Here is a 72,089-nt window from a genome sequence, read left to right as displayed (position 1 = left end):
AAATATTTTCCAACGTTATTATATTATATTCCACGACTAAACAAAAATACATTCTATAACAATTATTGAGGACCAAATTATAACATGGAATATGAACGGTGATCTTGCCCGATGGTTGTGTATACCTGGATTATATAATGTATGCTGACATAATGTGCTTAAAATTGTTTTTATATAGGGATGGATTGTTTATGAATATTTATTTATTTTATTAGATGTTTAATGTCTTATTATGTAATATGCATTTTTGCGTCATCGTGTACAGAATAGAATACATTAATTATAACATCTACAGCTAATATAATGATATTTAGGGCCAAACAAATATTATTAAATAGTTCCGCTTTCTTGTGGTCCTCTGGTTTGTTAAGGTTGTAAAAGGAGCCCAGAAGCACAAACAGGCAGCCAGTGGACACCTTAAGTGCAGGACGTAAACAAAATGAAAATAAATTAAATTATAAGAAACAAAAAAAGTAAAAAATATTATTTTTGAAGACATTATTAGCGACCCTCGAACGAAAATTTGAAACAGAAATATCAGAAAAAGATTCGGTAGGAATTGAACCCAGGACCTCAGGATTGCTGGGGCTTTGTTCTACCACTGAGATAATTCAACCCTATTCCCTTCTGTCATATTTAACTGTATCATACTTCGACTTGGAAATACGAACATTATCTTGCGCATATTTTTATTGGCTGCAATCCTTATGTATGATAGATTGCAAGATTTTTCCCGAACTACATGCAATCTTTTTTTATTTTTTTATAGTGAATACCTCACAAGAGTCCCAACTGCTCCCGTCTGGAGCCAGTGAGACTATGGCATCCCCAATTGGGGGATGTTGTGAGGCTGAAGGTAAGTGGGGAAGGGAAAGAGGAAGGTGGGGAAGTACCTGGCTATTCAGATCTAGTCACAAAACACGGCTAAAGCCATTTGGAGCAACGTTTCAATTCTGAATGGTGGTCTTACACCAGGGCGATACTGGTAGTATCTTCCACTCTGGAACGTGCCGCAAATATACTATATATTATTTTAATTAATTAATTGTGAAATAACACAAATCAATCAAATAAAATTTATTTGCGCACGCCGGGTTCGAACCCGCGACCTTCGGAATGGCAGTCCAATGCGTTACCACTGGACTATGCCGGCCGTGGTATATATCTATATCTAACATCTAGTCAATAGATGTAAGATATAGATAGTTTCTTAGATAAATGTATAAATTTTTATTTTAATTACATCTATTGACTTCTTCTAGATGTCTATGATGATTTTTTATTGGAATGACTAAGGACGGGTTGTTTCGGAGAATTTGAACAATTCATCAAATTTCAACGTTCATTTTCAAGTTCTGTGAAAGATTTTTTCAAGTTCTGTTTTTATTTAAGTTTTGTCAAGCAACTAGCCTACAATGATATAATAACAGAACTTAAATAGGACTTTCACAGAACCCGAAAATGAACGTTGAAATTTGATGAATTGTTCAAATTCTCCGAAACAACCCGTCCTTAATGAGTAAAATTTCAAATTGTAATATTGACAATGTTACCGACTCAAACGAAATTTTGAAAAAGTTTCGGTCGCATTTAGGAATTGAACCCAACAAGAATACAGTTAGATAAAAAATCGTCCAAGACTTGTAGAAAAGTCAATAGATGTCATTAAAATAAAAATGGATATATTTAACAAAGACACTATCTAGATTGCATTTAGTTCAGGAAGAATCTTGCAATCATAATAATAATAATAATTGGATAATTTGTAGAGCGCCGTTTTTGTGAAAAATCACCTCAAGGGCGCTGAAATAATATGTATGATAATGCAAAATATGAAATTCGCAAATTTTTTGCGTGATCATGCTGTAAAATTATATATTACAAATAGTTAATTAATTATTAATTACATATAATACCACCATCCGTAACCCATCACCACCCACCACCTTTTAAAATATTATTTTCGAACGGGAGGAGATATGGGATAATAGATACAACCAATGCCTTTACAAACATATGTATATAAAATATACCAATAAGCTAAAACCCATACAATATTCTGAGTGGAACAAAATAAATGTTTTTTCTTTTGATAAATCATTAATTTAATGCACGGTAGAATTATGTCAGGGGTACAATAAAATCAAAATCAAAGTGAAAAAGGCTTCTGGATGGACCAATCAGCCTTAATCAAAATACATTTATCATTGTAGAAAGATAATTTTAAAATTATATTATAAAAAATATTGAAGATATTCAGGAATTTAAAATAAAATTAAAAAATTACCTAAAACTACTATAAAAGTCCATATCTTACTCTTATTATTATTTCCTTCAAATCTTGAAACTGTATTATTGATAAATCTTGCCTATTTCTTACTTATCCCTTTGGTTTTGCAAATATATTATTTACTTACTTACATGATTCCATATAATTGAGCTAGGATTCACTCACCAAACACAAGAGCCTTGTCTCTTTATGGTGAGGAAAAGCTATTATTATTTACCTTGATAACACTGTATAATATGTATAATTGTATATTTATTGTAAAAAACATACAAATATTAAATAAAAAATAAAAAAAATAAATGTTGAATATGTTTGAATACAAAATATCGATGTTAATAATATTATAGTAAAAGTTAATCAAACGTACTAATTTCGGTTGTCTGTGATGTGCGTTATTTCTGGGTGAAATTATTCTCGTTCAATGTTTTTTTTTTAATTTGCTTAGAATTAAAATGACATTTTCAAAATAAGAACTGCTTGTGTGAAGAATAATTCAGATTAACAATACGGTTAAAAACGGGATTGCAGGCTCTTAACGAATGAAAACAGGTTTCCCAATAAACTATCAGTAAAATACGAATGTGTTATCGTAATGTCGGAACACGTGTTCATAAGAATTTTAATATTTACACTTTTCGTCAGTGTATATCATCAAACAAATTTCACACACAAACTTACAACATAAATTTCACCAAATGCAACTAAAACGACTTTTGGGCAAATAAATTTGCAATATTTCTCTATAAAACAAAATTTAAATCCTCCCTCTTGCAATAAAAACCGTTAAAAAAATAACCGACTTCAAAAGAACTATTAAGATATGGATTATGGACACGGGAAGGAAGAATATAAATACAATGTTGCAACATAACAAAGATTAACGTTATGTGATGTTTTCTTCTGTATGTTTTTCCACTACACATTTGGCTTCACATGGTTTTCTTCTATTATTTCGCTTTATAATTTACCTCTTGTATATTTTGAACGTTTACAAAAATTAACTTACTAAAAAAACTAGACCAAATTTACAAATTATAATTCATACAAATTACCATGTACAATGTGACCCTAGAACGGGGTACCCCAGTGAGGTCACATTCTTTTCAACAGGTGCAGAAATATGTATTTCGATGTATTGCGAATTTACTAAAAGTTATTATAAGCAATAATTAGTCGCCTGAAATATCAATACAAATTGAAAATATCTCCCGAATAAAAATAAATGCCGCCGACGGGAATTGAACCCGCACTTTCTAATGTCCGGCCAGGTGCTCTGGACCACTGAGCTACGTCAGATTATTTCCAACACACCAAATAATTCAATATGTACTGGTACAAGTATTGTAGTGTACTAGTACTTGTACATATTGAATTATTTGTGCTATGTATAAAACCTCGTCTTATGAACATTATTTTATCTTTAAAAAAATAATACTTAAAGTTTATCAGGAAACGGCCTGCAATCCTGTTTTTAACCGGATTAGAAATAATTTGAAGACATTTTTAATAAGTTAAATAAATGGTGAAACAACGTTCAAGTGCGAAAATCTTATACATTGGCTCTCATATTTATATTCAATAATATTTATTTCTAATCAATTACACATTTTTTATAATATAGTTTTGTTACGCATTGTGAGTGCGGCGCAGGATTCGACACAATGTTGAGCATTTTCGGTGGACAATGCCGCGTCAAGACCGAAGCTCATTTTAATGATGTCACACGACATGGCCGTGGTAAGAAATCCGATGGTCATGTGGTCTACGACGTTGGCGATGGTTCTCTCCTCGGGACCTTTCACCCTCATCACGAACGCGACCACCGACAACACCCCGCCGCTCACCTGTTTTCCGGAAAATATCCAATTCAAGTTTCAGTATTTTACCTTTATCTAAAGTTACATCTATCTGTAAGTGTAGGTTTCAGGTGTACTCAAATTCCACCAACAATTAACTATTTCTATAAACTGCTAAGAGGCTCTTAGTAACAGCCACCCCTTCACGGAAATTTAAATCATCTTGCAGTTACAAAAGTAGGTACATATAGGTTCCTGACCTTACTAACACCAACTTACTATAAATAATAGCTGTTAAACGGAGAAAAAAGAGTAAAGCTAATTTATTAAAATTTCCTTCTTATTATTGGTAATTCGGTTAAAAACGGGATTGAAGGCCATTTACTGATAAACTTTTAGTAACTTCCTAATATATCAGAACACATGTTCATTCACCTGCATTTGCCTTGATAATATGAAATGCGCAAATATTATGATTTATTTGAACACGTGTTCCGACATTGTGATAATGGTTCCATGATAACTCCTCAAAATGACAATTCAATACACCTTTTAAAGGTGATATAAAGTCATTAAAAGTGATGAAAAAAAAAACAGGTTAAATAGGTTACAGATGTAACTTTTTCATCACTTTTCATAAGTTTATAACACTTGTTATAGTTGAATTGAATTGTTATTTTGATGAGTTATCCGGTCACCCGTGATTATATATTCGTATTTTACTAAAAGTTTATCAGGAAACGTAGGCCTGCAATCCCGATTTTAACCGGATTAACAATGATTTTTAGAGAATCTTAATAATTAAGCAATATTCATTTTTCTCCGTGTAAAATCGTAAAAAAAACATTATTTTGTGAAAAACTTTATACAAAACTATAATTTGGGAATATAAATAACTAGGCAGAAGCTTAAAATGTATATATTATATTTAAATATTATGTTTCAATGCATAATAAATTCATTTAATTAGGTGAAGATAAATACATCGAATAATTTTCTTTTAGTAGGTATTCGGAATATCTGGTGGGGATTGTCCCCACTATCCCCCATGAATAATTGCTATTGTTACCTACGTAGGTACTAGCACTAAGGCACACACATAATATTTATATACGTGTAGGTATTGTATTATCTTTTGAAAATGATTAAAATATACTAAACTAAAAAGGTATAGATACCATATTATATTAGATACCTAGTACCTACTTTATACTTATCACGATGAGAGTCAATTTCACCAAATAGGTGCTTTAGTTAGCTACTTTCATGAAATCTTTTGTATTATAAATCTGGCCTAGTCTGATCTTTAACTACAATGTCTCTCGTTAGAACAAGAGGGTGGTTGGAGTATTCTATTCCAAACCCAGAAATAATCACATTAACAATCGATATGATAAAAATAAATATAAGTATGACGTCATTTAAAATGGTCGCCGCTGTTAGGTCTCGATTTTTATTGATGTTCAGGCCCCCGATTGCAACGAACATTATCCCCACCAACATCTGTAGAATATGGAATAAAACAGATTTTATGATATCGAAAAAGACTGAAAATCAATTGTAAACTACTCGGTGTTTCTCCCTGCCAAGTGATGAATGCAAATCAAATCAAAGAAAATCAATTGTAAACTACTCGGTGTTTCTCCCTGCCAACTGATGAATGCAAATCAAATCAAAGAAAATCAATTGTAAACTACTCGGTGTTTCTCCCTGTCAACTGATGAATGCAAATCAAAGCAAAGAAAATCAATTGTAAACTACTCGGTGTTTCTCCCTGTCAACTGATGAATGCAAATCAAAGCAAAGAAAATCAATTGTAAACTACTCGGTGTTTCTCCCTGCCAAGTGATGAATGCAAATCAAAGCAAAGAAAATCAATTGTAAACTACTCGGTGTTTCTCCCTGTCAACTGATGAATGCAAATCAAAGCAAAGAAAATCAATTGTAAACTACTCGGTGTTTCTCCCTGTCAACTGATGAATGCAAATCAAAGCAAAGAAAATCAATTGTAAACTACTCGGTGTTTCTCCCTGCCAAGTGATGAATGCAAATCAAAGCAAAGAAAATCAATTGTAAACTACTCGGTGTTTCTCCCTGCCAACGGATGAATGCAAATCAAAACACAGCAAAATTATAATTTTTATAAAGAAAAGCAGGAAAATAGTGCAAATTCATGTACTAAAATATGAAGGTTTTGACTGAAAATTCCAATGAAAACAATGACTTTTAAAAATCATGTTGTTTAAATAACACCGATTCCAATAATATTCTTTTTACAAGTATATATATATATATACACGGTGTCAGGAAAAACTAGCAAGAAACTGAATCCGAATCACATTTGCATGATTTTGTGGAATAACTTTTTTAATTTGAGCTTTCGTTTTCGAGTAAATCGAGTTCGAAGTTGGATTTTTTAGCTCAAATCAAAAATAGGTCCTTAGTGGGTTAATTTAAGCTGTGTGGACCTGCTCCGAAAGTTTTTAAATAGGTTGAAAAAAAAAAAGTTTTTATGGGTTCTCTATGGCGTGATTTAGATTCACCAGTTTCCTGCTTTGAGTTTGCGTGTTTCCGGACACCGTGTACATACTTGTATATTCGCTTAGAAGAAAAAACTCTTCATTGTAACATAATTAAATAACCAACATTTTAGTATCTGAACGTTCCGGGCTGTAAGTTCTGACGTCATTGGAACCCACAAAACTAGTCACGGCGCGACCATGATGGATATAATAAGAAGGTAAACTGACAGCGAGAAAAACTAGGTAATTACTGATTTTGCATAATGTTAAATATAAATATATATTTAAAATTATATATTTAATTAAAGTAAATTATATAATATTTCATCATCAAATGGTGCGATTAAACTTTCACAAAAAATTTCGACAAATTTATTCAATAGCAATATGAAGAAACAATTCGTTTGATATTGTGATTTCCTTCTAATCTATCATTCTTAATTAATTAAAATCAGATGATGTGGTCGTGGTTTCCAAAAAAATCAAATAATTGGCTAGACAAGGAATATAGGTGAAAAAGAACAATACCAGCTTGGTTGACAAATTAATCTCAAAACACAAAGGATGTATTATTCGATTAATCGATTACGGGTCTTGGATTAAACACCTGGTTCCAAACAATCGTTCCACTACAGTTTTATTTTACAATTTGTAGAGCAGTTGTGATAGAAATGATTCGTTGAAATACAGATGTAATAGGTATAAAATAACTTAGATAATATTTAAGAGGAAGCTACAAGCCAAAAATTTGTAAATTCTTGGTATGCCTTATATCGCCAAGCATATAGGTAATAAATAGGCAAATGGAGTCTAGAAACCCTGGATTTCAAGCGCAAAAGCGGTTTTTATTTAATTTGTAAACAATTTTATAAGAAAGCAAAAAAGTTAATCAAGGTAAACTGTCACAGAAAATCTTAGCCATAATATTGTATTTTTTAGGTTGTTTCATTTATGCGTTCATACATTTCTATTGAAAAATACATTTTTTAGTAGTTTACATTTTTGTTTTATATTGAGTAAATAATTTTTTATTTGTAGTCTACCAAGGGAAACGATAGGAAAAGCTTCAATTTATCCAAAGAATATTTTTTGGTATTCATAATGTAAACCAATTCGTTATAAAGATTAATCGAAAATTAAAAGCTTATCTGATATATTTTTTAATCCCACTGAGTTGGTCTACTTGCATACTTGGTTGTTTCTCGACAAAGCAAATTAATGTAAAAAAAACACCTTGATTTGTAAATTTCTATTCTAAAAATGTTCCGTATTTTGCAATCGAAGGATCGAACGCCGATATCAACAAGTTCAAAGCAGTTATTAGGAAGGCACATCCTGTAGATGAGTAGTTAATGATGTTGGCAGAATAATGGTACGACGGTATGTGCAGTCGGCAGTCTCTCATGAGGTTTAGCGACAAGCAAACTAAACCCATTCCAACCTAGGAAGTCAAATCTGCATTATCATTTAGTCAAGTCAAAATAATATAAGAACCTACTATCAAATGTTCAAGATGTTGTCATTGGTGCAAAACGTTTTAGCTGTTGCAAACTAAGGGGAGGGGTGACAGCGGTGGTACTACAAAAGGTGGAGAAATAAATTTGCACTACATTCCCCACTGAAGGTTTGTTACAGCCTAAAGCCTCAACCCTCGAAGGACATTACTAGCCACAAACATCAAATTACATTAGGCTTAACATTCAGTACGATTAAATGCAGCGGTTTTGGAATAACTGAAAACGCCAAACCGCGTACAAACACGCACTGCGGCTGGCGTTTTTACTTAAGGCGATGCACTACGTCGTGTAATATTTTGAATCGAGCCGCCATCAATAACACACCTTACGTATATGGCGATAAGGCTTAAATTCCCGCTTCACACCATCCATCTGTTTCGATTTTTGCAAGAAAAAAACATGGCCAAAAAGTGCATTTTTATTTTATTTTGTGGATGTACACGCACAAATATTTAAATATTTTTCGATCATTTTATAAATAACTTAATTTGCCACATTATACAATAAAACCATAACCGAAATTGGGTTCGTAAGAAGGAGATTACATTATAATTATTTTTTTATTACATTATTTTTTTCTGGGTTTATAAAAAGACTTATCTAAAAAATACTCGATTATTTCAAAGGCCATGATGTATTCTACTCGCAGTATTTAATTAAAGCATCTGAAACGTTTCTAGGCGACCAAATTTTCAAACCAAAAACACATGATTTTAAATTACTGCGTAGTGCATCGCCTTTTCTCTTTCATGGTGGTACTGAAATAGAATTTAAAACACCAGACGCAATGCGTGTTTGTACGCGGTTGGGCGTTTTCAGCTATTCCAAAACCGCTGTGTTTAATCGCAGTGGGTAAAGCCGTCAGGTGCTGCCACACGCAAAGCTCACATCAAAAGTTAATGTACAGCGCATCATCTTTTCTACCGACACACGACGCTATCAAATATTTCTTCCTATGGTAGGAGAGGGGGTCAGTTGAATTCGAGAGCGGCCGAGGAACATAATTTCATCTGACAAAGTGACAACTTTACTTACTGACAGCTTGAGCACGTTTTCGAAATGGATGATACTTGTCGCCTATTGCTGGATCTATTGGACAGCTCATCCTCAGATGATGATGCCGCCAACTATATAATTATAAATGCTATTTATAAACTTTTTAGATTTTAAACAATCTGCGCGTAAATAGCGCACTTTCACATAACCTGACATAACCTCTCCGTCGAATCAGGAAATTCGCAGTTCGCACGCCGATCGACGAAAGCGACATATAATAAATTATTGTAAAATAAGCTCAACTTTCGTCCAAGCCGTCCAACTTTTATCAAAAAACCGAATGATATTACCATATAAACATACTGAGATTAAAAATTTGATTAATTTTGAAAGGGCGAAAATTTGTTTACTTCAAATTCAAATATTGATTATATTTATATTTTAAATATATGTTAAGTATGTTTGCCAAATAAAGTTTTTTTTATGTTTCTAAATTTACTAGCACACATGACGATATGAGCTAACATGATAAATAAGAAATGCATTATTAGGCTGCTTATGTCATGGCTGTCAAAGGGAACACGGAACTTAGTTGGTAGCTCCGTAATTAAAATGACCCCCTCTCCTTTTTACGGCGGAGAGGGGGACGCATAACTTTTCAAATATCGCGTCGGGAGCGGTTACGTAAAATAAATTTGGTTAGCGAAGTTCAGAACCACACTTATAGCGCGTTATCTTTTTACGTGTGTCGGGTCTGTATGGGATTGTATGGCGAGCGCTATTGTGCTTTATGGTTAGTACACACGCAAAGCTCACATCAAAAGTTAATGTACAGCGCATCATCTTTTCTACCGACACACGACGCTATCAAATATTTGTACCTATGGTAGGAGAGGGGGTCAGTTGAATTCGAGAGCGGCCGAGGAACATAATTTCATCTGTCAAAGTGACAACTTTACTAAGGGAACACGGAACTTAGTTGGTAGCTCCGTAATTAAAATGACCCCCTCTCCTTTTTGCGGCGGAGAGGGGGACGCATAACTTTTCAAATATCGCGTCGGGAGCGGTTACGTAAAATAAATTCGGTTAGCGAAGTTCAGAACCACACTTATAGCGCGTTATCTTTTTACGTGTGTCGGGTCTGTATGGGATTGTATGGCGAGCGCTATTGTGCTTTATATTATCTGTTGATGTGAGCTTTGCGTGTGTACTAACCATTATATTATCTGTTGATGTGAGCTTTGCGTGTGGCAGCACCATTAGAGCCTCCGAAGGACAGATCAGATTTTAGCCATTAGAATGGACATTATAAAAGTATTTTTCATATTTTTTACATATATATAATGCGGAGATACGTGATTTGTTCATCGTTGGAAAGAGAAATGATTATTATTCTCAGCTTATTATCTCAAATATTTATACTTGATTCCATGGATATAATCTAAAAAAAATTTCAAAAAGGAAGATTAAAAATTGGCGGAATTTTAATATCGACAGTTTATTTTTTTTATTGTATAAACGGCATAAAAATTGAAGGGATAGATAGATTTCTTACAATTCCTTTCACAAAAGAATTGTGTTTTCAAAATATCGAATTCATTAAAAATTACGGATGTCTCGCTAAGTTTTTTTGTTACCATTTTCATTTTTGATAATACAATATTATAATTTAGAAATATCAATGTTTATTTAAAATATCTAAAAGAAAATTTTTGGTTTCTAAAATGGTGTATCTTTTTACGACAACTTATAAAATAAGAACACATTCAAAATATCTCGGAAGCATTCCGAAATTCCACCGAATTTGTATTTAAATATATTTGTACGGAAACAACTTTTAATTCAACCTTTGAATCCACGCACGATCAGCAGTTTGTTTGCCACTGTGCAAGTAAGTTGCTGATTGAATGAGAGAGTTTATTAAAAGCAGACTAACAGCAAGAATAGGTATAGGGATAAAGTTGAAAGAGCTCAACTCAGATCAACGATGGTTTAGAATCGACCACTTTGGCATTTTCAATGGAAATTTAAAGTTTTCAATACCAACGAAAATGCGTTATCGGATCACAATTTTGATAGAATATGTTTTTTGCCATAACATCTACCTTCGGATTTCATGTTTAATTTTATCCTTCGGATTAATATTTTTTCACGTGTACTACAATTATTAATATGCGTGTGTTTGTGCCAGGAGAATTTTTGCATCGTATCATATTTTAGCTGTAATTTTGCCAAATTAAAAACAGGCCAAATCTCCAAGGTTTGAACTTCTTCCTAATATTTGAAAGAACAAACAGCTGAAAACAACGTTTAACCTTTTTTGGCTTAATATTAATTTTGCTAAACGACGTAAATTAAAAAAATCATCTTTGTATTTACAAATTGATTTTGAAATATTAAAATTTAACCCCTCGGTTATTTTTATGTCTTGACGGACTTTAAAATACTTTCTATCTCCTTTTGTATTACGGTGAGATATACGATTTACAGAAAGAGAGAACACCACGCTTTGCATATTCATTTAGAAATTTACAATTGACGCTCCCGATTTTTTTTTTAAATAATCCTTTCTAACAAAAATCAGCATTTGAATATTTGTCAAGGGTTGAAAATTTTTTAATAAACATTTTACTACTTAACAAAAAAATGAAGTGACAGAAACTTTTATTTTAGTTTCGTCTAGAGTGATAATTACAGTTTACAACGGTATGAAATTTTCTAACTTTTGAGATAAAATTTTAATATTTTTAACTGCATTCATTTGTAATATTAAAATCGTAAAAACGTGTTTCACCTGCTTTCAAAAACAGTACTTCATTTTGGTATAAATTAAAAAAAAGCAGGAATTTATATACAGTTGAATAATTTCTTATAGTACGAACTATATGAATTACAAATTTAAAAGTGCTTTTTGTTAGAGCTGACGCTTAAATAACGCATCATCGTACGGGGTGCAATTTGCGGTGCAAGTATAGATACTTAGTTTTTATGCGTGAATAAATAAATATATGCGTGTTTTAAATTCTATAAAAAAAATAAAAAATATAATAATAAAATATTAGCACTTTTTAATCCTTGTGAAATATTTTTTAAAAGAAAGCAGCAAAGCGATGAAAATCTTAAGTAATGCATCCCCCCACCATATCAAGCCAAGAGTGAAAAGGGAACTTACAAATTATTATAAGAAAAAATTAGTCGCCTAAAATATCCATTCAAATTGAAAATATCTCCCGAGTAAAAATAAATGCCGCCAACGGGAAATGAACCCGCACCTTTTGATGTCCGGTCAGTTGCTCTGGACCACTGAGCTACATCGACTTATTTTGCAACATGCCAAATAATTCAAATATATAGATATTTCAGGCGACTAATTATTGCTTATAATAATTTGTTATACTTTGTGCTAGGCATAAATATCCTATTAATTTATCATCAAAAAAATAATGAACTAACAAAACTTTGTGAATGTTTCTCTCACCTGTAGAACAATGGAAACTGTAATGAGGGTAAGTAATAATGTGTAGAATTCGTGTTTCTCTCCGACTTGTAGAATATATTTCAGTTGAGATGCATTAGCAGTGAGGAGGGCAATATCCAGCATCCCCTGGGCAATGGTCTTCTTAGTGGCATATCTGTTTGCATCGAGGCCTTTTATCTAAAATAACAAAAGAAAATATATCAATCCTTGCATAATGCAGTCTTTTCCAGTAGATTTTTAAAATACTTTTATTATTTCGAGGTTTATCTCAATCCGGTATATAGTCAGAATGATTGACCAATATTTATAACCGAGATATTGATTTCGAAATGATCGACTATTTGAACAATCCAAATAGAGATACCCATTTCACAAGGTCTACGTGTATAAACAAATAATCGGTTGGAAAAGTTTACATACATTCCAATTTTAAAATGAACTAATCAAATAAATAAATAACTAAATATTAGTATTGGATTCATAAAAAAAATCAATGGAAACACATTTCGGTGCTAAATGTAGCACGGGTTGTTTCACAGAATTTGAACAATTAATTTAATTTCAAACGTAATATTCAAGTTCTGTGAAAGTCGCATTCAAGTTCTGTTACTATCCAAGTACTGTGAACTAACCGGGTCATGGTGATATAACAGAACTTGAATAGAACTTTCACAGAATTTGAATTTTAGCTTTGAAATTTCCCGTCCTAAGAGATTTAAATTTATTCTAAATTTTTTGATCATAAAAGTATATAAGTGAATTTATATACATTTTAATAAGTAGTACAAGGTATATAAATCATTAAGGCAAATCTGGTAAATAAATGTATTCAATCTATAAGTACGTAAATGCTATTGGTACAGCATGTGAAAGTAAAACGGGTATTTTACAAGTATACACCGGTTTAATAAATTTTCTACATCAATTTTTTTTATCGCATGCAAATAAACATGTTTACAAATACAAATGAACATGTTTGCTTGTGAACAACGATAATATCCAATCTTTTTGAGATAATTACCATCAATATTCAAAAGTATTGTGTTTTTAACAAGTTATTATTGATTAAATACATTGAATTAGTAATAATAATTGTACATAAGAAGTTTATTATGTGCTTAGCTATTTGATAAAAAATGCTGATTTGTCAATAAAATAAAACTAATGAATAATGACTATCTATAATGAATCATAATGGATACAATGTAAACATCTTATTGATTATAATAATATATTAAACATGGGCAGGGAATCACGAAAAAAGTATTTCTAATAATAGTACAACTGTTTCGGTAACTTATCGTTTTTCGTTATTACCTCAACATATTTGTGTAGGTACCACCATTACACCATCTAAGCTTGAAAGTAGGTAAAAATCAAAAAATGTAGGTACCACCATTAGATCATCTACGTATGAAAGTAGGTAAAAATCAACAAATGTAGGTACCACCATTACACTATCTACACTTGAAAGTAGGTAAAAATCGACAAATGTAGGTACCACCATTACACCATCTACACTTGAAAGTAGGTAAAAATCGACAAATGTAGGTACCACCATTACACCATCTACACTTGAAAGTAGGTAAAAATCGACAAATGTAGGTACCACCATTACACCATCTACACTTGAAAGTAGGTAAAAATCAACAAACGTAGGTACCACCATTACACCATCTACACTTGAAAGTAGGTAAAAATCGACAAATGTAGGTACCACCATTACACCATCTACACTTGAAAGTAGGTAAAAATCGACAAATGTAGGTACCACCATTACACCATCTACACTTGAAAGTAGGTAAAAACAACAAATGTAGGTACCATCATTACACCATCTACACTTGAAAGTAGGTAAAAATCTGCACAATTATTATTTGTTTTTGTATATTTTTACATTCGCCAGGAAAATTCAATCTAAATTCAAAATATATGTTGAAACTTCAATGAGGCAACATCGTGTACCTATATTTATTTTATCATATTTCATATTTCATATTATTCACAATTTGTTTAAAATTTTTGGTACCCAAATAATACAGTAGAATCCACCTCTGTTTAGAATAGATGAAAAGATAAAACACGAGGATAACGAAATGTTAAGATGATAAAGGTACAATTTTTTTGATAATTTTTATCTTTGTAATTTTCTGTTGAAATATTTATTTAAACAAATCTTTTAGCATTTTTATATAACCCTGTCTAAAGCGATACTGATTGGTTTTTGAATTTTTTTACTACTGCAGAAAATATTAGCGATTATTAAACGAAAATTTGAAACAGAAAAAAATACGATCGCATCTAGGACTTGACCACATTACCCTAGCCTTGCCGGAGCACTGCTCTACCAACTGAGCTAATGGGACCCTATCTCCTTCGGTCATATTTAACTGTATCATACTTTGAATAAGAACTACAATTATTTTCATTTCTCATCGCACATTTTTATTGGCTGCTATCTTTATGTATGATCGCAAGATTCAAATAGATCTAAATGCATTCTAGACAGTGTCTTCAATAAAAATATCCTATTTTTATTAATGTACCTATGTAAAGTATAAGATGAATATCTTAGATGTGACCGTATATTTTTCTCTTTTAAATTCTTATCAAGTTATCTCAAAAATATATCAGCTATGAACAAAGTAATTATTTTATTTTTCATATAAACATATTTACGTAAAACCAGAAAATGATTGTTTATACGAGTTTTTTATTAGAACTGTAATAAATGTAAATATTGTAATTTTTTTGTGGATTTATCCAATAAGTTTTGCTATCAAACATTTTAATGTTATTTTACCTCTTCGTATTAATTAGCACAAGATATCAATCAGATTTTCCTACGTCTAATTACCGATTAATTTGTTATGAACGACATGCGTATTTATCAAATACATTAGAATATCGAAAAACCACGTAAATATCACGCACTATTCATTTTTTAAAAGGTCGAATAACTTCGTCATTTGTCATACTCAAAGAGCCACAATCGGAAAATCAATTAAAAAATATTCTTTATAAAAATGAAGGTCATCTGTTCATATTTTATCTATGCTATCAAGTAATGAAGCCATGTGGTTTTTGATTTTGGAACTTGTTATTATCATAAATACGCTACTTGTAACCGTGTTCCAAGCTCATACAGCGAAACTTGCAGGGGTGATTGATTATTCATGAAAATCCTTGCAAAAATATAGTTTTTTTAATTAAAAAATGTGCCCATAAAAATGTTTTGATAAATTTCTTATTTTTGTGTCTTTTACAAAGCGTTTGTAAAGGGTTTTCCAATAAGAGGTGTTATTTTGAATAGCCCGTTATTTCGGTAGATGTTACTTTTGAAGCTGTCATTTTTAATTTATATACATAATAAAATTAAAGAAGTGATAAGTGATAAGAAGTGATCTGTATATAAAATAAATAAAAAAAATAATTTATGTACATAATAAAATAACACCTCTTATTGGAAAACCCTACACAAACACACATTTTTATTATTTCTTCCCACTCGATCAGCTGTTTTATTTAAGATTTGAAATGTGTTTGTGGCCATTTTTTTATTCAAATGCATTACTCGCAAAATAAACTAGGAGTTTACTAGGATTTTTTTCTCAGATTGCAATAAACCATAAAGTTTCGCGGTGCGTGCGTAGAACGAAAAAAAATGAGTATAAGGCTGATTTATTAAAATCCTGTTAAAAACGTGATGGCAGACCATTTCCTAATAAACTATCAGTGCGTTATTATATCGTAACACGTGTTCATGAAGCTGCGCTTATCCTAATAAATATAATGACGAAATGCGAATATATCAGAATTTTTTTGAACACGTTCATACGTTAAAGTCCCCTGCAGTCCCATTTTTTACACGATACGAACATTTTTAACAGATTTTGAATTAATTAGCAATATTTCATATCTGTAAGTTTTCTCCGCGTGGAACACGGTTTATAAAGTTGAGTATACTACTTAGCTACTTTTGTCTCATTGAACAGATGAATAACAAAGATCGCGGTTATCTTGCCTAATAAATATACATTTCAAAGCTCCGTAGCTTATGGTTTAAATACATTGCGAACATAATTTTTTTTGATGCCAGTGCTCACCGTTCGAGGTTGTCTGCTGCTTTGTAGATATATTTTTATTATACAAATGAGTCACTTTGATATTACCAAGACTTTGAATTTCTTCCGGTTTAAAAATATTAATTTTAATAATTTGTATTTAATCTTTGAAGAGATCACAATCTCTTTATCGGTTCTCGTGATTAATTTAATCTTTATTGTTTTATCAACTAATACTGAGTGATTCTATTTTGAAGTCTTTGAAATACTCGTTGTTTTCACAATACAATGCATACAATATGAATGAATTAAGTAAAGTATTTAATATTTTTAGTATTAGGTTGGAAAACATATTGTTTCGCGGTGAAATCCTGAAACAATTTTCTTCTAATTAAAAATTTAGCCCGCGTATGTTTGCGCTTGCAAAACTCGAAAAATATTGAAATGTTCTTATTAGTGCAAGAAGTGCTTAGAGGGTGGTTTGAATGGCAGAAGATGTAGGGGATGCCCAAGGAATACTAAAGTAATATCTCTCTACTATAATGAGATACGGAGTCAAATTAAAAGTCGATGTAATGTAGTTATTTTTAACAGTAACGTTGTGGTATACAGTAGTGACATTAGCAGTTGCGAAGCATTGCGGCGTCCACTAGTCTGTAAATAGTATATCTAAAACAAAGTCACTATCCGCGTCTGTCTGTTTGTGCTCTTAGTTCTTCTAAACTATGAAACGGAGTTTAATAGAGTTTTCACTATCATTTAGAGAATTTCTTCCTGAAGGTTTATATATAATACCTCATTATTTCTTAGCAATATTGAAATATATGTCCCCAATTCCCATTGTTTAAGGCGATGCCATACGTAGTAATGCAAAATCATGTGTTTTTGGTTTGAAAATTTGGTCGCCTAAAAATGTTTCAGATGCTTTAATTAAATACTGCGAGTAGAATACATCTTGGCCTTTAAAATAATCGAGTATATTTTAGAAAGTCTTTATATAAGCCCAGAAAAAAATAATGTAAAGGCCTATGAAAACTGCTTTGAAGTTCAAAATCTCCTACTTACGAACCTATTTTCGGTTATGATTTTATTGTATAATGTGGAAAATTAAGTTATTTATAAAATGATCGAAAAAAATTAAATATTTATGCCTGAACATCCACAAAATAAAATAAAAGGCATTTTTGGCCATGTTTTTTTCTTGCATAAATCAAAACAGGCGGATGGTGTTAAGAGGGAATTTAAACCTTATCGCCATATACGTAAGGGTTGTTATTGATAGCGGCTCAATTTAAAATATTACACGACGTAGTGCATCGCCTTATATAGCATTTTTCACCTGAATATATTCAAAAATAATATCGCCTATTTTAGCCCTCTGACCCAAATGTATCGACTGTATAATAAGATTGAGTGTGCTGAAGTAGATATTTTCGTCGATAATCTATACAGATTAAAAAAATGTTCTGCTGCTGCTAAATAATATGTTTAGATAATTATATAATGTATCACTGTAACTCTCCTAGTATTATTTGTCATTTTACTGAGCTTATGTATAATTTTATATTATTATTTTTTTCGGTTTATTAATTGTACGTGACCTGTATTTAATTGCATTTTTACCTGTATGTATGTAATTTGTAGATTTTATGTAACTTAACTGAGTTTATGTAACTGGATAGTTCTCACGTAAGCACACGTTAGCTAGTTAAATATAATTTCAAAAGTAAAGTGTTGCATAGATCGACCGTGTTTCAGAATTAGACAGTACCTAAACCAGTAATGTTTTATACGATTATTAAAAAAATATATATTATGAAATTATCATAATTCATGACAGATAATTGCAATATATAAAGATTTAGCAATGCAGTTTTTAAACGAGAGATAATTTGTTATCTCTCTTATAAAAAGTGCTAACTACTCGTAGAGCAAGCTGTAATTTACTCTGCTAATATGTACCAATAAACATATGGAAATCAGTGGTATAGTGCACAAACGTGTTGTGTGTAATTTTATCTAAAAAATTATTTAAGTACTAAATTAATTTGTAACATTAATCTAGATGATTTTAGTATCAGATACCTAACTATTTAAGTACAATTTAAATATTGTAATTATTCTGTTTCTTCAATTTTATGTGTAGTATCCATGAGCTCACCCATAGATGTATCACTAACTTAGTCTATTAGGTTACCCATAGATGTCGTTAGATGTCGAGAAGAATATGATGATAAATAAGATGAGAACCTCAAGGTCGGGGTCCATATTGTACCGACCAATCTGTCACAATAAAAGGCCAAGTGTTTTGTTGAGGCCTGAGTTTTATTGATTAAGATAGTTTATGAGAAAACCCAGGAGATACGACATGTACAAAATTAGGATATCGCGCTTTTGAAGCATTGGGTTCTAAAGCTATTAACTATCTACTAGATCTAAGACAGATAAAATACACAAATAGACAAAATACAGAGAGACACAAAACACCTAACTAGAAATCTCATTATCTACTTGAGTTTAATTTTGCACTAGTCCATATATTTGCATGTACGTTATATATCTATTTATTATCATTCTGACAGCAAATCCCACCAGTTTGTGACATTCGTAAAATTGTATAGTAATAAATACAGATTATTATCTATTTCATAAATTCCCTTTAAATCTATTCTCAAAGCCAATTGTGTTTTTTGACGTTTTTTGGTGTCCGTGCCTCCACAAATCATTTGCTCTGATGATAGGCACTACAAGGCTGTCCAAAACGTTGGCTCAAGAAAGAGAAGAAAGTGGAAAACAAAAGAATTAAGGTAATTATGTTTATTATAGTACTTAGTTATTTGCAAGGTGGTATTTCACGAAAAAATAGTGCTATCAAAAATTACAAAGTAGATAGGTAGGTACTATTAACAAAAAAAATCACTTGAAACGTTGGTGCATTTACAAAATTGAAACTCGTTGTGTGAAGAATTCAGACAATTACATCCATAAAGTCGTATTTTTTTACGAGAATTTTATTTATATTTTCTTTCCTAGATTTGAAAAGATTTCTTTTGAGTAAATTTTTTATGGTTAATCTCATCTTGACAAGTAAAGCCAAATTTCGCAAATTTTCAAGGATCTGCACTTTTTATACTCCAAGAAAGAGTTATTAACTAGGTATAGCTTAAGTAACTAACTAGATTTATTCAAGGTGTTCATTCGAAAGGTAAATTTATGATTTCCACTTCCAAGACTTGCTTTCATTCATTATTCCGTGATTTTTAATTAAAAGTTAATAACTACGCTTTTGACTGCATCTAGTGTGATGACAGCCATTCTGCTGACTGCAGCTCCATCAGTTGAATCCACAGCTTGATCAGAATGATTCCCCATCTCTGCTTCGTTTACTTCCGCTCTCATTTTCATACAAACAAAAGTGCAATTTTAAAAATTCACTATAACTGTGCTAACTCTTCCCTCACTTCGCTTAATTACACTTGATTTGTTTCACTTAGGTTAGGTTCACTTTCAGGTAGCACTTTGTACGGTGATTATTTGTTTTGCTGTCAACAAGTGACGATATTGGTAGTCCGTATCACACTGATCCACGGAGCTCGACAGATCGTTAAGAAGTATCAGTCCACTGCGAAATTATCTTACTTTTGATTTTACAGATATGTTGTCTGATAAAGGAATAATGCTTGTGCAATATTGTATAGTTGTAATATTAAATTCAATAAAATTATTGTTTGTTTTACGCAATTACTACAATCTATTAATCATAAATACACTAGTTTGACGCGTGTACGTTATTTCGAGAGTTTGCTGCTTTGCGATTGCCAGCAACAAGGCGTTTTCTCAAGTTTTAAACTTGCATGATTCACAGCTCTTGGAGAAATCTTTGTTCAATACAAGTACTGTCAATCACATTCTTTAATAAATTCCTACAACAATCAGAGAATGATTCACATGTTTATTAAAAAATATAAACATATCAAGAACCTGTCAGTAGGCACAGACAACTTGGCGTCTATGTTTATAAAGCTAAATCCAAATTTCAATTCTTCCCACATCATGATCGAACAGAAGTTGAATTCTGACATTTTTGCATTGAGTTCTCGCGAGTTTTCATTGAGACAACAAACAAATATAGCGAGAACAGTTTTCTGTTTGAAACATTATTTTTGATTATCTTTTCGTAGAATTTATTTCATCCATATTTACAGACATAGATATTAAAAAAAACAACAATGGTTTAATTGAGGCGAAGGTGATATTAATTAATTACGAAACACTGATTTAGATGGGAAAATAAGAATTGCAGGTAATTAGTTTTTCCTGTGCTGGAGCATACACATACATACCGACGTCGGATTTTCATGGTCAAACATGCAAGCATTTTATGCCTGTATTGGTGTCTACATCAACGAAGAATCAGTATCTACCTTCCTGCTCATGAGCGTGACGCAGATTTGCGTGATAGTATTCGAAACGCCACTGTATTTTATGTGATTCAACTACCTTAAACTTTGTAATGGTAAGATATGATTGCAATGAAATTCTGACCAAATTTTTTTGTCGTTTTTCGATGTTTTATTGATTTAGCATGACTCACGAAGGAAATAATTAAGGTTAGACAGGAAGTGGTTTGAATGAAGGTTTTCAAAGCAAAAACTACATACCTAACTATTTTTTACAATAAAACGCAATAAAAGATTTATCATTGAAGAAGAAGATAATACTTACTAATCCAAACGTAATATGAAACAGAACAAGACACAGAAAATAAAAAAAGTAATCAAACCCAGGTTCTATTTTCTAACCGCGATAGCGTGTTAACCACTCGACCATTGAGATCTAGTTTTTAAACGTCATATTTGTTGATCTCATATTTCAATATATTTTTTCCATATTTTCGGTAGCTACCTTTATTAATGAGTTGGTTTGTAACTTAGATAGTGTCTCCGATATCTGATTTTAATTTAAAAGATTTATCGTTTATCCGAGGCATCGTTTGTTCTATGATTCTTTACGAAATATTGGAATAAAACAAATTTTATGGTAATGCAATTTACCTATGTTAAAACGTAACAATTGACAAAATTAATAATTAAATTAAAAATTTCGATCAATGTACAAATCTCACAAATATTTCATATTGTTGAATTCACAACAAATGATTAACATTATTATTATATAATATCTTCCCAATTTGTACATGACGAATATGATTTACGATTTTTGATTTATTTATATTTTTTATCTGTAGATTAGGCAACATTTATGATGACTCGATGTGATGACGTTTCAAAATAAGTATTTATTTACAAAAAATATACAACCTTGCTACTGAAAAAAGGAAAATTTTTGAAATTTTTCCTTACAAATTTTCCGCGTTAATCTATATATTAATGAATTTTTGGCGGGCGGCAGCGTGTCGTACACGGAAATTTACAGTTTTATTCCAAATTTGATGAAATTTTCCACACTTGAACTTGAACAATAGGAAGGTGACTATCAGTCTAGTTTTGAAAAACTGTAAAGCCCGGGCAACGCAGGGGTGTCAACCAGTTTTTTTTTGTATTAGAATTTTTACTTTATAATACATCAATGTTTAACCCACATCTGAAAAAATATTTAAAGTATTAATTTTTTTAAGGCAACGTGATCCAAAATAATATTATACTTAAGTACCTAGGATATTTTTTAAATTAAATATTTAAAAAAACATTCCGATCTATCATATACGTCAGAGATGTGCAAAATGGGTACCCAAAACAATTTGCAATAAAAATGGAAATGGGTCAAAACCCATTTCAAATGCAAAATACCCGATTTCAAAATGCATTGAAAATACAATATAGTTTCGCAGGTCAAATATTGAAAGAGTAAAAATGAACAACCTTTTATTTAAAAAGTTTTGTTATTTATTAGGTAATAATAATTGGATAACTCGTTTTTGATAACGATTTTTGTGAAAAATCACCCCAAGGGCGCTGTCAAATGCAAGTAGTGGATGTAGTAACTTGCTTTTTTGTTAATAAATGAATATCACTCATTCAGGCAAGATGTTGTTAGATTTACGCAGTTCTAAAAAGAGTATATTTTTAATAGGAGTCGTAAAACACCAAATATTGAGTTCTAAACTGCCATATAATGGACAAGTTCTTGACGTTTTGTTCTACAATATCGGGGAAGTGAATTTAACTGTCAATATATACCAAATATAGTCATAGTTGGTATTAAAAGCTGTGTTTGAAGTAAAAATCAGTCAAGTGACTACAAGCCCTGACATCCCACTCTTCAAAAAGTTTCGAGATAACTGTAAAAATGTTGATCCCGATAAAATACAGTGCCACAGAGAAAATCTCACATTGCACCTAACCGCTTCCGAAATCGATGATTTGTTTGACTTTTACCGTACTGCACTGACAACAAAAATACTTGTAGATGACTATCTGAGATGACTTTAGGAGGAGTTACAGCGAGAAAATTTAAAATTCGGCCTCCAGGTGCTCGATGAATGGCAAAGGCGCTTTATTCCTTGAAAATATAATTAATTTGTGCGCAATTTAAAATTACCGGTAAGGATAAGGCGGCACTTTTAGACGTTTGCCTGTTCATAGTAACATCCTATGTCAAGCCATGGCTACAATGTATTATAGCAGTTAAAGCACCTTACCAGGACTTGTGCTTTTTGAAGTGAAACTTCTTTAGGCGCGTAATGGATTTTCGTGGACGGAGTAAAACCGAGTCAGGATCGACACGAAAATGCGGGTACCCCCACCACCGCTCACCGTTCAATGTTCACTGTTTTCAGTAAAAGCAACAAATCATTAGCATGCGCATAAAAGTTTTTATGTGTTTTATTTAAGTACTTTTTTACTCGGTAGTATAATTTTGTTTGGCGCATGCCTTAGCTGTGGTACAGACGTGGACAGGGCTTTCCTGTACCGTCCGTCCGCAGTTCAGTCTGGTTTAGTCGTCCGTCGAGAGCGCTCGCGTCGCGCGCTTTGCCGTTCCATTCGTATTCCAGTATATAAATATTGTTTACTGTCGAGGAAGTTGTTATAAACTTTAAAAAATATGTTTAAAATGCCGTGTAAATATACGTGTTGTGCGTTCAGCTTGCTGCTGCTGGTTTTAGTGAGTAGTGCTGCCTACAAAAATGTGGATAATTCCGATAGAACCTTCGAGGAAAGCAATTGCAGTAAGGTGAGACAGTTCCTCGAGACCAGGAACATCTCGGCTGTACCGGCTCGAGGCGCAGACGACAAAGGTAAGAAAACGAAAAAAAAACAGAACCCACATTCATAAATTGTGGTTCATACGGTTTGGTACAGAATTTCAGTGTTAAAAATGAGTAGTGACGAGATATTTAATTGTAATATTGTTATTTATGTAATATTGTATACTTGTGAATAAATTGAAAATTTTTGGAACTATACATTAATCGAACGTCATTCATCTATAAGAAAATATTAGAAAAAGCAAATCCATGCTTCGTCGTTGAATTATTTAACCTCTAATTTTCAAACTAACCTAAGAGAGAAAATAGAGATGATGAAATGAAAATAGAGAGAGAGGAATACTAGAAGTTTCACTTCTGTCTTGCGTAGGCTTGACACACCCACTTTTGAAATCGATGAAGGCTTACGAAAAATTTGATGAAAACATCTCAATGGCAGCTTTATTTCTGTCCAGTAAGCAGTTATGGTATTTGACCGATGAACTATCTATTTTATCGCTGTTTGACGATGCTGTGGAAAAAAAAAAAAAAAATGCTCGAAAATATCAAAAAAAATATTAATCAACCCATGACAAACGTTACATCCCATCGAAGGAAGATCTTGATGGTAAATTTATTAAGTAGTTACTATTATTTTTTGTATTGAGGTTTTTGTTTATATCATAATTTAGTGAATTTTGTTTCAGAGAAAAATATTTACGACTTCATTTCAGTCAAAAGCAAGTATTTGTTTGATCGTCTGAAAATAGATGCCAGTTTTCTTAACGAATTCCCTACGATGTGGTCAAATAATGCTTCGTATCAAGACGCCAGAAAGAAGGTGTCGTCGCTGAGGGTAGTGAATGATACAGCTGAAAGTGCTGTTAATTTAATGGAAGATTTTCATGGCTTAATCACGGTCTAAGAGGAACAAAAACAATTTTATGTTACGATGCGTTCAGGAACACCGGACGATTTATCCTGACTGTAAAAAACAAACTATGAAGAGAAAATGTAATCAATAAACTATTTTTAAATATAAAATACTACATAATTGAACATTTGTGTATTTTTAAATTTTTATTTATCCGACAAAAATGAAAATTGAGAATCCTTCCATATTAACTCTGTACCATATATTTGGCATCAAGTCGGCACGGGTTGCCGGTGTTTAATCAAAATAATATTCATGAGTTATTGGGATCAAATGGAATAAAATAAGAGGGTATGCATATTTAAATTCATGAAAAAAAAATTCTTCCTTATGTCTTGGGACACCCTAATGGCCACGTATATCAGTATTTTGGTAATGGTATTTCTTATTTTGCCAGGGATCCTACCAGGAAGCAAATTGACTAACGTAAAAATTTCTCATAGCGTGGATAAGGACCAACTGGTACACGGGGCCTATGAAAAAAATATGAGTTAAGATAGTAAGAAGAATGTTGTAAAAATGCATTTAAAATTAATATGGAAATGGATGAAAAAAAAAAATTAAATGCAAAATGGAAAATACCTATTTTGCGATGCATTTGAAATGAATTTATTTTAAACTAGCTGAATTCCCCGGCGTTGCTAGGGCTTCACACAGAGTTTTTCATAATCAGACTTAGACAGTGACCTTGCCCTTGTTTAGAAGGTCAAGTGTGCAAATGTTCTTCAACCTCGGAATAAAACTGTAGATTTATACACAAATCAAATCCATGTCGCCCGCCAGCTACAAACATTCATCTTTATAATCTCTACTATACTAATATAAAGTCGCTATCTTCGTCTGTCTGTTTGTGCGTTTATTTCTACTAAACTAGGCAAAAGATTTTGAGGGTTTACGTAATCATTCAGAGATTTTCTTCCGGAAGGTTTATATACAGAGTGTATCGGCAATAACCCGACAAACTTTAACCAGCTATTCCTTAGCACATTTGGAGTAAAACATGTTATGGGCACTTTGCTGTCCGGTAGCATTTTTTTTTCAATTAAAAACAAAAAAAATAAAAATTTCCACACTATATCACTGTCATTGGCATTGCTTTTCGAGTTCAACAGCTGTTATAAGCAAGTATGTCGAAAAGCGTCTTCGCTCTTTCGCACACACTAAATAATAATAGTTAAAAATGAGACGAATGGTGCCGTGCCATTTCGTTGTGATTGTAAAAGTGCGCCAATATAGGTACACACGTGCATTATTCAACGGAATTCGAATAAAATATTGCAAGATGGGTTTTCAAACTTTGACAAAGGATAAAACAATGGTGACATGTGGTGAAAATATCAATAATAAATTTTTTATTAAAAAAAACGTCACCGGACAGCAAAGTGCACATAAGATTTTTTACTCCAAATATGCTAAGGAATAGCTGGTTAAAGTTTGTCGGGTACGTGCCGATACACCCTGTATATTATACACGCATATTGATAATAGTTTGACTGTCTATAGTTAGTAATAAGAAAGATCATTGTAGACATATACTATATATTTGTACAGCGCCCTTGAGGTGATTGTGCGCAAAACGGCGCTATACAAGTCATCCAAATATGATTATTATTATATTTATGGAAAGTAGAGAAAATCGAGCAACACCGGGTACATGTCAGCTAGTCTCTAAATCAGAGGTTCCCAAACTTTTTTGCCCCGTAGACCACTTGCCTAATTTTTTTTTCCGTAGACCCCCTGCCTGCCGAATATTGAATTTTCCTAAAACTATTAACGTCCCATGTGGTAATCATTTATTTTTTTAGTAAAAAGATTCCCTTCCCTTGCCTGCCCAACAACCGGGTGGCGGTATAGTTGCTCTGTCTTTATATTGTGCAGACAGGGGCACCCTTGTGAAGAATACCTCAAAATGTAATAACACCAAATGAAAAAGAAGCAGGATAAGCAACGTCAAAATGTCTTCAAACTTAGTTTTGATGTCTGTGTAAAGTACATTTAAATGTAGAGCGTCATTATTACCCTGGACGTTTTTCAAAAACAAGTTGGGGAACTAGGAAAATTCGCGGCTTCCAATGTGCAATGTTTTGCTTAAATATATTAATTCTGACGAGAAAAGGAACGTAGACTCTATTTATATACCTCAATTAACAACTTTACGAAATATAAAAATGCAAATATCAAATAAGTGATTTCTCATTTTATTATATTTGTGTTATTTACGGAACTCCTAAATGTTGACTTGAGGTAAATGGGGGTCCGCTCGTATGTACCCCCATTTGAATCTCGTGGACCCCCAAATTTTTTTCTCGCTGACATAGACCCCCAGCAAGCCGATATCGACCCCTGGGGGTCCATATAGACCACTTTGGGAACCTCTGCTCTAAATAATATAAAATAAAGTCGCTATCCGCGTCTGTCTTTTTGTGCGCTTAGTTCTTCTAAATTACGCAACGGATATTGATAAGGTTTTCACTATCATTTATTAAATTTATAGAAAGTAGAGAAAAGTCGATGTTTATCTTAGAATTAAACTTTACTCAAAATCATTCACAACCCCGTGCAACGCCGGGTCCACGTCAATTAGTAATAGATAAAGCACATCTCTCGTATTAGTAGGTACGTAGGTAAATTCCAAAGATATTACTACTAACTGTCTTTACTTATTTTATAACATTTTGTAATTCTTTATAATATTTATTTTTATATTTCTTTGTCATTTATAAATATATTGTGTAGGTACAAATACTAAATCAATAACTAAACTTTATTGGTCTAGATCTAGAACATATGAATAATTACTGTTTATGCTTAAATGTACGACTTTCCTAAATAAATAAAAAAAATATATCTATTTAAATAATTTTCTTTGTCGCTTTGTATGCTTAGATTGCTTATATCAATGTTTACATCTCAGTATCGATTGCTTATGAATAATAGTAATCTCCCCTTTGTTGATGAGAGTAGCTGTAATAGATCGATAGTCTTTGTTACTAACCTTTATATTCTTTGTAATTCCAATAGTTCGATTATCTTTAATCGACCGAACAATACAATCACCAGAGTACCTACCTGTAACGTACCTGGTTCAATGCCACTACAAATTAGATGCAATGAAGCGTAATACAATTCTACATGGTAATGAGGATTAAACTAGGGATAGGCATATTTCGATTATTTAAAGAATTTTTTAATCGATCTTCATCTTCATGAAAATAAACTATCAATTTCATAATAAAATCGACACATTTTATTTTTAATGTACTTATTGAATATAATCTCCTCTCCTATCTCGTTTGAGATATTATACTTATTTTATTAATTTAGAGGAATTAATTTTTTTGAGCGATTGATTGGATTCTTCAAGCACATCGATTGTTAAAACATTTTCAATTAGATTTTTCGATCATCAAAATGATATTTCGATTTCTATTACTATAATAATCTCTTTGTTTACCGCGGATCGGTAAGCAATCGACATAAGCTGACTGATGTAAGACCCCGCACAGAAAATAAAGTTCGTTACAATAAGATAACGGTTTGCAGCGCAGTTCAGTGTGTAACTTTTCTGCGCAGGTTCTTGCAGCATTTGGTTTATGTCGATTGCTTACCGACCCGTGGGAGGACGGGCTTAGTCGCCAATAAATAATTATTGTCTTTATCTATAAATACAGCAGTTGATTGATAATTTATTATTAACAATTTTGAAATTTTCTGCTTCTAGTATCTTGTAAACTGGAGGAAATGTAATAAGTAGGTGACTACTTATCTTTATTATAATGCGTGATAAACGATGAAATATGTTAGAAATAGTTGATGAGTAGGTACTTATAGAATTAATGATTCATTAAAAAACAATAATTATATTTTCAAGATATCTAGAGAATGCGATAAAATGTATCTAGTAGCAATAGAAATTAAAGCGTTTGGACTGATTACAGTTAGACGGTTGCCCCACGGGTCGGTAAAGAATCGGCGAAAAGAAAACCGATTGCCGTATACCGAGAGCCCACCGATCCATATATTTGTATTAGGGCCCACAAACGTGTCGGGGCGAGTATTTAGTAGCTAACGGTACCAGGCTTCAGTGGGCACTATATATTTATCGCGACACCGTCGATATCATATAACGAACTTCTAATTAATGTTTTTACCAATAACATTTATTTTAGTTTAAAATGATTTCAAAATACTCTTCAGAAATTATTATTTAGGCACCTTAATAATATAAAAATTCAACAACCTCGTCGAGACTTGGGGACTGACATGATTCACGTTAGTTTGATATTATTTATTTGCGGGTTATATTATAAACTAGCTGATGTTGCTCGACTTTTCTCTACTTTCAGTAAATATAATTTCCATGTATTATATAGATAAACCTTCCGGAAGAAATTCTCTAAATGACCATGAAAACCCTATCAAACTCCGTTGCATAGTTTAGAAGAAATAAGCGCACAAACAGACTTTGACTTTGTGACCTTGTTTTATACTATTTAAAGATACCCCTACTCACGATTACGAATTACTAAAAGTTTATCAGGAAACGGCCTGTACCACACCATATAACTAACTCCCTTAATCGTACCGGGACTCGTTTCTGAGTTTTAGCGGCACGCACATTGTACAGTTACCTTTATAATATATACAGAGTGTATCGGCACGTACCCGACAAACTTTAACCAGCTTTTCCTTAGCACATTTGGAGTAAAAAATGTTATGGGGACTTTGCTGTCCGGTAACATTTTTTTTCAATTAAAAACAAAAAATGATAAAAAAATCCACACTCCGTCACTGTCATTGGCATTGTTTCTCGTGTTCAACAGCTGTTATTAGCAAGTGTGTCAAAAAGCGTGTTCGCTCTTTCATACACACTAAATAATAATAGCTAAAAATGAGACGAATGGTGCCATGCCATTTCGTTGTGATCGTAAAAGCGCGCTAATGTAGGTACGTACGTATATTATTCAACGAAACTCGAATAAAATATTGCCAGGTGGGCTTTCAAACTTTGAAAAAGGATAAAACATTGGTGACATGCAGTGAAAATATGAATAGTAAATTTTTTATTAAAAAAAAATGTTACCGGACAGCAAAGTGCCCATAACATTTTTTAGTCCAAATGTGCTAAGGAATAGCTGGTTAAAGTTTGTCGGGTACGTGCCGATATACCCTGTATAGATTAACTGTTAAAATACTACCCTTATAATAGTACCCGTGAGTCAATTTGACGATGATAAGAAAATGTCATTCTGCGTAAAGTTGGTAAATGCGAAAACAGAAATCTTCAATACCGACAGTTTTCAGAGACAATATAAGATACATTGCGCAACACTTCTCGCGGTTTTACAGCACTCGGTTTTTGTTGATTCTTCTCCGACCCGTGGGACGATTGCCATAATCTTATATTTCCAATCAATAATGGAAAAAACGTATCTGAAGACAATGATAAAAGTACATTACATTGTATGGAATAGTCAATTGTACAATCTCTTGTCAAAGTGATTGATCTAATTTAAATTAACGTAGTCCGGCTAGCACAGCTGTTTCTGCTACCTAACGCACATCATGTTCAGCGTTCAGTTCGCAACGTCACTTCCATTACGAGATATTGAACTTTGAAGTACCGTTGTACGTTTGTTTTGGGCAAATGAAATTAGACTTATCCGTTGAGGCCAGCTGCAACGACTTGTCAAATTTTACGATGATAATAATACACAATACGATAAACTTTGTTATGACCATAAAGATTAATTATGTATCTTAAAAATTGGTCTGCTAAGCTTCTCAATTACCAAATACCAGTGGCGTGCAGTTCTTAAAGCCGAAATCCACTTTGCCTACTCAAAGAAAATCGAATCATAAAACTAACATAACATAATTTTTTTTTAAATCAAAATTTACAAATAAGGAACTTGTATGCCAATTTACACAATTGGCCACAAAATTGAACAATGATAGTACTAATAATACTTGTAGGTAGTTCTGTGAACAGCAGACCTCGCTCCAAAAAGTATGTTTCTAATTTTCTCTCTCAGTAAATCAAAACAATGTTTCCCTCTATATACATTAAAAATTGAATCTTAATCTTTCTTCAGGAAGGTAGGTACCATAAAATAGAAAAAAATGCAAATGAGAAAGTCCAAATAAAAGCGACCATTTCACATTTAAAAATAATCTTTACTGAACCATTAAAATGGCCACCATCTTGAACCGGAAACGGAACTTATAAACAGATTCAGAGGCGGTCGAAATTCGCTACGTTCAGTCAATAATGGCTAATTTCAAATATTCAATGCACTACTTTTACTCAAACCCGAAAAAATACACACAGTCTGCCTTTGGTCATAATGCAATGCACGCCACTGCCAAACGCACTATTATCAGTAATGGTAATTACTCTAATGAGTCTCGTTTCGCTACGCAATATAACTAACAATTTTTATCGTCTTTAAAATTATCCTAATAATATATCTGAAACACTATTTAACCCCATTCAATCATCCACAATAAATATATCTGAAACACTCTTTAACCCCATTCAATCATCCACAAAAAATATATCTGAAACACTCTTTAACCCCATTCAATCATCCACATAAATATATCTGAAACACTCTTTAACCCCATTCAATCAGCCACAAAAAATATATCTGAAACACTATTTAACCCCATTCAATCAGCCACAAAAAATAGAATAATGAGGTGTATTTTTCCTTCTACATTTAAGTAGGTTTTGGATAGCCAACACTTCTGTCATAGGTCACCCCAAGTGGTTCGCTACGTTTGTGATTTAGCAGGGGTTCTCGGGTTCATCGGTGAGTTGTGTTCAGGATGCGCCTACCCACCAGCTGCGTGGCGTGCTATATTTGAAGAGGCTGGTTTAGCGAGACCTTTTGACCTCTCCAACGGATCTTTCTTAGCCCATCGTCTTGCACCGCAGCTCGAGGGATAGATCATACATCCTTTACTCCTGGATACACTGATCCCTAGATTCCTACCCATCCCTTATACCTTTTTTCTTTCCAGAACTTCCTCTCCCTACTTTCCTTAAAAAGACCCTCCACACGGTATCCTCAAAGATGACATAGGCCCTTAAGGAAATTATTTTCCTCAGGGTGGGGTTAAGTGTAAAAAACTGGTACCTACATAAGTACCAAATTTAACCGCTTTTGTAGACTTTGAAAGTTTAAATTAGAGAAATAAAATTTCAAATTGCTCTGTTTCGTAAATATCGCAAATTTTAAAACTATTTGACTATTGGAAAACTTTACAAGTTCTATCCCTACAGTTGGGTTTTTGATTTTTTTTTTGGCCACAAATAATTCGATACAATTTCTGTTTCGGATCATAAAATTGTGCAAGTTTTTTTGCTCAAATCTGACCACGAAACGTATTATTACAATATTGCGGAAGAGACAGATTGGTTGTTTGACTGTGACTCAGTCCTCAGTCGACAGTCCTCACTCCTCAGTCAATCCAAGCCCTCCGTGACAGACAGAATGCTGGAGGTACCTATATAATCTATTACGTACGTACGTACTTGTGGTTGATATTTTTTATTCTGACTAATCAACAATCAACACTCAATTTTTCGCAATCACGCAAAACAAATCGAGCATATTTCAAAACTAACATCATTTTGAAGTTTTGAAATCCGAGCTTATAACTTGACTTATTATTATTGTAAACAGCGAATTTTATGCAATTTATTTTAACAACGCTAGAAAACAACTGAATTCTGTTTTAAAAAATAACTAAAAATTTTAGATGTCGCGGGCTAAGAGTTAAGACTTGTCGAAAAAAGCACCATGTTAACAAATTAATTATAAATATTTATAAAAGTACTAGGTGACTTGTACCCGGTGTTCCTCGAATTTCTCTACTTTGTATAAATATAATTATGTTTTAAATATATATAAACCTTCCGGAAGAAATTCATTAAATGATAGTGAAAATCCGTTGCGTAGTTCAGAAGAACTAAGCGCACAAACAGAGAGACGCGGATAGTGACTTTGTTTTATACTATTTATATAGATATGTACAATGACTAATAGTGCCACCCTTGTGAATATTATGTAGCGAGGTAGTGGTTCAATAAATTATTAGATATGAACTGATGGACAATATATTGATTGGACATAAATGGTAATGTGAATTTACTTTAAAATTAAATACTCACGCCATCCTGGGTCCCCATTCCACTCATGTTGTTGTCCGGTGCAATGGATGCCATCATTTTAAATTTTTATCCAACTGTCTGCAACCTTGCACTGAATTGCACCAATCCTTTTGTTTATTAATTCTTATTTTGGGTAAACTTTGCACAAACTGACATTCGTCTTGCAAAACAAGAGAGATAATGTACAATAATTCGCTGTGATTTACTTACGCTTTATAGAATGATTAAAACTGACACATGATTCAATGCTGATAATATTGAAATATCTGATAATGGATTTGATTTATTATGCGTTCTGTGTGTATTTGCGGTGAAGTTTTAATTTTTAATAAATGTTATAATGCGTAAAGTAATTTAGACAGTGCGATGAGTGAATATTTTCCTAAGTTCCATAGCGCACTTGGTAACGTTCAAGCCTAGACTGAAGAGGAAACATTTCAGGCGAAATAATCGATATTCTATGGTAGGAGGCCATTATATTATTCAAAGCGAATACCGGTATAATAGAAATGAGTCGTGGAGAAGCAAAACCCACGCTGGATAATTCTGCTGGTTTTCATACATTCAAAAGCAATTGAAAATAAATGTAATGTTTATATTTTACGCAAAATATACAAAAATAATGTATGGGAAAATCAGTATTAAATCAGGATTTTCGTAGAGTAAGAAATGAGGATTTGCAATCCTTATGCTGACGTCTACAAATTAAAAAAAAAACAGGGTTTTCCAATAAGAGATGTTATTTTGAATAGCCCGCTATTTCGGTAGATGTTACTTTTGAAGCTGTCATTTTTTGACATTTGACAAGTAGAAACTACGCCATTATTAAAAATGGAACAATACACGCTTCAACAACGCATTGAAATTATTAAAATTCTCTTGAGTGAATCAAATGCAAATCATCTTGAGTGATGAGGCCCATTTCCACCTCGGTGGCTTCGTCAACAAGCAAAATTGTCGCATCCGGGGCTCGGAAAACCCAAGAGTTATTATTGAAAAGCCTCTTTATCGTCATCGTGTGACTGTTTGGTGCGGTTTATGGTCCGGCGGAGCCATTGGACCTTACTTTTTCGAAAATGAGGCTGGAGCAACAGTTACGGTGAATGGATCGCTATCGAGAGATGATTAATGATTTTTTATGGCCAGAATTGGATGGTATTGATCTGGACAACGTTTAATTTCAACAAGATGGCGCTACATGCCACACAAGCAACGAAACCATTGATCTTTTAGGATTGAATATCAAAATAACACCTCTTATTGGAAAATCCTGTATATGTATTATTGTAAAATATATGTGACCGAATAACTCCTCAAAATGGCAATTCAACACACCTATAATAGAAAGTGCTATAAAGTTATGAAATTTTTGTTTCATTACTTTTCGTAACTTTATAGCACTTTTTATAGGTGTGTTGAATTGTCATTTTGAGGAGTTATCATGTAACCATATATAATGCAGCATGGAGTACATGTCAAGTCTATAACAGATTCCCGCAGAAATCAATACAAAAGACGATATATTTTATGCAGGCAGACCTGAATTTTTAAAACGAATCGAACCAAATAATCGAAGAGTAAGAGTTTGTTCTTCCGATTACTATCTTTGTATTTTTTAGCTTTTGTTAAAATTAAATGTAGATTATCTCAACGCCACGCAGTTTCAGTTTAGTTTTTGAATTAGGTCAACAATCAACTTTAAAAATAGGTTTGGTTTTCACATTTTGTGACTGTTTAGTATATTCCACAAAGTGGAGTAGGTAGTAGGTACCTACTGTTTTGAATTACCAGGTAGTATTTCCATAGAATAAAGAAGAAAACTAGAAGTGCCTTGAAAACTTAAATGTGCTAATGACTTACTGACGTGTCTTTTGGATCTAAATCATTTAGCACGCGGTCTGTCTCTCTTACACTTGCCTGAAATTGAATATCGCCATCCCATTTGAATTTCGTAATCATGGTTAAACACAATTTTAATAGAAATATAGGCCAAATTTGGCTTATATTTGGATCACGAGGCACATCCACAAGGCATTTCTTGTATTATTTTGTATTCTACGGGTATTTCCAATATTCTTTGCTACTTTCTATATTGATTTTTGTTTACTCCATCTCCATGGTGAAATATAGTTTATTATTCTGCCCTTTCTTACCTGCCGGTCTTGAAATCGTGTAGCAAAACCAAGGGCAGAAAGTTCAGAACTGAAAGAGCCCCTTTGACATACTTTGGATGTGATGACCCCACAAATGTCTCAACTGCCCTAGAAACCTAGAGAGTAGCGGAAGTACAATTAATAAATGATATTATTTTCTTGGTTCTGCCATGCTACGGAACACAATGATCGAGTTGAAAGAACACCTGGTTCTACTTGTCTGGCCATTGCACATAGCTAAAGCCCTTTCAGATTACCTACGTTTAGATTTTGAAAGGAGTACCCGTAACTTCCACCTTATAGGGCTAAAGGAGGAATTTGAATCATTATTTTGCACCCCTCTAAAGATATCTACACACCCTTCAAATTTATATTGCAACCAGCGTAATATTTGAATCGAGGAGTTGAAATCTGGAGATAGTCACCAAAACTGTTTGGAACGCATTGAATACAAAAAGAATATACCTTTTATGCTAAATATCAAAATAATTATTTATACATTATTCTTTTGGTAATTAATTGGAGAAAATATTAATATTGAATTTATTTTCAATTTACTTCTTTTATCAAAATTTTATTCTTGTGTCAAAACCAGCAGAATTTTCCAGAGCTGGTTATGCATCTCCACAACTAATTTATATTTTACCGGTATTCGCATTGCGTAGGTAATAAACATTGGAAATACATTACATGTAGATTCGAATGGAAACCGACGTTTCCAATGACATGTTACAATTTTGTTCTAACCCCTTTAGCACGTGCTCAGTCTCTCTTACACACTTACACTTGGCAGATATCGTATATCGCCATCCATTTGATCTAAATTAAAATCTTAAAATGATGATGAAATACAGCTCTGTGTTCGACATTTATTGGAGAACACCAAGAGAACTTTGAGTTGTTTCAATATTTCAATCATGACGCGTTTCAAACGTCCCCAGTCCACCCTACAAGAACTGCACACACACTGTTACAAATATTGTGCGTGTGAACCCGAGCTTAAATCATTCACGCCTGCTTTGATCACCCTATGAAAAACAGAACCTATCAATTAGTTATACTCAGGGGGTATAACTCCGATCGAAAACTGGAACCAAAGTATTGTGATGTCATATGATTGCCTAACTATATCCACCAATGAAAAACTCTGAAAGTCTATGCAATAAATTTTCAGAGTTTTTCATTGGTGTATAGTATAATAAGTAGGCACCGAATGAAAAAAAATTCTGTCTATATATTGGCATATCTATGGTTTTTTGATTCCAATTTGTTTCATACAAAAAGCCAGAAGATATCAATCTAGTGAGTGGTTTATTTATGGACATACTTATACTCAATAAAGAATGAATTGGCTTAGGAGAATCTGATATTATTAATACTCCAGCGTCTGGACGGTGTAGGCCCTCTGATTGGTCAAATTTAAATTGTCTGTTTCGGTTAAATTCCGCTAACTTGAAAAGACACGATTTGAAAATTAAGACACGATGCTCATATAATTTTTTGATAATATCGAAGAGAATATGTTTTAGAAAGTTGACAATCCATTGGATTCATTACATTACAGTAAAAATTGTCCACAATTACGTATTAAAATTTGACGTTTATCATTATTCACGCGAAAGACAGATTGTTCAGTGTTGCCAGCGTATATGGATTTCCAATCAATGTAAAAAACTTTTATAGCCAGTTAGTGTCAAGCAATGTACAATGTCAGTGTGATTATTTAATGTGAGATATATTATAATTATAAATAATAAATATAATATATAATTATAAATCCACCATTATAAATTAAATAAAAAATAACCAGTTCCACTCGATACTTATACGTAATTAATTATTTTTTGATATTACAACACCGACCCCATTCGCTGTCATCAGCTGTCATGTTTATATGTGATAATTACAGAATTATTATTGACGTGATAACCGTAGATATTTCTTTTAAAAACTATCGCTGTGAATCGCTAAAAAGAAATATTTTATTTTCAGATTATTATTTCAATTTAATTACTATGGCTAAAAGGTATGTGGGCAATATTTTACCAGAATTGGTCAAATTTCGGAATGTTCGAATGAGAGGGAAATTTACCAAGCGATTGAAGTGCCATATACCACAAATTTTAGCTTATCCTCCAGCACTTAACGAATGATTGACAGGAGATTGTAGTCAATCTAAAAACTTTAGGAATTTTGTTTGTCAATACAAATGCTACTAGATGTATACAGTGCTAATAGATTTGCCTCATTTGGAGCGCAAATAGCTAATATCCCAGGTAATGGTCCATATTGTTTAAAAAAATTTGGTTAGGTTTATCATCTGACTTCCAGAAGTATACAAGTTGCAGGTAAAATACCTTCCTATGCTCAGCTTTATCTATATGATCCTGATGAGGCTGTTAGAGTGCGTATGAGTCATCCATGTTATGCCGATTGCTATAAAAATATAATGCAAATAATTGATGATTGAACTAAAAGAAGCTGTCGAGGAAGAAGAAATACGCATTGCGGCTGAGGGTGGGCAGGTGAGAGATATACGTCTATTATTTACACGTTCATCAGAGGTACAATGCTCCAACCAGTTCTCACGATATCGCCATGGTTTACGTAGCAGACAGACGGGAATTTGTCATCGGGTATAGATATCGCTGTTTAACCTAAAAATGTTGAAGGACCTCAAAGGATGGCAACTTTATCAAAGCATTTAGATCCCATGGTTTTCCCACTACTATTTCCATCAGGTGAATGTGGTTGGACTCCAGGCTTTCAGCATCATGCTGATTTCTGTACTGCTCAATGTCATACTGTAACTGCTATGTAGTTTTATGCAAGTAAATTAGCAGTGCGAAGAAACATATTTAATCCAATCCATTATGCGGGTAAACTTTTTCAACAGTATTTAATTCATGGCACTTACATTATTTACCAATCTGGTCGCCTAGATTACATTAGGAAAAACCAACGACACCTCAGAGTGGAATGCTATCAAGGTTTGCAAAACCATGTAAGAAATTTAGCCACCGATAGAGGAGTATGTGCAGGTAATACAGTCATTCTTCCATCTTCATTTACTGGTGGACCACGCCATGTGAATAAACTTTATCAAGTTTCAATGGCAATGGTACGTAAATTTGGTCGTCCTGTCGTCGTCATAACTTTTACATGCAATCCCTTTGGACAAGTATCTGATTTTAATGTAATTTCTGAAAACACTTTAGGTGAATTGATGGCTGCCAAACTCAATGACGTACAACTTCAAGCATATAATTCTATTTTGAATAAGTTTTTTCACATGAAAATGATGACAATGAATGTTTCTTCATTGATGGCCCAGGCGAAACAGGGAAAACATACCTTTACTAAACTTTAATTCACACTCTAAGACGAAAAGGTAAAAGAGTTTTATCATACTGCTTTTAATTTACCCATCAATTTACAGGACAATACAACATGTAAGGTCACATCAAAGAATCGGAAAATTATAACGGAAGCAGATATTATAATATGGGATGAAGCACCAGGTGTAGCTTTAGAAGTTATTGAGCGTACTATACGTGATATCATGGGAAGTGATTCTGTCTTTGGTAACAAAGTTATTGTTTTGGGCGGAGACTTTCGTCAGATCCTTCCAGTGTGTCGACATACTTCACGAGGACAATTAATTGCCGCTTGCATAAAAAGCAGCATACTTTGGTACCATTTGAAAACTTTTCAATTAAAAACAAATGTCAGAGCTTTAGAAAGTGAAAATATATTTTCTAAATGGCTTTTGGACTTGGAAGATGGCAAACTTCCTTCGGTAGAAGGAACATTAGAATCATCTGTGCTTATTCCCAATGTAAATATTTGTCAAGATATTATTCACTATATATACAGTGAGACACATACAACTCCTGATGCCTTAGTGATGAGTCAACGTACCATATTGTGCCCTAAAAATAGTCATTTTTATGCTATCAATGAGGATGTACTTCAACGGAAAGCGCCCCTGAGGTGATATCTCACAAAAGCGGTGCTATAAAAATTTCAGCTGTAACTTAATTCAAGCCAAAATCATTACGGGGAACAGAAAAGGTACAGTACATTTCATTCCTAGAATTTAAAACACTTTTTCGGATGTTACAATTAGTCAAATTAGCTTATGCAATGACCATCAATAAATCTCAAGGACAAACTTTTGAACGGGGTGGACTGTTACTTCCTGAACCAGTATTTTCTTATGGACAGTTTGAGCGCAGTCATCGTTATTTATACAAATTCTGACTGATTGGTATACGGATAATATTGTTTATAAAGAGATTTTTTCCTAATGAAAGTGTATAATATTATGTTGTAGATTGTAAAAAATAAAAGTATAATAAAATGTACTTGCTTAAAAAGTTTTGTTTTTTGACTCAATTTATCCCACCTGTAAGGTTTTCAGCCTAAGAATTAAGAGAGTTTTGGTGTATTTACTTTGACAATCGTTAGGTAAGAGCGTAATATTATTTCACCCAAATATGTAGATTTTTAGGACATATCCCAATAAAATAATTCTTAATATATTTTAAAAAAATGTAATTACTTTGACAGTCTTTTGGTAAGAGTATATTATTTTACCAAAGTTATATGTAATATTGTAATATGTTGATATTTTTTTTTATTTTCAAATTACATATAAATATTTTGCAATTTAAGTTTCGATTTAAAAATTAAATCATTTCGGTGGTATGGAAGAGGAAACATTTTTCTCATTGACGAGATTTATTTTGGGGTGAGGGGTGTTTAATGGTTCAGAATGTCTTTCTATTATATATCTACCCATTGATCTAATATCTACCTATTAAATGTAACTGTTAGTATCACTCAAACTGGGCGAAGCCCAACGAAGTGCCGCCCGCAGGGCCTAGCAGCAAAAACCCGCGGAGCGGGTTTTTAACTGCTAGTCGATTTTAATGTCGTCAATAACCATACACCAAACCAGTGATAGATTTTCAGAACAATTTCGAATATTTTGTAGGTATATTTATTATATTACCGTGGTTGGCATGTGATGTAAATTTGGGATAAATCAGATTACTTTATTATTAATTTTATGAATATCCGATTCCATCCGTGAATCACCTAAAGTAGCATTGCAAACTGCAATGAGCATTTGTTTTGCTTTCTAATGCAATATTCTAGTTTGTTGATCGAAGTAGTTCCAATAATAATATTTATTTCCTATCAATGTAAAATGAATAAGGTGATGGTGCTGTAATGTCTAAAATATTAATTTGATTAATCAAAAAATAAATCAAATTCACTAAGCTAGCTGGCAGACCATTGCTTTTTCGTGACAGCCGTTGCGCCGATCAAATCCACTATATTTATGATTGTCATAAAAATCCATGAGCTCTACAAATTAAAGAAACAAACAATAAGTTACATATTTAAGACATATATATTATTATTATTTTCCAATTTTTTAAATAATGGATGCTGTAATTTTTCTTTGAATATTTACTAAAAAATGTGGAACATTGAAAGCCGACATTTATTCAAGAGTCAAACCATTTCAAGAAAACATTTTGTTCACAAGCTTACTATTTCAGACAACAGATGCTTCTTGTAAAAATCTGTATAAAATCAATACAAAATTCCTATCAACAGGTGGCAGTACTGTCAATATTACTATCGATCGTTCCAGCTACTTGACAGATAGGAGGCTGGGTTGAGAATTTATTCCGGTTGTAATAGTGGTTAACTGACAGTGAAATCTTAGCACCGCAAAAGCGAAAGTGTACAGTTCTGTAACAAGGCCAGGCGTTACTCAACTTATTTCGCCGGTTTCATTCAATTTCGATCAGTATTTGTTTTGTGATAATGTCTGTTGGTCGTGTCTTGGTTTACGGTGGTCGCGGAGCCCTGGGGGCGGCTTGTGTCTCTCACTTTAAGGCGAATAACTGGTGGGTGGCCAGCGTGGACCTGCAGGCTAACGAGTCTGCCGATACCAACATCACTGTCAACCCTGATGCAGCGTGGGTACAACAAGAGCAACAGGTGTTAGAAGCTGTTGCCGGAGCCCTCGGAGGAGAAAAACTGAATGCTGTCATCTGCGTGGCTGGCGGTTGGGCCGGTGGCAACGCTGAAAAAGAGCTGAGCAAAGCGGCAGACCTTATGTGGAGGCAGTCTGTGTGGAGTTCAACAATCTCGGCTACCGTGGCAGCTAAACATTTGGCCCCCGGAGGTTTCGTCGCTCTGACTGGAGCTAACGCCGCTCTTGAAGGCACCCCTTCCATGATTGGATACGGAATGGCTAAGGCCGCCGTGCACCAGCTTACCAAGTCCCTGGGCTCCGAGGGATCCGGTCTGCCCAGTGACTCGCTCACCATAGCCATCTTGCCGGTCACCCTGGACACTCCTATGAACAGGAAGTGGATGCCCAAAGCTGACTTCGGAACCTGGACTCCATTGACTTTCATAGCTGAACTCTTCATGAAGTGGACCAAGGGAGAGGTGAGGCCTAAAAATGGAAGCCTCGTTTCCGTCGTCACCAAAGACAGTGTCACAGAATTGACCTTTCAATAAATTTGATTAAGTTTGCGTAGGAATGTACAACAGATTAAAAATCAAATGCTTACTCGATGTTACCAACGATAATTTGTAGACAATAATATGTCTTAGAAAACATGACCAATTTATTTTAAGAATACAATGTTATACTCATCCGGCGTTGAATTGTTCCTAAATTAAGAAATCATTAAAAATGAATCTCTATAGCTCAATAATGTAATATGTGTGTGTATGTAATATCTATTATATAAATATATTAATAATTGTTTGTTCATAATACATCTTTTTTCATTATTTAATCTAGTAGGTAATTAAAAAAGAGTCTTACATAGGTATTTATTTATACAAGTATTATCACAAGGTCAACTATTTAACCCAGTTATCAGGGTCAAATTGAATGCTCTGATTGGTACAATTTAAAAAAACTTATTGGTCGAACACAATTATGAAAATGTAATCTTGAAAAATGTGCTTTGTCTATTACGTTTAACTTTATTCAATATATTAATAATGTATTTTGTTCACAACAGGTCTGTTGTATCCTACAAGCCTTTTCAGATAGAGGCAAGTTATATTGTATTTGAGATTGTATTTGAGATTGTATAACACACACATTTTAGTAAAAGTAAAAGTTGATCTAGTTCTAATCTTGTATTTTGGTAGTATTGATTGAGTGAAAGGTAATTTTACCTAATGAAATCTATGAAAGTTCATTGACTTCAACGATATAATAGATTCAATGGACGGCAATATTTGCAAATAAAGGGTGTAGAAATGTACCTTCATACTTACTTTTCAAAAAGCTATTTCAATTGATGTTAATTCTGAAAAATCAATCTAATATTTTTGTGAAAGCAGGAAAATTCTTTATATGCCGAAGTTATGTTTCGAGTAAGCAAGAAACAAGTAAGTATTCAATAAAATAAATGGTACTAGGTGTTGCACAGGTAGGTACTTTTTGTGGGTTTTTCTCAATAAAACAAATATATTGAATAAGGAAAAACAAGGCTGTGAACTGTAAAGAAAGTAAAAATTACATAAAGTAGTTTTTTATATCTGACCGCAGTTGTATTTCTCTAATCTTTTTTCTGAGTATATACTGAATCACCTATAAAAAGTAATTTTGTTGAATTTTAACTGCCTTAAAATAAGGAAAAAGCATATGTAAACACAAAGCTATTTCTTAAAAAAGTAATGGGTATTACCCATTATTTTACAAACATCTTCCAACTACTGAAATGAAATAACTTATTCAGTTTCAGAAGAATTTTATTGATTTATATTTGTAATGCTTTTTATTGCTTCATCTCTAAATAGAATAAAAGAAAGTCGCTATCCTCGTATGTCTGTTTGTGCGTTTATATTGTATTATCATTTAGAGAATTTCTTCCGGAAGGTTCCGGAAGAAAGTAAAGAAAAAGTGTCCGAGCAACGCCGGGGAGACGTCAGGTAGTTTCATATAAAAATATAAATAAGCCGTTTCGATTTTTGTAATAATTAATGTTGTAATGATTAAAATATAAAAAAAATTATGTGGCCCATGAGGGGATCGAACCCGCGACCTTCGCGTTATTAGCACGACGCTCTAACCAACTGAGCTAATGGGCCGATGTAGAGAGTTGTGAAAATAAAGTATTTAAAAAATGCACAATGGAAATATTGCTATTTTAGCGAAGGAAATAGAATTTTGATGTAATTACTGCAATAATTTACTTTGTGCCTTACAACTTATGGACAGCGAAAAAGCAATTTATCCAAACATTACATTGGCTCTTTTGTCGTTTTTGTTATTATTATTACGCCACCTTTCCCATTATCTTTGGCTAACATTTTAAAACCGCTTTTTGTTTGGAGTAATTCCACTAGAGGGCAGTAGGTCTAAAAACATAGCGGTCAATTTCTAAATTTATAATAATTATTGTGATTACACAAATTTTGTGGTTTACAGGTTAGCAGACGGTTAGCAGGTTGTGCCATCGATGTACATGTTGATATTTTTAAAGTATTATTTAAATATTTCGTTTACTAAATTAACTTCCTGTTTTTATAATTTTCAATTTTCGCTACAATCAATAATAACCAGCAGACGTCTAGGCAGGTAATCATCACTGTAATCAATAATATCAAGCAGACGCCTTGGTAGGTAATCATCACTGTAATCAATAATAACCAGCAGACGCCTAGGTAGATAGGTTTGTGTTTTCGCGTAGTGCCGTTTCTATGAAATATAATCTCAAGGGCGACGTTTGAGGCATTATCAATACTTTGGCGCCTTGGCAATTCGGCGCCCGGAGCGGACTGCTCCAATCGCGCCCACATAGGGCCCGCTCTGCTCTCAATCCATTCTCCATAAATACTTACCTACTAAACATTGCCTACCTTCTTTCAATTATGAGACCTATCATTCTGATGAGGCCAAAATAATACGAATTAAATCTAGTAGTTCTATGAACAGTTGACAACACGTCCAAAATAATAAGTTTATAATTATTTTCTCTTATTTTAAATCCTAACCTAATTTTTTTCTGAAATTATAAGATTTGTAAGTAGGAACTTAAATACCAACATATTAACAGAAAGACGAAATACCACAAATGTCAACACATTAAAAGTTCAATAAAAGAATATAATTATACCTGGAATAATAGTTTGGAGAAAGGAAACTCAGTAAAAGAAAATGGTAAGTAAAGAAAAAAACAAAAATAGTGTAATAAAGCTCACTTATATTTAAAAAAAATAATACTAAATAGACGGAAAATTACGATAGTCTTGTCGTCAGTTTGTGAAGATTTTTCCGAATTTTTTATTGGTGGGATATGTTTACCAAAACAGTTACAAATAACCGCTTTTTTTTAACTGTTACAGTTCTTGGTAACAGTTTATTTGGAATTGGGAACAGTTTTTTTTACTCTTTCAGTTCTTGGGAACTGATACAGTTCTTATTTGACAGTAGTTGTCATTCTGCATCAGTTATTCCGCGACTGTCTTTTATTCAATGCTTGTAGATCTTTTTGAAGTTTCCTTGAGGATCATACTTCTTGGAGAGCTTTTCCCAGTCCCTGGGCCGGCGAGAGGTCAGGTGTCTGGTGACCTTGTCCGTAGCGGCCTTCTGCTTAGAGTTGCACTTGTTGCAGCCGTTGGCGAGGGCATCCGGAAGGATTTCTAGAAAAAGTACCAATTTAAAATATATATTATCGGTATACGTTTATGTAATTCCGCGCTAGAGTTACCGAGAGCCAGAATACTGTGGGAACCAGAGCGACATTGAGATATTTTTCGATAAATATCCAGAAACTCTCTTCGCACAAATTATAAAAAACACCTCGTATCAGTTTTACAGTGAGGAATAACTATTTCAATCACAGAAAAAGATCAATACTGCATTCAAATACCTAGCTATTTCTATTATTAATATAAGGATAATTTTACGTATTTTGTTCATGCCATGCTTGTGGCGTGGTTTTATGCTTATTTTTCTTCTCTTTTAGCTAAACTTAAACATAGAACCTACTTCACAAAGTAGATACTTCAGTTCATAGTATGAGTTCGAAGTATGCGTATCAAGATTGACGAGCGTAACTGGATATTTACCGAATTTTCCACTTTAGAACCGGGTGCAAGTAATATAAACAATTAGAACTACATGATAATAATCAATTTGCTAAAAAAAATTATATTGAAAAATATTTTTTTTCATTTTGGGGTATGATTTCTATTCAATATTCTAAAATTTTCGACGGTAGCAACTTTTTGTTACATTTAATGAGCTTTTTAAAGATTCGAACTCTCTATATTGTGATTACGGTAAAGCATATAAAATACTTAGAACCCTGTTATAAATTTTGTTACAGATAGAATATAATCATATTTTATACAAGGATAGGGGAGAATGTTCTCTATGTATCAACGCGCATTACCGTAACCACTAACCACATATGTACATATATTTATTTTGTAGAAGATCTGTCAATTCGCTACATCTGACTATGGGTGCTATGTATATGGTTACAACGACAAGAATTTATTTTTTGCTGATCGTATGGCCTAATTGATTTCCAGTTCACATATCGGCTGAGCCAGGAATCGCAGTCAGCCTGACTGGCATGCTTAGTGACTGCTAACCGCTGGACAATGTATGTTACATCACTGCTTGGCTGGTCACAGCCACGGTTGGCCTATTGGGGTCAAAGCAACGTGCTTGAGGTGGCGTTTGGTGTCTCAAAGACCATGTTTCGATTTCCTCGTTTTCTCAGAAAACTACTCATTGCTCGATTTTTACGTAAGCGGTCAAGAAATAAATGCGAACTGCAAATATTATTGATATAAAAATATGTCAACATAATTAACGTTTATTGAGATTCAAAGTGACTTGAATCTTTCAAAAATAAATAGCGTTCGAAATTTGATCAAACGAAATGGAAGATTGATAACCATAGAATAAATGACAACACTGGAAGTGCCTTCAATACAACTTTGAATGAAGATAAATAATGTTTCATTTAGCTCAATAACCCAGTCTCACTTTCTCGCCTGATATTGTAGATCTCGATCCCATTTGAATTTAGTAAAATCAGTTACTAATGATAGCGTCTGAGAATTTAAGACTAATTGAACCACGAAGTTGACAACGCAAGTTTAACTAGCAGTTGGTCGTAATACTGAAATTATTAAGGCTTTTACGAGTTTTCATAGTCCACGAACACAATTTTATTTAAGAATTATGTTTCTGCATCAATTTTTAACTTTTCACAAGCTTTCCCATCTGTATCGCAATCTATACATATAAAAATGAATGTTTCTTTGTTTTTAGACTCAAAAACTACTAGACCAATTTCGATAAAAATTCAAAGTTGGTTCAGGAGTAACAATTCGAATAATAAAAACATGTTGAAAAGGTAGACTTTTTAAAATCGCTTAGAAGAAATATTCCATTTATTATTGAATTGTTTTTTTAACTAAAATAATAATTATTATTGTGTACCCACGTCAAATTAAAAATACAAATTTCGGTTGTGTGTGCTTCCCCGTAAAATCAAGTTTGAGTTGATTTTTCAAAATTTCACAATTGAACTCCGATTCAATTCCTTCCCCGTAAAATCAAGTTCATTGAACTCAAATTTGCTTTGAATTTGAGTTGATTTTTCAAAATCTCACAATTGAACTCCGATTCAATTAACTTAACTTGACAGAAAACTGAATGTGAGAACGATTTAGGACGGGTTGTTTTGGAGAATTTGAACAATTATTCAAATTTCAACGTTAATTTACGAGTTCTGTGAAAGATATTTTCTAGTTCTGTTATTATTTCAGTTCTGTCAAGCAACTAGCCTATAATGATATAATATCAGAACTTGAATAGGACTTTCACAGAACTCGCAAATTAACGTTGAAATTTGATGAATTGTTCAAATTTTCCGAAACAACTGGTCCTTAGACAAGCAAAAAAGTAGGTAAGTACATAAATAATTTTTTAATCATTGATTCTATATTTAAAACGTGTATTTCTTTAGGTAAAATTTTTGACAGATGATTTCGTAATTTTTCAATTTTACTAACGGTGTTCATTCGTAAGGTAAATTTCTGATCGCCTCTAAAATTGAAATTGGTGGATTTTGAAACGCAATGGATCCTGGTGCAAATATTTTTTTTATTAGGACGTTCAGTTTCACAAATCCTACAATTATAATATCCCGTGATTTTTCACCAGTCTGTGCTAGTATAACCAATAATTAATTATTTTTAAGTTCCTAAACTATTAACTACTTTAAGTTTCTTATATGATAAGTAACTTCTAAACTTTGTTGCAATGTTATTATTTGTGACCGGTTGACATTGCTTCCGACAAAACCCCTATTTAGATGACTGACACAGGAAATATAATGGAGGTGTTTACTTTTGAGTTCCCTTCCTTCGGCGGTGCAGGGTCCCTCGTCCAACATGCACTTGATGTAGTTGTTGAGGATTCTGTCACTGCTGAGGATGTGATCCACATCTATGTTGTCATATTTGGTTGTGTACTTGTTCTGGGGCAGGGCGGCCGCGAGGGCACAGCCCATCAGGCAAAGGAACACGACGAGACGCATCGCAGGAAACACCTGGAATCAATGGCAAGAGACATGTTACAACATTATTAAGGAAATTATTAAAAAATAAATTGAACTAATACTTAAAAATCAGTTCCAATTTAGAAAATGTCTATTAAATTTTTTTTATTTGCTAAATATTGCAAAATAATTTTTTACAGTAGCTTCTCACAGAAAGTCCTGAGGAAAATAATTTCCCGCAGAGCCATCTTTTGGGATGCTGTGTGGAGGTAAATATGTACCAAAGGTTACATATAAGTTTCCGGCTTGAACTACTCGTTTCTAGACACCGTGCTAATATTATATTGTTTGAAACCAGTTGGTATTTTATATATTTTTAAATACCTAAATCTATTTGAATTTCACTTTCGTTTTCGGTAATGACTGAATGCAAATCTTGGAAGCGAAAAATTAATGCCACTTTCCGACATTCGATCGAGCTGAAACTCGGCAGATTGACTCGTCGTCGATGACAATGCATTCTATTCATTACGTACACAAAACGCGGACATATACGCATTTCTCTGAAATTGGATATCATTACAGCAGTTGATATACAGAATAAATGTCAATCCGATCGTCATTTGGCGAGGTAAGTAGAGTAGTCGAATCCAGTTCCTGGGTAGGAAGGTTCAATTCTCAGTAAAACCGATTTTAATATAATTTTTTTAAAGTTTTAAAAGACTTTTAAAATATGAATATAAGTATTATACAAAAAACTTCGTTTTTTACGAATTGATTTTTTCATGTGCTCAGTAAGAGGTGAACAGATCGTAAAGTGATTGCTCCCTGTGAAAGTTTATAAATATTTTAAACGTATTAGGTTTTGTAAAGCTGTAAAAAACAAAAATCAAACCACTAAATGCTTTTCCTTTTCCCAAGAAAATGAATTCAGCCATCGGAAATTTACGAAATTACCACGAAACAAAACAAACACATGAAACGAGCCATGACAATTATAACAAACGGTGAGGTAACATTACTGCATTTCCTGAAGCAAACAAAACAATTACTTTCAATTTCTATTGTTTCACTTACGATTATTGTGGTGAGTGAAGAAAGTGAATCTTGCAGGGCTCAGTGCACTACGAAGGCGAAGAAGTGTTCGATAGAGCCTGAGGTGTTGGGTAGGGCCACGAGGTGTTAGATAAGGCCTTGTGGTGCTGGGTAGAGCCCGGTCGTGTTCGGCAATAGCAGCAGACACAGACTGACCCGGCTCCGCGGGGAGTTCCCGTTATATATGGCCTCATCATCATAGTGCTATGTGACAAAACTGAGCACTAGGCAGTCTAGGTAGGCACTTTGCGGGACGTGATGGCGCATAAACAGGCAGGTATACGGGGGCTGGACTAGGGAAATTAATTGAAATTGTACCTTTACATCAGGTGTCTCTAAATATGTACATTTATCATTATCCGAATATTAATAATGTAAAAACATATATCAAAGTTAAATATTATTTTTTAGTAACAGAGTGTTAACAAATAATACACATTGATAAAAGTAAGATCATCAGTAAGTACAGCAGACAGAGGGTTAAAATTAAGAATATTACAACGTAATAACCAATTATGTATACCAACCGTTTAATAACGTTGTACAACAGAAGATATCGCAAAGTTTTGCGAAATGGCTGCGACTAAACAAATTAAACCTCAATGTTAAAAAAACCCATTACCTTACCATCGGAAAAAAGATAACACGGGCTTGAAGATCATTCTTGGAAATGAATAGCTCAAAAATGTACAAGTAACGAAATATTTGGGGTTACTCATAGACTCTAACCTGTTGTGGAACTCACATGTTGAGTATGTAAACTCCGAAATTTCCCCGATAACCGGTGTACTCTATCGACTTCAAGGTGTGCTCCCCACATCTTTACTGTGTGCCACATATTATGCTATGATCCACTTCCACCTAAGTTATTTAGTTAGTATCTGGGGCACCATCGCAAAAAACAAACATGCAAAATACAAGTTATCCAAAATAGAGCCGCAAGGAATATATATAATCTACCATGGGATACACATACCAAATATATATACTCACAGACACGAATACTTCATTTTACGATTCTACCAAAATATAACATCAAAACTGCCACTTTACGAATAATTCAACACTCCTCACACACCAACGCTAAACCAGTCTTTAATTGCGACATACACCAGCACAAAAAATCAAATATGCTTATCGTCAACTACTCATACGACAAAATTTGGAAGTAACTCCTTATAATATAACTCCCTAAAAGCTTCAACTTTCTATTATTCTATTTATTTTATCATTTTATTCTATTTTATTTTCAATTTATTCTGTTTTCTTTTCTTTGTTTTTCTGTTCTATCTTTTTTGTTTATGATTATATATTTTTTTGTATCTCTATATGGAATGTGTGGGACTGCACTAACCTCCCCATATACCGGAATAAACACTTTTATTATTATTATTATTACTATAGCATTACCTTTAACCAAAAACTTCTAAAGGTTATTTCTTCAACAGTTTTATTAATCAGTGATACAATCTTTCTTTGGTACATTCTAAGTTCTATGTTTATTTTTTAATGTGTTTATTTAATATTTTCCATTTAACTGTGTTAAGTATAATATGATTTGAGATGTTCACGGCCAAAAGTATTGTACTGATTTGTTTTTGGGGTTTTATGCCGTGTTTCTCTACCTCCTTTTTTAGCTTTAAGTCTTTCTTTCTCCTTAATAAAATTTTCGTCCTAGTTGCGCCATTCTTTGCCCAGCTAGTAGCCAATTCCTCCAGAACCTTCCTCCCCAGATTGTCATCAACAACGAGTCTATTTGCCGAGAAGTGGGTTAATTTCCCCTTCTAAGATTCTACTTCATTCATTCATTCAATCAAGAAGATAAAATCAAAATGAAATAGAAATGTATTTAAAAAAAAAACAGTTATATAGTGGTTACAGAATCGCGCGTTAAAATATACAGAATTCAAAGATCCAGAAAAATATCCCGGAAATATAATTCTAAATATTGGAAATAATTGTGTTTAACTATGTGACAAATCATTGTTGATTTGACCCTGTAACTTAATGCTGGTCTCTGTCAAAACGCTGACCCGGCGCGCATGCATTTTACGATTATAATACCGGCTGACGATTGGGAAATATCTGTTCTGTTGATTCTTGGTGCGTTTCAGATGCGTTTACGTTGCAATAACGGCGTTGAAAAAACGTTCTACTTTATTATACATAAAACGATTAATTGTTTCCTTAAAAAAAGTTTTTTGCAAACCAAAACACAAAAACAATTTTAGTGTTATTTTGCAATACGTGATGTTTAATATTTGAATCAGCAATAACAACAAACAATATGAATGATTCATGCTTTTAGGAGATATTCAATATTAATCTAGGAAATGGTGGACTGCGTGAGAGAAATGAAGTAGGACAGAAGTGTCTGAAGATTGGAAAAGAACTGGACCCGGCGGAAAATATTTTGGAGGCCAAATCCAACCCTGTAATTTAGGGCTGTAATTATGATCAGTATATATAATTTTTTTTTTTTAATTTTTTTTTTTTTTTTTTTTTTTTATATTAACTCCACACAGGAGGCCCTGAAGAAAATAATTTCCCTCAGGGCCTATGTCATCTTTGGGGATGCTGTGTGGAGGGTCTTTTTGTGGAGAGGAAGGAGTGAACATGGGTCTTGAGGAGTCCCATGTTGTAGGAGGGAGGAAACACAGAGGCCGGCAGTTCGTTCCACAGCCGAGCTGTTGAACGCGACCCGTTCTCATGTGACAAATGTCAACCGTGTACAAATGTTGGGCGCGCGTTTGGCGTGTATCCCGACTACGCACCGGTGCCGAAGGGATCAATGACGCTAGTTCCTCAGAGCATCTTCCATTGTAATACCGATAGAACAAGGACAGCATACCTACCTGACGCCTGTGCTCTAAAGATTGCAGTCCGTTTGTTAAGATTGGGGAATCTATCAAACGGACCGCCCGTTTCTGCACAGAGTCAAGGGTTTTTTTCAGGTATTTTGAGGCTCCGGACCAGAGATGGCTGCCAAATTCAACAGTAGGGCGCACTTGCGATTTGTACAGGGTCATTTTGGAGGAGGCCCACCACTTCCCCGCCCTGTTTTAGGTACTGATGGTACCCCTTCAGAGCTCTCGCAAGGACGCTAATTTTTTAAAAAACGAATCTACATTTAAAATTTCAAAACAAGACCTCCAAAATGTCCATGCATACGATGTTATTCGCAGTATGCAAGTGCTGTGTTTTAATAATTTTAGTAAGTTCTATTCTACTTGGTTAATATAATAAAAACACATTTACAAAATGTCAACAATAGGTAGAGAAGAATTAAAATAATACACAGCCACCTACAAAGAGAACAAAAAAGAAAAATGGTAAAGTATGCGCCTCTTTCTGTGGTGAAGGGGGTGTCGATACCCACTAACAGGCAGACCTAGGGAGAGAAAGCTGGGCGTTGGATCGGCTTCACGAGAATCAGGTTCCGCGCCCCTAAGCCAGGAAACCGGTTGTGCCTCGACGAGAAGTGTGAGTTGGGGTTGGGAATATCCCGAAGACCATGAGGAGAAAGCGTCGGAATACCTGGAGGCAGGGCGGAAGGTCGCCAATCCACGTTCGGCCCATCCTCAGTCCAGTTCCTGACCTCAGGGGAGGCGCTGCGAGCAGACGATGACACAGATCCCTCATCGTGATTTGATCTTGAAGTTTGATATGCACGGACGAGGTCTTCTGTCACCCCAGAGTTGGGGTACGCCGGACTGACACAAGAAAAATATAAGTTCAGTGCTACTACCAGCAAGCAGGTCACTCTATAGTAGAAAAGAAAGAACAAGATACAAAGCAGTGTATAAAAATAAAAGAAAATCTTAAAAAAATTATAAGCAGAATCAGTCTGTTACAAAATATCCAAAATAACCTGCAATAAGAGATAGAAAGTAAACATTAGATGCAAATAATAAACATTAGTATAATCAGGAACAGAAAATTTGTAGAATGCTAATTAATACAGTAAATAAACAGAAAGAAAAAGAAAAAAAAAACAGTTATAAATATGTACATGAAAACAATTGTCTCGTAGTCCATTGTGTCCAGGAGCAACACCTGGCGTTAAAGCTATCGATTTTAGTCTAGTACTCGACTCTAAGATCAGACCATCTCTCAACCCAGATCTTTGTATACTTCCTCAGACACTCGAAATTCACTTTGTTCGAGACGAGATCGGAGTTCCAAACCGGTCTCGTTGTTACTTCCAAACCGGCCAATAATTCATCTCTTGCATCCATCATAATCTCACAGTGCCACAAAATGTGCTCAGCGGTTTGATCAGAACTACCACACGCGCAGTTTGGATGAGGGGACAGGGAGAGTCTATGTAGTCTCCCCCTGAACTCACCATGTCCTGACAAAATTTGGGTCATGTGATGATCCAATTTAATGTGGGCTCCTTCCATTCTGATTTTAACTGATGGGAAGAAGGAGAAAGTCCATCTTCCCATATTCGACCTATCCCAGCGAGATTGCCACTCGTTGAGTGACAAATCACTCATTTGTCTAAGCAGTCCAGGAAGAGTCCCGACACCGCCTGGCGTAAGAGTTACGCCGAGATGGGTAGCGGGGAGTCCCCTGGTCAACTTTTTCTTCGTTAAAACCTCCCTAATTTCTAGATCGATTGGCAAAATACCGGCCAACACGGGCAAAGCGTCTGAAGCAACGGTTCTATAAGCACCGGAGAGCGCCAGCAAGGGGGTTCGCTGACCCCTCTTGAGAGCCGAGAGTATAAGCGAATTCCCCAAACGGTGCTCCCACACAGAGGCAGCATACGAGACTTGCGCCACGTATGTACCCCTATAAAGTAGTCGCAGCGCTGGGGATCGCAACCCCCACTCAGCTGTAGAGATTCTTCTCAGTTTCAAGAAGAGGGCCTGGGCCTTGCTGGAGACCTCTTTAACATGAGTTAAAAAGGAAGACGATCGATCTAGTGTTACACCAAGATATTTGACAGAGTCTGCAAATTGAATAGTGGAGGCTCCCATTCTGATGAAAGGATTTCTTCCTCTACTGAGGGTGCCTTTCATCAAGAGTCCCACGGTCTTTTGGGGGGCAAAGTTCAACTTGTTCCTCTCACCCCAACTGAGGATTGCTCGCAAACCTTCTTCAGCCTTTCTTTCCACTTCCCTTCTGCTGTCCCCCGAGACCAGATACAACTTATCATCAGCGTAGTCGACCGATGTGCATCCTTCAGGAAAGGGTAACCTGGAGGAGTCATCAAAATTTATATTCCAATATTTAGGTGCCAATATGGAGCCTTGTGGGCATCCCTTATCAACCTTACGCACTATTTTCTGATCACCATAAACGATCTCTATTGTGCGATCATTTAAGTAATCGCAGTTGATTTTAAAAAGGTCTGGTGGGCAGCCTCTATTTTTAATTTTGGTGATCAACATCGGCCACCACGCGTGATCGAAGGCACCAGTTATATCTAAGAAGATTCCAATGACATACTTCTTTGGACAGACCTTCACCCATTCAAGCGCATACATAATGGCGTGCTCGGTAGATTTCCCAGGGACGAAGCCAAATTGTCGCTCACATGCTGGTGAAAGATATTGCTGCAACCTGTTATTTATTAGTGTTTCCAAAATTTTGCTGAAAACAGGCAAAAGGGTGATTGGACGGTAGGCCTTCACGTCCGTCCTGAGTTTGTCGTTTCCCTTTGGGATAATCTTGAGCACACCTCTCTTCCATTCCGTAGGGAAAACTCCTCTACGCAGACATGTTTCCATAACCTGGAACAACTCTTCCTTGGCATGGATCCAGACGTTCTTCGCTATTATACCATTAAGACGATCGTGCCCTGGTGCCTTCTTCGGACCCAAACCCTTAATTATAACATCAATTTCAGCCTTAGTTACTTTTAGCGTTCTATCCTCACTGGCGAGGATCCTAGGTTGAAGCCGTGACAGAGCTCTTATCTGTTTGTGGTGGTCGTTTTCCCCGATTACTGAGTCTAATGGAACTAATTTATCCAACAAGGTGTTTAGTGTGCTGGTCACATCGGTACTCTCAGAGTTCCCAGAGGGATTATCCGATATGACGCTAGTCAAATACCGGTCAGAACCTTTTCCCGTTTTTTCGATTGCGCTGTGGATTTCCCACGGGTTGGCGTTACCCACTTGTTTTACCCAATTGTGCCATGCAGTTCGTTTTGCCGAGAGGATAGATAATTTGAAAGCTTTCCTGGCCCTACTGACACGAGTCTTAAGAGATGTGAGCATCTCTTGCGTGCCACCAGTCCTCTTTAGGGATCCAAGTGCCCTAAAAGCCCTCTTATAGTCCCCCTTCAGCAAAGTCAACTCACTCGACCACCACGGCGTTCTAATAGCGGTTTTTGGGTTTGATCTTCCCAAAGACCGTTCAGCAGCTGACACAACGGCTGCGTTAAAGTAATTCCCCAAATTATCCGGATCGTTTGCTGCTACGTTGTGAAATCCCCTTAGAGTGTCACGTAGAGCCTCCCCAAAGTTATCCCAATTCGCCCCTGTGGTTTTAAAGTTCCAGGAGGTTTTCGGAGCATGGGTCTTCTGGACCCCCACAGCAAAAGTAATTAATCTAACTTGTACAGGGTCAGCAGTTGTGTACTATTAAAGTATCTGCGGGCCCTGTACAGTACGCCCAGCTTCTGAGTGGCCAACTTTACTCTGGCTTCGATGGAGCCAATGATCGTATATATATTTTTATGGCTGCAGTTTGCCGACCAACTCCAGACCTTGTTGCAAGCTTGTATTGCAAACCCTTATTGCCCTACTACACCAGTCTAGCACAGTGAAATCGATAAATATACAAACATCGGATCGATAGGCGTAATTACCGATTTCCCGAGCACGGTCGCGCCGTTGATAGCCAGACCGACATCGATAAGGAAATCTCTTTATGAATTAACATTCCTTAACGTCAGACGGCCACGCATAAGTTAAAAATTCTTATAAATAGACAATGTCGAATTGAAATAATAACTTTAATATACATCGGCAGCCCGCATGCAGGTCAGGTGAGGTATTTATTCACAATATAATATGTTGATTTTTTTCATAACTTTTAAGCCAGTTATTTTGCTCAACGAATGACATTATCCAAAAGAGTTGTGCACAGTTTAATTGACACCCATATTCTGACCGTGCTCGCAAATATCGCTGACTGACCACTGATGACGAATTTCGTTTATATAGGGTTTTACAGATCTTCCGAAATAAATTCCCAGAAAAGGGACCCCTTGGAGCGATATACATTTGGTTTGGTGTCGCCATTGCTTGTGCCACACTAGTGTCTCAGGGACATAGGAACCTAAGTGATCGATAAAACAATATTTGACTGAGAGTAGCGACGCGACGCGACGTCCTGTTTTAAGTCGACCGTTTTGCATTTCAACTGTCTGTAAAAGTGTTTGTACGTTCCCTTTCAGTTTGAAGATGGTAACAGTTTAATGGTTCAGTAAAGATTCTTTTAAAAAATGTGAAATCGTCGTGTTTATTTATGCTTTCTTAATCGCATTTTTCCAATATCAAGGTACCTACCTTCCTGAAGAAATTTTGAAAAAAAGAATTTTCATTGATATAGGTGACGTTTCTTTGCACAAATTTTAAAATTCCTTATTTAAATTTTTTAAATGTTAGATAATTCATATGGTTTAAAATTAAATACATAGGTACTTACTCACAAATATTATGATTTCAGCGGAAATTTTTGTTTTGAGAGAAAATTAGAAACATACTTTTTGGACGCCAGGTCTACCTACTTACTATTCAAATAACTACTAGTATTTTGTTTGGATATCTAAAAATTAAATATCAGAAATGGTGGAACAAATAAAATTCTTATGATTACTTTATTAGCAGTCAAAAAATACGTAACTAAAATAGTAATGTAATTGTTATCTATTGGATTTATTCTAGCCATTACTAAGACTTGCATAGTGTTTAAACGTTCAGAAAATTTATCCATTGACATAAAATGCATTCCTAAAACCCTACGCATTTTTTTTAGTTCTTGTAACGGTCTTACGATGAGGGATTGAGAATCACGAATAGTATGAACCGGTATACTTGTTATTCTTAGGTGGGAAGTTACCTGATAGCTAGGTGCTTGAAAGTGCATTCTACTAAAAGTCCCAAACTATGAATCATATAAAATTAATTCACTTGACAATTACTTACACATATTACAAGCGAATATGCTCTTTTAAGGCTTTTGCTTTAACCCGTTGAAGGCCGGAGCATAAAACAGAAAAATATAAGTTGTAATTTGTTTTCATACAATTTTGGAAGCATTAAGGTCAAAATCGCTACGTAAATTATTCTAATGAGAATTATTCTTATTAATTATTATTCATATTAGAATGCTCGAATGTTCTTCAGAGAGCCATCGGCGTTCCAAAGGTTAAAGTTCAAAATCTATATCTTACGAACCCTTTTTCGGCTATGATTTTACTGTATATTGTGGAAAATTAAGTTATTTTGAAAATTATTGTAAAAACATTTCAAATATTTGTACCTGAACTTCGCAAAACAAATAAAGCACACTTTTTGAAGCTGTTTTTTTCTTGCGGGAATTTAAACCTAATTGCCATCTACATAAAGAGTGTTATTGTTAGCAGTCCGATTTCAAATGATAAACGACGTGGTGCATCACCTTAACTTAATACGTATGGTTCTTTTGAAAGTTTTCGCTGTTGTATATTTATAATTATTTAACATTCCCAGGTCAATACTTATGTGTGGCCAAATACAATCTTTACAAACCAAACCATCAAGTATAATATAATACATTTCCGGTTATATTAAGTAATAATATATTATCTTTACTTCAATAAGCTCAATTTGGTGGGAGTGAATTATTTAATGAATAACCAAGACCTCCGCAATACGGTCACCCAAGCGTTTCGTCACGTTTGGTGCAGCAGGGGTGCCCGGGTTCATGGGGTGAGGTTTGTTCAGGTCTTAGCAGCGGATGCGTCTTCTCATCTACTGCATGGCAGGCCGGATCGACGGAGACTAGTCGATGGAGATGTTATGACCTCTTCACCAGAACCCTCTCTGAATATCGCCTAGCGCCGCAGTTAGAGGGATGGATTCATACGTCATTCTTGGACACACTGACTAACAGATTCCAACTCAACCCTCATACCCCTTTCCTTCTCAGAACTTCCTTCATGATATTTATTTTGATTCGAGTTTTATTGCTTATTTATCGACAGTATTTTTCAATTCTCGTAATAAGCGACATGTCATCTGTTTTTTCCAGATAATGTCTTTCTGTAACGGCTGAGAATTTCTCTATCGTGAGAGTTTCAATTTTCTTATTGAAATAATCTAACAATGGTCTGTATTGTACTAGAAATTGCGTAATGTGCTTACTTTATAAAAGTGCATATCTAAAGAAAAAAATGCTTGCCATGTCTTATGGAATACTTGCTTCTCTCTCGTTCTTTCTTCTCTAGATTTCTAGAATATGCTGGTAAGCCCTATGGTAGAATTGAATGGAATTACAAAACGAACCTCTTAAATTGAACAAGTAATTATATTATTTAACTTACAGATTCTCTAGATTTTATTTCTAGAATGTGGTGGTAATCCCTATGATAGAATCGAGTCGAATTACAAAACGGTCTTATTGAATTGTCGGATACAATTATTGAAAAGGTCGGTTTCTAATTCGATTCTACTTTTGAGTTTTAGTAACGCGTATATTACATAACTAGAGAATTAGACATTATGAGCTTTTGACCGGCGTTGCTGGGGGTTGATTGGGTGGTTTGGACTCCAAACCAATCATAACTTAATCCAATACTTCAAACTTTGGAGTGATGTTGTGAATTCTAGTAAAGTTAGTGTAATTTTAAGTAGAAATAATATAATTATCAAAATTAAAATAATTAAATCAACCGTGCAAGCACGCGGATGAGGCATCGGTAATATCAGCATAGTTCTTTAATGGCTTTAGCCGTGTTCGGTGACCGAATTCGAAAAGCCAGGAGCTTTCCACCTTCTTCTTCCCATCTCCTTCTCATTCACAACATACTTCAATCGGGAATGCCACTATGGATAAGATTACTGTGGAGCAGTTGGGATTCTTATGCGGACATGCGGTACGTACATTAAAACATATCATTGAGTACCTATTGTTATTAACTACTTGGTTATAAGAAAATAAACAATGAAAAGGGGTTTAAAAGTTATATACTAAACTATGAACTAGGTATGTTTTTGAAATGCCTCGCGTCGTAGAACAAAACAAAAGAGCATAGGTAACATTATTGAAATGGTAGCAAGGAGATAAAAATTTTAAAGTGTTGTGGCTCGAAGTCGAATTTTAATCCCCTGTAGACCAGTAAGTTGCAATTAATTTATCCAATGTTTACTCACCGAACTAGGAGATCAAGTTGAAGTACACCATGCTGTTACTATGAAAAAAACGACATTATATACAACCCCATAACTCATGCCTGTGATGTAATAACGAAGAAACATACATCGAAATTTATACATTATTAAATATGGTATATTGCAATATAATATATAAGACTTAGGTCGTAGGGTTATTGAACAAGGTTAGGGTTATTATCCAAGCAAAAAAAAAGACACTCATATACCCTTGGAGGAATAATATCTAAATATACCGGACAATTTCTATTCATAAGTCAATCAATATTCTGTACGATGTAAAGCCATTTTCTGTACGATTCATCAAACATAAAGCTGGTCCGAAGCGAATTGATATTTAGAAAATTTCGTAATTTTTTAAATAACAATTTATTGATTATTCTATACGGAGAAAAATGAGTATTGCTAATTTATTGAGAATATCTTAAAATTATTGTTAATCTGAAATATATACAGGAAACCTGTTAATTCATTTGATAAAGGCCTGCAATCCCACTTTTAACCGGTTGTTTTTACCATTTTTAACCACAACTTGAACAAATTTTTAATAACTTGGCAATAAATTAATTTTTATCCATGTATGTAATTAAATAAAAAAATTAAACTAAATATGAGAAATCGTTATTAAATGTGTTGATCTACGTAATATTGAAAGTGAAAATATATTTTATTTTTTAGAATAACTTAATGAGTCAAACCTCAAATTGTAATATTTAATTATTGAAGCACAATATTAGCGATTCCTAAACGAAGATTTTAAAGAGAAAAATCAGAAAATCATTAGCTCAGTTGGTAGAGCGGTGTCGAGTCCTAGGTGTGAACGTATCTTAAGTTAAGGCCTGAACAAACCGCCGCGTTCAAAGCGCGTCCGCGATCCCGTGCACGGTGGCGATCAGATGTTGTGTATGAACTTGTAGCAACGTGTTCACATCGAAGCGTTCTCAGATTGGCCGCGGCGTCCTGTGCAGCGTCTGGACGCGGCGATCGCTCGCGTCCGCGATCAGTTGCTGCTTGCAGGATCTGCACGCTGCACGCATCTCTGAGTTTGTGGTATTTCTCATGATGTCGGATACAAATACAGAGAGAATGATCAACGAAATTAGCATCTGCCGATGGTTTTTTCATGTTTTCAGCAATTAAATTACAATTACTATCACTTTTGATATAAAATATAATAAACATAATCGATTAGCTATGAATATTCATATTTTTCCGATATTAAATCGCTTATTTTGAGATGTGTATTGACTACACAGCGCCGGAACGCGTGTATTTTTTTAGCACAGTTCTATGTTTGTATTTTGTACAAAAGAAGTTGTAATTATTATATATGTGTTCGATTAATTTGTTTTATGTAAGTGTAAACCATTCTTATTTAATTTTGTCCCCATTAATCTGATATTTAAAATATTGAAATCGAAAGAAACTCTTGTAATTAAAATTCATTAAAAAATAGTTTATTCAAATATACATAAATTCTAACAAAACTGCATTATGGGATTCATTTTATCCTACCAACCCGTCGAAATTATTTATCTTACCAAACCGTCTTTTAAGTAAATTTACACTTTTCAGGGGCTTTTTCACCATCTTCCCAATAGCTTATCTACCCTAATAACGAATATTATTAAAATAAAAATAAAACACTTGCAGTGGTTAAAAAAATCGGCCAACTTATCCAATATATAGCCACTATACAATATACATAGGTTCGATTACCGAATTATAAACTCCAACTTAATAAATAAATAAACCGTAAATCGAAAATATTCGTTATTAGGGTAGATAAGCTACTATCTTCATCATCTGCAATAGCCGCTAAAAGTAATAATTCTTCTTCAGATTGGTCTCCAAACATGATTATGATTATTTAAATGTTTCCCGATTATGATTATTTAAATGTTTCCAATACGGATTTGATTCGGTCTTAGGTATGTTTGGGGATAAAAGAACGAATGACAACGGAAACAGAATGCTTGAAGTATGTTTAGAGTGGAACCTGTTTGTGTCGAATACTTTCTTCGATCACAAAGGTATCCACCAATATACGTGGGAAAGAGGAAATGAGAGGTCAATTATTGATTTTGTAGTAATTGACTCTAGGTTGAGAGCTGTTACCGAGGACACAAGAGTTTTCAGAGGGGCTGAGGTCGAAACTGACCACTTTCTTGTAGTGTCAAGAGTAAACCTCTTTCGCGGTTGGCGCTCTAAAGTGAAAACGGTACCAACTCCGACAAGAGTCAAAATAGAAAAACTGCAAAACGATAATGTGAGAAGTAAGTATGTGAATTGTGCAGAGATAAGATTGAATGCGAAGGAAATGGATGGTCTAAGCATAGACGAAACATGGAACCACATAAAAGTGTGTCTTTGTGAATCTGCTAGGGAGGTTTGTGGAATAAGTACGCAAGGTAGGAAGAAAGGTGATGCATGGTGGGATGATGAGATTAAAGCACTGGTCTCAGAAAAGAAGAAAGCATGGTTGTGTCTGATTGCGGCTGGCAGTGCTTCCAGCGAAGAGAAGTATCGAGCGAAAGAAGTATATAAGGAATGTAAGAAAAAAGTAAGAGTTGGAGTGAAAGAACGAAAGAAACGCCTGGAAGAGGAAGAAGGAATGAAAATGACAAACCATTTCCAAGAAAACATTAAGTTGTTTTGGAAAGAAGTCAAAAGGTCCCGGAGTGGCCCAGAAAACGGAAGCATGAAAGTGATAAAATCAAAAGATGGAAAAATGTTGAAGAATGAGGAAAAAATAAAAGAGAGATGGATGAATTATTTCGAGGAAGTCTTCGAAAGCGAAGTGAGTGACAGTGATTCCAGCGGCGAATCAGATATGAATGACGATGGAGTGAATGTTACCGAAATTAGCATGGATGAGATAGAAAGCTCGATTAAATGTATGAAGAATGGTAAGGCTGTTGGGTTTGACAATATTGCTGCTGAATATTTTAAAGGAGGTAGCCGTGTAATTCTCACATGGTTGTGCAATCTTTTTAACCAATGTTTAAAGGAAGGTTACACGCATTTAGATTGGAGAAGGGCTGTGATCATGCCATTATACAAAGGTAAAGGGTCACGTATGGAATGTGGGAATCATAGGGCTATTAGCCTGCTTAGTTCAGTTGGCAAGCTGTATGGTAGAATTTTGATTGAAAGAGTAAGAAAGGAAACAAAGGATAAAATATGGGATGTGCAAGGTGCTTTTATGAGTGGAAGGGGGTGCATGGACCAGATCTTCTCATTGCGTATGCTCACTGAGAAGTTTCTGGCAAAAAACCAGAAACTTTTCTGTGCCTTTGTAGATTTACAAAAAGCATACGACCGAGTCGACAGGAAAAAGCTATGGAAGGTGTTGTCCAAGTATGGAGTGAATACGAATCTGACTCAGGCAATTGCGTCTCTGTATGAGGGAAGCGTTGCATGTGTTAGGGTAAACGGTGGTTTTACGGGGTGGTTTGATATCACAAAAGGTGTTAAACAAGGCTGCGTAATGTCACCGTGGTTATTCAATCTATACATGGATAATTGTATGCAAGAATTGAAAGAGGTGGGATTGGGCGCGAATTTGAATAATTTGAAAGTATGTTGCCTGTTGTATGCTGATGATGCGGTGCTGATTGCTAATAGTATAGATGATCTACAGTCTCTCGTGTCTAGGATGAACGAAGTATGCATGAAGAATGAGTTAATGATGAATGTAAGTAAGTCTAAAGTAATGGTGTTTGAAAGAGAGAGTACGAAAACAGTGTGCAATATAATTGTGAATGGGGAATACTTGGAGCAGGTGGATGAGTTTGTGTATTTAGGAAGTATGTTTACGAGAGATGGGAAGGCTGACAGAGATATCGAAAGAAGGGTAAATGCAGGTAATTCCGTTAATGGAGGACTAAACGCCGTAGGCGCTAACAAAAAATTGTCCAAAGAAGCGAAGTTAGCAGTCCACAACGGAGTGCTGGTACCTACCTTGATGTATGGAAGTGAGGCATGGAACTGGCAAAGAAAGGATGAAAGTAGATTAAATGCTGTTGAAATGAGATCCCTGAGGCGTATGTGTGGTAAAACCATGTTTGATCGTGTGAGGAATGTGGAGATCCGCAAAGAGTGCAAGGCTGATGTAAGCGTAATGAGTAAGATTAAGAAAGGGATGCTTAGATGGTTTGGGCATGTAGAGCGAATGAGCGAAGATAGGAGTGTAAGGAGGATATATGATGCAAATGTGAATGGTAGCAGAAGTCGGGGACGCCCGAGGAAGACATGGCACGATCAAGTGAATCAGATACTCGAGTCGGGCCATGTCAAGAGTCAGAATAATAGAAGAGTATGTATGAGACGATGTATGAATGTGAATGAGGCAAGGAGTGTGTGCCAAGACCGAGTTGTTTGGCGGTCCGTCCTCTCTGCCTACCCCTGCGGGGAAACGGCGTGATGGTTAGTTAGTTAGTTAGTTAGTTAAATGTTTCCCGCTCCGAGCTATACCTACCACACAACCGAGACGAACGTACAAGTGCCACGGACGCCAGCTGATCGCTAATTGATCGCTAGTTTGGTGTGAACGGTTCTGCACGCACACAGGACGCTGACCGTGAACGCCATCGCGGACGCAAAATGATCGCGGCGGTTTGGCCTTGCCTTTATTCCAAAAAATAAAATATTCATACTAGACTTACAGAAAAAAGTCAATAGATGTCGCGCATTAAAATAAAAATTGACACTGTCTAGATTGCATTTAGTTCGGGTTTAATCTTGCGATCATACATAAAGATAGCTAGTAGTAAAAATGTGCAGTGAGAAAATGAAGATAATGTTGGTACATGTTATTCGAAGTATGATACAGTTAAATATGACCGAAGTAGATAGGGTCCCATTAGCTCAGTTGGTAGAGCGGCGCCCCGGCAAGGCGAGGGTCGTGGGTTCAAGTCCTAGATGCGACCGTAACTTTTTCTGTTTCAATTTTTCGTTTAAGAATCGCTAATATTGTCTTCTATAATTAAATACGAAAATATATTCACTGAATGTTTGTTGAAATTCCTTAGGATAAAATAATTTCGAATCTTCCTCTTATCCTGTTGTTTTTACGACACAAATATTCCCTCCACTTAAATAATTAATTTTCCTTTATTACCAACGTCCGCGCATTCAAATTAAAAACTCCGGGGAGTTAGTTTACTATGCCGATATACAAGTACCTGGGACTCGATTCTCGACGAAGTGAGTGGTTCGACCCACTCGTTGAATAAGAATAAGAATGTCGACTAATGTATGTACTTTCGACGACGATTGCGAGCGGCCTGGATTGGAGAATCAGTACCCTGGGTACTTGCAAATACACTTAGAAGCTATGAATGGCTCTCTTACATAATGGTTCAGTTCAGTCGCACTTTCACATAAGGTTATTTCCGTCTGCCTCATAGCCCTCATAGCTGACACGGGTAGGTAGGTACTTAGATACCTAATCACCTCCAGAGCCTCCACAGGCTATAATCAGGTATATATTCCAACCATTCTATTATTAATGGCAGTGAGTCATCGCTACAAAACGATGAATTTAGTTTATAGACCCATGTGAGTGTTCCCATCCACAAACATTTTTTGTAAAAGGCGAAAGATTTCACCGTTATTAAAATTAAATGGAAACCAGAGTTAATAAGCATAGAGTAATACAATAGGCCTCTTGCATCCCATTTTTTTATTTTATTTTCCGGTTTAGGCAAATATTCTAAGACATTCTGTATTTTTTTTTTTTTTGAAGTGAAACTTCTTTACGCGCGTCATGCAATTTCGAGGAGTAAAACCAACTCATGACCGAAACGAAAATGCGGGACCGATTAAAGTTCATTTGATGTAGTAAAAGTTTTGAAGTAAAATATAAATGCTTCTTAGCTCATCTCGACAACTGGCGTTGGTGGTGTAATGGTCAGCATAGTTGCTTTCGAAGCAGTTGATCCGAGTTCGATTCTCGGCCATGGAATATTATTTTTTTGTTTTTAAGGAATTTTTTTTTTTTAATGGTTGACCATAATATCAATCCACTAAGTAATATTTTAGGCCTGTAGCATAATTGAAAAGTTAAAGAATGATATAAAAATTTTTATGATGTTAACGATAAAAAAATGAAAAAAAACATAAAATTAAAATAAAAAATGGGCCAACGGCACGCGGTGTTCCCAAGCGGTCACCCATCCAAGTACTGACCGCGCCCAATGTTGCTTAACTTCGGTGATCGGACGAGAACCGGTGTGTTCAAAATGGTATGGTCGTTGGCAAAAGTTAAACAATATTAATTTCTATTCTACCTGCCAATAAATATATGAAAATTAGTATAAAAAAGCCCTAATAATATTGAAAAAATTAGCAAGGTGTGTGCGAGGTTGATAAAAATAATCATTACATACGCGCTTGAAAAAGATCGTAATTACATTAATAAGTTTGTAGGAATTTTTTTTTTCAATGGTTGACCATAATATCAATCCACTAAGTAATATTTTAGGCCTGTAGCATACTTGAAAAGTTAAAGAATTTTATGATATTATTAATTATAGTAATGATAAAAAAATAAAAAAAACATGAAATTAAAATAAAAAATAGGCCAACGGCACGCGGTGTTCCCAAGCGGTCACCCATCCAAGTACTGACCGCGCCCAATGTTGCTTAACTTCGGTGATCGGACGAGAACCGGTGTGTTCAACATGGTATGGTCGTTGGCAAACGCTAAACAATATTAATTTCTACTCTACCTGCCAATAAATATATGAAAATTAGTATAAAAAAGCCCTAATAATACTGAAAACATTAGCAAGGTGTAAATATTATATACCTAGTTTAACTCACTCTCCTAACTCATCTTCGCTGTCTACAGGCAGAGCGCACGACTGTGGTCGTGAAGAACCGAGGTTCGATCCCCGCTTTAACTAATTTTTTTTTTCTTTTTTTATAACTTTTAATTTTTTTTATCACATGCTACTTATAAATATGTCAATAGACAGAAAAAAAGAGAGAATGAAATGAAAAGAGAGAGAGAGAAGAATACTAGAAGTTTCACTTCTGTCTTGCGTAGGCTTGACACACCCATTTTTTTAATCGTATTTTTGAAACCATGGCGATTTTTTGAAAATTTTAATCCGAAAAATCGGACCATTTTTTCATAAACCGGAAAGACGGAACATAATTTATGGGTGCGAAAACAAAATAATTACATAGCCCAAAAACATTTAAAAAAAAAACGACGCATTTCACACGAATGGCAGAGGAGAATAACGAGGCATACCAAAAATATTACATCTCATAAATATTTTTTTCCTTGAACCTTCTTATTGATCATTAATCCTTATTAATTTATTTAAAGTTTTATTCCAGCAGTACTGGGAGGATATTGCAATCTCAGTCTGCCATATTAAATGAGATGACATATAATATAAATATACTTATACACAATATTATAGGATTGATGAATATATACGATTATAATGTTCAGTCACTTAATCCAAATATTTTACAATAAAACCTAATGTACATAAAATTAAATGAATTAAAGGGGAAGGTTTATCAACAATATGAAATATATAAACAAGTATAAAGAAGGTTCTCATAAAATATATTTAGTTGGTCGAAGTACCTATATATTCTATATGTACCAAGGTTGGTTTTTGTTTTTGCAATGAGACTATTTTTAACAGCTGCACATTCTAGTTATATAACATATAACTTGATATTGTACCTCTTGTTTGATACTATCCAAATGTTGCGATTTAAATTATTCTTGTACTCATAAACTCATAATAATATATTATTAAATTTGATTTTGTTAAAATCAGGACCATCACCATTATACTTCTAAGACAGCCGCCACGGAAGGATAATCTGTACGATTTTCACATCATAACATCTGTCACTTCTGAATAATATCTGTCATGTCAAAACGAAGTACTTCCAATTCTAACGCTGCGTTTTGTTACTGTTTTGTTATTTAATTAAACATGGATTCGTGTAGTAACCGTAGGATCCGAGATCGTAAAAATAATTATAAATATTGTATGGTTCCTTTGTGCCCAAATACTTCGGCGACTACTAAGGAAAAAAGATTTTTCGTTGTACCGCGAATTTCAGCAATTAGAAAACAATGGTGTATTGCAATTCATAGGTCCAGTCAATTGGGTGAACTGTCAAATAAAACCGTACGATATGTCTGTGAAGATCATTTTAATGTAAGTATATTTTTTACAATATTATTGTTTGAACACAATATTTAAAAAATACATATTTTTCTTTGTTGCATGCTTCACGAATAGTTTGCTGTACAGTACAGTAGGTTGAGTAGGTGGGTCTATTACCTAGTGACAACAAACCTACACACATTACAATATTGTTACACTTTTGCAGGCTATTCTCAAATGAAGATACTTATTATATTTGCATTGTTAAGTTTGTATTGAATAAATACAATGTCTCTTGATAAGTTGTATTTTTATTTTCAGTTAAGCGTGGATGCTCGGAAATGGCCCCAACATCTAAGTAAAAGGGTGCTTTTAAAAAAAGGAACCATTCCTCATAAATTTGAATGTCAAATTGGAGCTGATGGGCGAGATCTACTCAATGTGGTGGATCAGCATCCAAGCTCATCTAAAGGCGGTGAAGTGTTTGTTGCAAGTCTCGAGCCAATGTCTCCTTGCCTGTCTGATGTGGATGAGTCTGTGCCACAACAGATCATCAATCAACCTCAAGACTACGTTGAACTGGAAGTGTCGTTTCCTCTCGAGAAGCCTCAATGCTCTGGACTCCAAATACTTCAACAACATGTGGATGGACCACAAGATACATCAAGCTCCGAAGAAAACTTTCACATGTTGATAGTTGAGAACGCAACTGATTCGAAAGCCATTCAATGCAATTTGAAAAAGAAATTCAAAAGTAAATTGACAAATACAGGAAAAGAACACAGTAGGGGTCCAATCGAGTGTTTAACTACTCGTGACGTAAGTACTTCTCCTGTGAAGCATAATAAAAATACCAAGAATGTACAACTAAAGCATGTCACTCTTCAGCCAGACAGTTCTGCCTCGGAATCGGCATCTGGTTCAGAATACTCCCAACAAGCTACGTCAGATTCGTACGTTGATAGTAGTTCAAATAGTGATTTCAAAAGTCTGTCATTGAAATTAACTCTGCAGCATATTGAAAACAAACCAAAGCTGTATTTAGGAATCCTTAAAGATTTTTATTGGATTGTTAAAACCCTAGCACTCCTTGAAAATATAAACATTTTAAATGTTTTAATCGTTTTAAAAAAAATTAAATTAAACTCTAGTTTCAGCATTTTAGGTGATGAATTTGGCCTTTCTGAGGCTCAAGCTTCAAGAATCTTTAAGCAAAGTTTACCGAAGTTATCTCGTCATCTTGCAGAACTGGTATTTTGGCCTAAGTCAGAAGCAATAGAAGCCTTACTACCAATTCCATTCAGAGCAAGATACAAACATGTCGTATCAATCATAGACTGTTTTGAAATTCAGATAGAGAAGCCATCAAATCCACTGCAGCAGGCACTAACTTGGTCAGAATATAAAAAATGCAATACACTCAAGTACCTAATATCAATCACTCCTGATGGCTTTATTAACTTCATTTCAAAGGGCTTTGGTGGACGTACTACAGATATGATGATTGTGGAAAAGTGCGGCTTCTTGGACAACTTGTCTGAAGGCATGTCGGTAATGGCAGATAGAGGTTTTAAGCAACTAGCTACTATTTTAGAAGGCAAACATTGTCAACTTGTGCGTCCACCAAGTGTTGTTACAGGTGTAAATAGCACTAAAAGAGAGGTGAAGTTATCCAAGCAAATAGCAGCCCTGCGTATACACGTTGAACGTGTAATAAGCCGGCTCAGAGAGTATAATATTCTAAAGCCACATTCTTGTATAGACTTCCATTTGACTCAACAAGTTGACCATATTGTTATGATTGCATGTGGACTCATAAATCTACAAAAACCAATAATTTGATCATATTAGTCTTATTAATATTATTAGTCTTTTAGTGTTTTGTGCTCTACGCTAATGTTTAGTTTAAAATGTTATGTGCGCTTCATTATCATATAAACTTTAACTTGAATATAAATATTCATAATATGTACCAGTGTAATTTTGTTTATCCTTCATGTAATGTATATAGAATAAGTCTAAAGTGTATAATATTATGTAATTATAGCGCCAGTATGTGTTTTTTATAAAAACATATGTTGGAGCTTTTACTTAGAGTTTATAGGCAATGAAGCCACCAAAAGGGATAATATCAAATACTGTAGAATAATTTATGTATAACACCTTCAACTTCTTACATTTACCATACATTCTGATTATGCTATACTAGCGCCTCCTAGCCCCGTGACTTCTGTGGGTTGGTTTTTTTTAATGCATGTTATTTGAAATGTTTTCTTTATTTTACGTTAATAAATTATATAAGTCGAAAATAAAATATTTAGTAACCTACATACGACCTTACTGTTCTTATGCTCACACGTAAAAAGAATATTAAAGCCCGCCATTAGGTTTGTATTGTCCCGAAGAAATGCAACATGCTACACTAGCGCCATCTAGCGGCCAGCGTTACCAGTCAGTGCAAGTACTGACTATAATAATGCTTCCAATATTTTACTGAGAGTGGATTGATTGCTATTCATTCATTACGCCTTACTTTTACATCAAGTTTATATAAATACAGTTGTGTTGTAGCAAAGTGATCATGTTCCACTTTTTAATACATTTCTATTTGTGTTAGAATTTCCACTTTGTAATCATTTTCTTACTTCCAATAATAAATACAAAAAAAATCTATGCGATAATACAATAACATGTGTACGTATTATCAAATAAATACTAGGTATAAATGTAAAAATATGTCTTATGTAAACTTTTTGTTTTTGTTTTTCTGTCACTTTATACAAATACATATTATACTATGGTGGATGGGATGAAAATAATATGATGCTATTGTACATAATCAATATAATCATGTATTATTATGAATAAAGAAGCGAGTGTAGTGCAGTAAATACGTGATTTATTTCAAATAATGTATACCTATACATTTTTTTTAAGTACAGGAAATATAGCTCTGGACCAAAACAGCATGGCTTTATTAATAGCTTCGACACAGAATTCTTCATCGTAATCGATGTGGAAAACATTTATTTTGCCAGATGATTCAAAGTTGGGTTCAGCAACACAAAACACTCCCTTGAATTTGTTCAGTACAAACATTTGTATTTGCATTTGTGCATAATACTTTCTGGCAACAACACCCTCAAAAAAGTAATTTTTCATTGTACTATGTTTGACTGGACACTTGACCTCAACAATATAATCATCAGTGACTGCATCCGGGGAGCCACCGATAATTGGTAATTTGCAACTGATTTTGAAACCACATTCTTTATATTTGTGTCCCAGTTGGTTTGCTAGTACCTTTAACACCAAAGGTTCTAAAAGCCGACCTCGTTGCATAGCCTTTGTGTCTGGAATCTTGGCTGCCCCTAAGATGACTTCAGTCAATGTTCCATCCAATGTTTTGCAGTTAGCTGCCTCGTATAGTTTGGATGCAGTAATTCTGCCATATCGCATTTCGTACCATAACGGGCAGTTAGCCTGCTTTCTTGTTAATGAAAAAACTTCCTCGAAGATATTTGGAGGAATATTTAGATCACATGTAATAAAATTGATGAAATCTGTAGCACTTGTATTGTGCAGGTTTCGTGTTTTCTTAAAAGCAGAAATCATCCTGTGCATGGACAAACAGTCAGTGGGCTTCGGATCCATGTAAAGTTGAGTCAGTTGGCATCGAAGCCCCTCCTTAAGACTCCTTTGGAGTACTGCTGCCAGGAAATCTCCATTACCTTTTTCCACGCTTTTTACTGCGTTCTTGCCAACTTGGGATGCCAGAATGAACTTTTGGGAGGTTCCGACACACGATAACTTTGATTTTCTCCAATAACAGTCGACAGATGTCGACGCTGGTTCTTCACTTCTCCTATGGAGCCATGTTAGAAATGCCAGTGCATGTTTACAGCCACCTGAAAGCAAAATGTTCCAAATATAAATTATTTGTCAACAGGTAGCTGGCAGAGACCCTCGCAATGATTCTGTGTTTGTTACATCACACAAGAGTTTGCTCTTCCCCACATCTCCATAGGGTAGAAGAGTGTAGAGGTTAGAGGAGAGAAACATATTTTACAATATAGCGACATACAGTTCAACTAACCTCTAGAAGCTGCACAGTCTTGACATTCTAAGACTTGTATTTCATCTTCCATCTCATCACACAAAAGTACAACAGAGTATGCTTTTTGGCGGACACGGTGCTCGGGGGTTATTTTTGCTTTCACTGTGCAGATAGGACCTTCTCTTTTTACCTGCACATACCCGATAGCATTATCACCATAACTTTCACGTGCAGACCTTTAAAATATATAATAATAACACGTTGAAAACAAAAGACAGTTGCATATAACTGAATGTTAACAATTGTCTTAATAATAATAATTGATGGAAACATAATATATAAGTACATATTAAATGTTGTCAAAATATATAACATAATATTCGTATATTAGAAGATACAGAAAAAATACTAACCTTTTTGTTTTGACATTTCTAATTTCGCTTCCAATGAAATTCATATTATTACTTAGAAAAGTAGCCATCATAAATGAATCTATGTTCGGCAAATTGTCAGACTGACCCTGAACAAAACCTACTTCAATCATTTCCAAATAATATATGCTTAATTTCTCAACAAAGTTAGCGGACTACAATACAAACAGCCAAACCCCAAACAAGTGTCAATATTCAAATTCACAAGTCGCCGGAAATCAAGGTGTTGCCATATAAAAAAAATAATC

At 34.3% G+C, this 72,089-nt stretch overlaps 4 protein-coding genes and 4 non-coding genes across 8 annotated transcripts; 2 read left to right on the top strand and 6 right to left on the bottom strand.

Moving 5' to 3' along the window:
• Positions 1–3,900: 3,900 nt before the first annotated feature.
• Positions 3,901–20,223, bottom strand: LOC149418422 (ninjurin-1-like). Its single transcript, XM_089639109.1, has 3 exons — positions 19,943–20,223; positions 12,600–12,776; positions 3,901–4,134 (listed from the first exon to the last, which is right to left on the bottom strand). The coding sequence occupies exons 1-3, from the start codon at positions 20,066–20,068 to the stop codon at positions 3,901–3,903; spliced, it is 537 nt and encodes a 178-aa protein (XP_089495235.1). The 5' UTR covers positions 20,069–20,223.
• A 20,558-nt stretch (positions 20,224–40,781) lies between these two features.
• Dhpr (dihydropteridine reductase) lies at positions 40,782–41,928 on the top strand. The gene has a single exon (XM_089638481.1). It carries the CDS (start codon positions 40,981–40,983, stop codon positions 41,683–41,685), a length of 705 nt encoding a protein of 234 aa, XP_089494607.1. The 5' UTR covers positions 40,782–40,980; the 3' UTR covers positions 41,686–41,928.
• A 1,276-nt stretch (positions 41,929–43,204) lies between these two features.
• Positions 43,205–43,278, bottom strand: TRNAI-AAU (transfer RNA isoleucine (anticodon AAU)). Its single transcript has one exon. It is a non-coding gene; the product is annotated as a tRNA-Ile (tRNA).
• A 1,166-nt stretch (positions 43,279–44,444) lies between these two features.
• LOC149418419 (ejaculatory bulb-specific protein 3-like) lies at positions 44,445–48,945 on the bottom strand. Its single transcript, XM_089638752.1, has 3 exons — positions 48,792–48,945; positions 47,564–47,765; positions 44,445–44,832 (listed from the first exon to the last, which is right to left on the bottom strand). The coding sequence occupies exons 2-3, from the start codon at positions 47,751–47,753 to the stop codon at positions 44,663–44,665; spliced, it is 360 nt and encodes a 119-aa protein (XP_089494878.1). The 5' UTR covers positions 47,754–47,765; positions 48,792–48,945; the 3' UTR covers positions 44,445–44,662.
• A 15,782-nt stretch (positions 48,946–64,727) lies between these two features.
• LOC149418418 (U5 spliceosomal RNA) lies at positions 64,728–64,846 on the bottom strand. Its single transcript, XR_016303045.1, has one exon. It is a non-coding gene; the product is annotated as a U5 spliceosomal RNA (small nuclear RNA).
• Positions 64,847–65,346: 500 nt separating this feature from the next.
• On the bottom strand, positions 65,347–65,465 carry LOC149418417 (5S ribosomal RNA). The gene has a single exon (XR_016303039.1). It is a non-coding gene; the product is annotated as a 5S ribosomal RNA (ribosomal RNA).
• A 322-nt stretch (positions 65,466–65,787) lies between these two features.
• LOC149418416 (5S ribosomal RNA) lies at positions 65,788–65,906 on the bottom strand. The gene has a single exon (XR_016303088.1). It is a non-coding gene; the product is annotated as a 5S ribosomal RNA (ribosomal RNA).
• A 1,951-nt stretch (positions 65,907–67,857) lies between these two features.
• On the top strand, positions 67,858–69,195 carry LOC149418415 (uncharacterized). Its single transcript, XM_089639108.1, has 2 exons — positions 67,858–68,107; positions 68,600–69,195. Exons 1-2 carry the CDS (start codon positions 67,858–67,860, stop codon positions 69,193–69,195), a joined length of 846 nt encoding a protein of 281 aa, XP_089495234.1.
• The last annotated feature ends 2,894 nt before the right edge of the window (positions 69,196–72,089 follow it).

This window comes from Hesperophylax consimilis, chromosome 13, assembly GCF_061612785.1.
Source record: "Hesperophylax consimilis isolate HC1 chromosome 13, BYU_Hcon_1.0, whole genome shotgun sequence".
Classification (NCBI taxonomy): Eukaryota; Metazoa; Arthropoda; class Insecta; order Trichoptera; family Limnephilidae; genus Hesperophylax; species Hesperophylax consimilis.
Note: the sequence above shows the minus strand (reverse complement) of the source record. Positions and strands in the feature narration are given on the sequence as shown.

Coding starts and splice junctions, on each gene's coding strand:
- Dhpr (XM_089638481.1), top strand. CDS start 40,981: ATGTCTGTTGGTCGTGTCTTGGTTTACGGTGGTCGCGGAGCCCTGGGG.
- LOC149418415 (XM_089639108.1), top strand. CDS start 67,858: ATGTCTCCTTGCCTGTCTGATGTGGATGAGTCTGTGCCACAACAGATC. Junction 68,108..68,599: donor TTTGAAAAAGAAATTCAAAA/GTAAATTGACAA, acceptor GTCATCTTGCAG/AACTGGTATTTTGGCCTAAG.
- LOC149418422 (XM_089639109.1), bottom strand. CDS start 20,068: ATGAAAATGAGAGCGGAAGTAAACGAAGCAGAGATGGGGAATCATTCT. Junction 12,777..19,942: donor TAGATGCAGTCAAAAGCGTA/GTTATTAACTTT, acceptor TTGTTATTTTAG/ATAAAAGGCCTCGATGCAAA. Junction 4,135..12,599: donor CAGTTTCCATTGTTCTACAG/GTGAGAGAAACA, acceptor TCCGGAAAACAG/GTGAGCGGCGGGGTGTTGTC.
- LOC149418419 (XM_089638752.1), bottom strand. CDS start 47,753: ATGCGTCTCGTCGTGTTCCTTTGCCTGATGGGCTGTGCCCTCGCGGCC. Junction 44,833..47,563: donor CGAAGGAAGGGAACTCAAAA/GTAAACACCTCC, acceptor TACTTTTTCTAG/AAATCCTTCCGGATGCCCTC.